The sequence below is a fragment of the Notechis scutatus genome, chromosome 2 (genome assembly GCF_049901735.1).
Source record: "Notechis scutatus isolate UNSWTSFEM ecotype Mainland chromosome 2, rNotScu1.2, whole genome shotgun sequence".
Classification (NCBI taxonomy): domain Eukaryota; kingdom Metazoa; phylum Chordata; class Lepidosauria; order Squamata; family Elapidae; genus Notechis; species Notechis scutatus.
The window spans coordinates 9695878-9756177 of NC_142010.1; the positions used below are offsets into that span (position 1 = coordinate 9695878).

At 39.6% G+C, this 60300-nt stretch overlaps 1 protein-coding gene and 1 pseudogene across 2 annotated transcripts; one reads left to right on the plus strand and one right to left on the minus strand.

The window, feature by feature from the left end:
• Positions 1-25751: 25751 nt before the first annotated feature.
• LOC148131725 (vomeronasal type-2 receptor 26-like) lies at positions 25752-38394 on the minus strand. Of its 2 annotated transcripts, XM_087952913.1 has the most exons (6): positions 38027-38394; positions 37106-37394; positions 33967-34761; positions 30654-30866; positions 29097-29223; positions 25752-27011 (listed from the first exon to the last, which is right to left on the minus strand). In XM_087952913.1, exons 1-6 carry the CDS (start codon positions 38245-38247, stop codon positions 26107-26109), a joined length of 2550 nt encoding a protein of 849 aa, XP_087809039.1. In that variant the 5' UTR covers positions 38248-38394; the 3' UTR covers positions 25752-26106. The 2 variants fall into 2 exon arrangements, with proteins under 2 accessions (XP_087809039.1, XP_087809040.1); XM_087952914.1 differs by lacking the exon at positions 33967-34761.
• A 7466-nt stretch (positions 38395-45860) lies between these two features.
• LOC148131726 (uncharacterized) lies at positions 45861-47058 on the plus strand (annotated as a pseudogene).
• The last annotated feature ends 13242 nt before the right edge of the window (positions 47059-60300 follow it).

Consider the following 60300-nt stretch of genomic DNA (forward strand, 5'->3'; position numbering starts at 1 on the left):
TGTCTCAGAATTAGCTTGAGATGGCAATGTACGTAAAACAGAAGATAGTGGAGTAGATGCCACTGAAGGAGTGGAAAGCAATATAACAGTGTGATTGAAATAGGTGTGATTGTGAAAAAATCCTAAGCAAGAATATGAACCTATAGTAAGTGGAGTGACACGTATAGTTAAAATTATTAAACAAGGAAAATAGTAATAGTGAACAGTTATGTCAGAAGTAGGAGAAAGGAAATGACCGTTGTGTTGGAAAGCATAATTACATGCAGGAAGGAGATTATCTTTAAAAACAAAAGTAACAGTGTCAGCAAGGAAAGCAAAAATAGCATCAGGAGATGCCCTAAATTGAGAAAAGACAGGAAGTATTGATATCAGAAGAAAGATTAGGGTTAGAGTCAGGTTTGCCATGGTAAGGTCTGACACAGCGAGCAGGAACCCAAAGCACTCGATCAGGAAGTTGGACAGCAGCGTAACCTTTTCCCCAGGTGATGAGCTGTGCAGGACCTTTCCACGCAGGATCTGGAAGCTGTCTGAAATAAACAAGAGGATGGGAAGAGGGAACTACTGGCTTGGTGAAATGGCGAGAAGCCGCTGTGGAGGGAGGAGAGCCAGTAAGATTGAGAAAGTTAAGAGTGTAAAGACAAACATTTAAGATATTTTGCAACGTTGGGAGGTTCGGGGCCTGAGCCTTTTTTCCCCAAATGCCGATCAAGGGCTTGTTTCAAAGTTAAGTGCGATCTCTCCACAATCGCTTGCCCTTGGCTGTTGAAGGGTAAGCCAAACTTATGTGTGATGGCCCACTTATGACAAAACTCAGCAAAGGAGAACTGACATAAGCAGGACCATTATCTGTTTTGAGAATTTTTGGACATCCCAACGTTACGAATGACCGAATACAGTGATTAATAACATTTTTGTAGCCTCTCCTCTTTGCAATGTTGCTATAATAAACCCTGAATAAGTATCTACTGATACATGAATGTATTTCAGGGAGCAAAGGGAGGATAATGAGTGACATCCATTTGCCACGTATCACAGGCTTGAGTACCCCTAGGATTAACACCTTCAGGGATACCTTTGGCCTGCAGGCTACATGTTGGACATTGTTGAATTATTGCTGTGGCTTCTTGATATGTAATTCCAAATTGTTGCACTAGGGCTTTCCTGTTTTGATGAAAATAATCATGACTCTCCCCAGGTGAAAGCTGTTGGAGAAGGGGAGAGGAGGGCATAATTTTACAAGCCTCATCTGCCATATGATTGCCTTCTGCTAGGAATCCAGGCTTCCACAAAAGCAAAATCACCAGCTTGATCCACAAAAACATACTGAAACATAATAGAGACCCAGAAGATGAACAGACCTATGGAACAGCTGTCCTGCCCTACATAAGAGGTACTACAGACAAAATTAGTAAGGTACTACACAGACATCACATCAGGACTGCCTTCAAAACAGACAGAAAAATAGCAGCCATCCTTAGCAACCCCAAAGATAAAATTGACCTGGAAAACCAAGGCATATACGAAGTCCCCTGTGCATCATGCCCGGCCACATACATTGGACAGACCAATAGAAGAATAAGCACCCGCCTGGATGAACACAAAAATGCAGTCAAAAAGCTGGAACACACTTCCTCACTAGTCCAACACATGGAAGCCACAGGTCATAGCATCAACTTCAATGGCACCAAAACCCTGGCCACTATAGAAAACCCTAATCACAGAATCATCAGAGAAGCCATAGAGATTGAAAAAGACCAGAAAGCATGAATAGAAGAGATGATTCCACCAGGCTGTCAATCATTTGGAAGCCTGCACTCACAAACAAAAAAATCTCCACACCACAAGCCAGGCAAACACCTGGGCACAAACAGATCCCCCTGATACTTCCAGCTCAAACACATCCCAACCAGGCACCCAGATGAAACCCAGCTTCCTAACTAATGATAGCCGTCCATTTACCCGAAGCCAAGCTGCACTAAAGGCCTCCTATAAAGCAACACAATGCTGCCAGCCAATCAAGATACAAAAAGAGCCAAAAAACAGACAGAAGATATTAGAGACACCAATCAAGCAGAACACAGCAAACTCCGAGACCAATAAACACAGACCAAGACTCCCAACCAATCAGGATGAAGAAAAAACCATTCTGGCACAGCAATAGGCTGCCCCAAATTCAAATCTGAAACCACTGTAAAAGTCTGACTCACAGACGGACACAATACAGAAGCCTGATGATGGCAGATGAGATTCTGCTGAAACGTTGCTACAACTTTAAAAGAACAACTACAATGACGTGGGAAAATACCCGAACCAAGCCGAACACCATACATGTAAGTACCCGCGAAAACTTAAGAAAACATATATATATAACTTTAACCCATAGTTTTCACAACTTTCCTTGTGCTTTACTGCACCTTGGGCTTTTGTAAACTGATCAGCAAAATTTTCTTCAGTCATGCAATATTCCAATCTTATTAAACCATTTTTTACAGATTGTCTTACATTCAAATATCTAAGATCAGTATGCTTAGATCTCGTTTTTACAGCAATATTTGTAGCCAACCGTATGGCTGCTTGATTGTCCTCATACACTACAATAGAATCATTAACAGTTGTTCCCATATCTAATAACAACTGTTTATACAGAATTAAATCAGTACATAATAAAGATAGACATGAAAATTCTGCTTCCATTGTGGACATACTTATGTGTTGCTGTCTAATTGACCTCCAACCAATCAGTGCTTTACCTAATAGTATAGCCATACCTGAAGTTGATTTCCTAGTGTTTATGTCTGTTGCAAAACTTGCATCAGCATATGCACTTAAAATCAAATCATCTTTTGGCTCCAAATACAATGCATAGTGCATTGTCTTTTTAAGATACCTTAATATACGCTTTAGCGCTTGCCAGTGACGTTCAGTGGGTTCAGTGTTGAATCTTGCCAATTGATTAACGCCATATGCAATGTCTGGCCTTGACCAATTACTAATATACAATAAACTACCAATTAATGACTGATAAATAGTCTTATCGAATTTTGAACTTTGAGCATCAGTTTGGCAAAATTCTTGACTCATTGGAGTTTTTGCTGGCTTACAAAGTTCCATTTTATACGTTTTTAGCAATTGGTAAATTTTATCTTCTTGAGATATCTTAAAGCCACTCTTGGTTTTATTTATTGTCAATCCTAAATACTGTCTTATCTCTCCTAATTGCTTTAATTTTATCCTCTTACCTAATAATGATATTATTTCAGTAGCTTCATTATTAGTTTTTGTAATTAAAGCAATATCATCTGTAAACAACAATAATAATTGTCGCGTCGAGCGACCGGTCTGTTGTTTCGATCTTCTGGCTTGATTGCTGAATTCCCCTCAGGAAGCGATTTGACAGGACCCTCTCAAGGGTGAAACTTGGCGTAGCCCTCGCAAGGGCGAAATTTAGCAGGACCCTAGAAAGGGTAAGGTTAGGCAGGACTCTCGCAAGAGTGAGTGCCAAGCACAAAGAAAGAAAACACGAAACAAAAGAATTTCTTCAGGTGAGGCAGCACATCGCCTGGGGCAGATGGAATTGTCCCGGCTGCGCCTGAGACAGATGGGATTGTTCAGGCAGCCCCGATTGCTTTGCGCTGTCCCCTTTTATTGTACTGATTCAAAGAGGGGGGGTGAGAGGGATTGCAGGAAGACAAAGAAGTTACAAAGTTAATCTTTGAGACCAGGCTACGTGATACAAGTAACGAACTTTGTGACTGATAAACATGTTTTACTGAATACACATCTTTTATCTGACACAGACCTCTGTGAAACATGTCTTTACTGAATACACATCCTTTATCTGACACAGACTTCTGTGAAGTTAATCTTATCAGCTCCTTTTTCCTGTCAGCTTAGTGAACTTTGCTCTGAGAGGTATACGTGTTAAGCAAGATTTGTTCTATGGAAAAATACCAAGACAGAATAGCTAAGGCAGAATAGCCACAATTCCTCCTTTTCTTTATTTTTTGTGCTCAAGATTCTAGGTAGAGTCCTTTCTCCTCTTGAGTAGTCCCACAAGGTGGCAACAAACCCTTCGGTTTGTTGGTGCCTTGCAGAACCAACTCATACGAGGAAAAGTCCTCATCCCCCAAATCATGGCTTGGCAGAGTTAACAAAACTTCTTTGGGAGAAAAGGAGTTATTAGTGTCTATTTCTTCCTCTGACTCTTGGTCAGAGTACCATTCCAGCAAAGGTTTTTTGACAAGATCTTTTGATTCAATGATGGATGTAAGAAAGCTAACTGTTTTTTGAGTATTGTTAACTTCATTGTCAAGTGTATTCAAACGATCCCTCAGAAATGTAAGTAAACGTCCTAATACACATGGACCAATAGTACATGCAAGAAGCAATAGCACAAGAGGACCTATTAAAGCAGACAATAGTGTTGTTAACCAAGGAGAAAAATTAAACATGCCTTGATACCATGACTGACCTTGTTGTCTTTCATTCTCTCTATCTTTCAAACGTTTACGTAATTCAGCCATAGAATCTTTGACAATTCCTGAATGATCAGCATAAAAACAACATTCTTCCTTTATTGCTACACATAATCCCCCTTTGTTTAAAAATAACAAATCTAAACCTCTTCTGTTCTGAAGAGTCACTTCAGCCAGAGATGAGAGAGAATTTTGGAGAGCCGAAATTGAAGTCTCTATTCGTTTGAGATCTTCATCTATTTGTAAACTTAGGGTTGCTAACTGTTGATGACCAACAGCTAGAGCCACTACACCAGTGGCTGCACCTGCTGCTCCAAGACCCAGCAATACAGATAATGTTACAGCTGTTATGACTTCTTTTTTCTGATGAAGGGGAAATTGTGGAGGTTCAAGTTCATTGATAAGTTCTGACCCTGGATAAAATGTGATCTTTGGAATCAGTTTTACCTGAATGCAAAAAGATCCCTGAGCAATAAGTACATCACCATGAACACAAGCAGTTGCTCCTGTGGAGCAAGCCCATACAGAGTTATTACCTGGGATAAAGAATTGTCCTTTGAGGCGAGCAGTGATATTGCCATTGGAGGTAGTGTATAGAGGACCATAGCCTCCAATGTTAAGGTTTGATCTTTCTTTTGGTAAATATACATCACAGTGATACCCTGATGAAACATTCTGACAATATTGAGTGTAATTGGCAGGTATGTTTCCTAGGCAACATCCCCTACCTATTATGTCAGTGATAGTGATGGAGGAAGTGTTCCATCGACATTGTGTGTCACTGGTGGAGTTACTAATAGGTTCATTGGAAGCTACTGCATCATAGAATGGTTTCAAATCAGATAAGCAAAGCCAACATTGATCAGTTTTGGATGAATCATTAAGTGTAGTTGCTAGCAATGTGTAAGAAGAATTAACCAACTGTACTAATGGATTCACCTGAATATTGGGTTTTTGTAGAAAGGTTGATTTCAAATTGTGATTGGGACCAACATCATAATTAGACATGGATATTGAGAGACGAATTGTAAAAATATTCCCTTCATCTCCTTGACCATCCCACTGACGTCCTCCCCAAGTAAACCCAACCATCCATTGTTTTTTTGCAAGTGTCTTTCCTTGTGCAGTAAAAGTGATTCTGAGTGGATTTATTCTCTGTCCACAACAAGGCCATGAAGAGCAAGGAAGATGTGCTTGAGCACGGGTAATATGAATATAGTCATTTTTGGTAGGTGCTTCCCACCAGATATGACCTGTGGATACACAACTCCATTTTTACAATATCTGTCAACTACCCCACCGCAGGCAGAACGAGAAGTACCAGTACTATGAGCGGGACAAAAATATAGTCTATAGTTGTCAGCAGGTGCTGGAGAGCAGGAGCCTTGCTTGTCCCATGTATCAGCTTGCAGTTTTTTGTCTGCAAATTTTTCTACTCCTGTTCCCATCTCAGCAAAATCCATGAAAAGCTGAGGAAACCATGGCCATCGAGTATAGTTAGTGGTGGTATTTAAAATTTTTCCTTGAAAGTCAAGGATAGTCCAGGTATAAGTTTGAGGTTGATGTTCATTTGTAGAAGATGATTGTATGCTTCGAGGAGTGCGACGATAGCCAAATCTTGGAACAACATGAGATGCAGACTGCTTAGAGATGGAGTTGTCAGCAATGAAGGCAGGATACCGAAGATGGCGAGCTCGAATGAGAGCTGTAGTCTTGCGATAGATGTCATCATGGATGAGGTAGCGTCTTCGCACGACAGGTGGTTTGTAGCGATCAGGAACCCAGGAAGATGAATGATGCAATATGTAGTTGGTGACATTACAGGGTGGAAAGCAGCAACGAAGATGCCATCGTAGTTTGTCTCCAGGAAAAATTGTCTCAGAATTAGCTTGAGATGGCAATGTACGTAAAACAGAAGATAGTGGAGTAGATGCCACTGAAGGAGTGGAAAGCAATATAACAGTGTGATTGAAATAGGTGTGATTGTGAAAAAATCCTAAGCAAGAATATGAACCTATAGTAAGTGGAGTGACACGTATAGTTAAAATTATTAAACAAGGAAAATAGTAATAGTGAACAGTTATGTCAGAAGTAGGAGAAAGGAAATGACCGTTGTGTTGGAAAGCATAATTACATGCAGGAAGGAGATTATCTTTAAAAACAAAAGTAACAGTGTCAGCAAGGAAAGCAAAAATAGCATCAGGAGATGCCCTAAATTGAGAAAAGACAGGAAGTATTGATATCAGAAGAAAGATTAGGGTTAGAGTCAGGTTTGCCATGGTAAGGTCTGACACAGCGAGCAGGAACCCAAAGCACTCGATCAGGAAGTTGGACAGCAGCGTAACCTTTTCCCCAGGTGATGAGCTGTGCAGGACCTTTCCACGCAGGATCTGGAAGCTGTCTGAAATAAACAAGAGGATGGGAAGAGGGAACTACTGGCTTGGTGAAATGGCGAGAAGCCGCTGTGGAGGGAGGAGAGCCAGTAAGATTGAGAAAGTTAAGAGTGTAAAGACAAACATTTAAGATATTTTGCAACGTTGGGAGGTTCGGGGGGCCTGAGCCTTTTTTCCCCAAATGCCGATCAAGGGCTTGTTTCAAAGTTAAGTGCGATCTCTCCACAATCGCTTGCCCTTGGCTGTTGAAGGGTAAGCCAAACTTATGTGTGATGGCCCACTTATGACAAAACTCAGCAAAGGGAGAACTGACATAAGCAGGACCATTATCTGTTTTGAGAATTTTTGGACATCCCAACGTTACGAATGACCGAATACAGTGATTAATAACATTTTTTGTAGCCTCTCCTCTTTGCAATGTTGCTATAATAAACCCTGAATAAGTATCTACTGATACATGAATGTATTTCCAGGGAGCAAAGGGAGGATAATGAGTGACATCCATTTGCCACGTATCACAGGCTTGAGTACCCCTAGGATTAACACCTTCAGGGATACCTTTGGCCTGCAGGCTACATGTTGGACATTGTTGAATTATTGCTGTGGCTTCTTGATATGTAATTCCAAATTGTTGCACTAGGGCTTTCCTGTTTTGATGAAAATAATCATGACTCTCCCCAGGTGAAAGCTGTTGGAGAAGGGGAGAGGAGGGCATAATTTTACAAGCCTCATCTGCCATATGATTGCCTTCTGCTAGGAATCCAGGCGATTGCTGATGACTTCTGATATGGGCTACAAATAAAGGTTTCTCTCGCTTTTTCAGCAGTGTCTGAAGCTGTAAAAAAAGTGTCATGAGAGAGGGAGGGGTAACAGGAGAAATATATGCATCAAAAATATGAGCAACCATCTGAGTAACATACATGCTATCAGATATTACATTTAAAGATTGTTGTGAAAAAAGAGACAACGCCAATAGGAAAGCAGCTAATTCAGCTTGTTGTGCTGATGATTGTGAAGTAGTTAAACGTTTATGCCATTGAGCATCTTCATACCATGTACATGCTCCAATATTTTTTGAACCATCAGTAAAGACAGTTAAGCCTTCCTTCAATGGCTGTTGGACAAAAGGTGATTGTAAAACAAAAGGAACTGTCCTCAACACCTGCAATCGTGAATCAGAGGGAAGGTGGCACGACACTTGGCCACACCAATCTTCCAACGCGTCCTGCAGTGTTGTGGAAGTCTGAAAAAGAGGTTCCCATTGAGTGATCTTAAAAGGAATATACAATGTAAAAATATCCATTCCCATCAGAGCTTTGGTTCTCTTACGCCCTTTTTCTATAAGAGAAGCCATTTGCGCTGCTCTAGTAAAAATAGATGTTTTTGGAGTGTGTGGTAGGTGTAGCCATTCCAAGATATGAAGATTTTTTGTATTAAATATTTGAACAATTATTGCAGTCAGTAGTTGATGAGTAGAAAGGATAGCAAGAGAAGGTGGTGTGTCTGTGAGTGCACGGTTTACCCATTGGGTTGCTAGGGCTGTGTTTACTTGTTTTAAAGCTTCTAGATGCTGATCTGAAAGATAGACCTTATCTGCAGGATTTTTCAATCCTACTAGTGCTTGAAAGAGTGGTGATAGCATCTGTGTGGTTAAAGCAAGATATGGTCTAGCCCAGTTAATAACCCCCAAGCACTGCTGTAATTGGACCAGCGTTGTTGGCTGTGGAAGTGTGAGTGAAGGAATATGTGGAGATGCTGTAGAAGCTAAAACCTTGTGACCTAAATATTGCATTGGGTAGTGAGACTGGATTTTTTCAGGTGCTATATGTAACCCTGCTTTTGCTAATGTGGTCAAGAGGATCGGGAAAGTTTTTTGAACCGTCCCCTTTGGCCCATCAGCAGCAATTAAGATATCATCCATGTAATGATATACAAGAAAACTTGGAAATTGAGATCTATAAGGCCGCAGAGCCTCATTGACAAAAAATTGACACATAGTTGGTGAATTTAGCATACCTTGTGGAAGAACTTTCCATTGATACCTAGATGTGGGTTTAGAATTGTTAAGCTCTGGCACTGTAAATGCAAAGATGATCCTATCCTTTTGTGCCAGAGGTATGGAAAAGAAACAGTCCTTTAAATCTATTATTATGAGATTAAATCCAGCTGGGATCAAATTAGGATTAGGCAGACCACACTGTAGTGGCCCCATGGGCTGAATAATCCTATTTAAGGCTCTGAGATCACTAAGGAGACGCCATTTGCCAGATTTCTTTTTAATTACAAAAACTGGGGTGTTGTAAGGACTGGTGGATGGTTCAATATGTCCCTCTATTAACTGTTGATGGACAAGAAGATGTAAAGCCTCCAATTTTTCTTTGGTGAGAGGCCATTGATCCACCCAAACAGGAATAGATGTTTTAAGAGTAAGAGATAAAGGAGAAATAGACATTTGGATAGAAAAACTATGGTATCTGAATATAAGCCTGAAATTGAGAAAGTAAATCACGTCCCCAGAGATTGCAATGTAGAGGAAGGATATAGGGTTTAAGATAAGCAGTTAAGGTAGAATGCTCAGTAGAAGCAGAGAGCCAATGAGAGCTGACCTTAGCAGCTTGAGCCCCACCTACGCCCTGCACTGAAGAAGCTTCTGTGAGAGACCAAGAAGAGGGCCATTCAGAGGAACGAATAACAGAAACATCTGCACCGGTGTCTATCAGACCTTCAAAAATTCGACCATTGAGTGTAACAGAAAGAGTTGGTTTTGAAGCTTGAACAGGCTGCTGTAATGCAAACAAAGAAAGAGGTTCAAAAAGAGGCAAAATTATAAGTGTAGCCACTACTGTCCCCTTTTTTAAAGAAAAGCAACGATCCCCTATTGCAGCCAAAGCAAGATTATTAAGAGCAGAAGAATCATATAAGTAAGGAGCTGCAACCACACCCTCTATTGTAAGAGAAGAATTGGGAATAAGCAAGACAGGTGTGGAAGGAGGAAGAGGTTTGAGAAGCGTTGTAGTTAAAGGAAGAGTAAAAACAGCACCAGGATCATCATACACAAGATCTTCTAACAATACCACAGGAAATGTTGTGGCAGGTAATTCAGCCTTTGTGGCGGGGCTAGCTGAAGACCCCTCAATTAGTTTCCCGAAGGCTGAGAAGGAGAAGGATTAGAACGACGTTGTGAAGCCCAATGATAGCCTTTCCTGCAGTGAGGACAGATAGTTTTTGGCTTAGATGAGGAAGGTGGACCTCTGGTTTGGCCACGAAGAACAGCTCCACCTCCTGGCATACGACATTGATTTTTAAAATGTCCTGGCTTGCCACAGTTAAAACAATTGCCATTGCGTGTTACAGCAAAAGCATCAGGAGGAGAAGTAGAAGCAGAATTAGAATTTGGTAATGAAGCAGTGATTGCAGTAGCAAGCATATCCATTTTATGAGTAGTTGTTCCTACAATTCTACAGAGTTGTAAAAACTCAGCCAATGTCACTCCTGGCTTATTAGCGACTGGCTGTAGAATTTTTTGACAGTCCTGATTTGCGTTAGAAAAAGCCAATTTTATAAGTAATTCTTGTTTGGCAACAGAATTATCTATCTGTCTATCTAGGGCTGTCTGAAGCCGACTGATGAATGAAGCATATGGCTCATCAGGACCTTGCATAATTTTTAAAAATGCTTGAGTGGACTGCGAATCTGAATCATCCACTCGCTTTAAAGCATTCATAGCACACATATGAATAATGGCAAAACTGCGATGGGGAGAATTTTGTTGTTGTGCTAGAGTGGAGGATTGACCTTTCCCCAGTAAATGATCTACAGTTACTCCAGCAGGCAAACCCCTACGAATTTCAGCCTCAATACCTTTTTCATATTCAGATTGCCACACAACATATTGCGCTGGAGTCATAAGCATAGAAAAAAGCATTTTCCAATCATACAATAACATAACTGTATTAGCTGTAACCAAAGAATGAAGTATTCCCCTAGTGAAAGGAGAATGTAATCCATAAGTTGTAACTGCATCTTTTATATTTTTTAAAACTTTAAACTCAATGTTACTATGAACATTGCCTCCTGCCGCTCCAGGGATGATAGTCATAGGATAAGCAGAAGGATTTTCTGTTTCTAAAGACAGAGGTGATGACAGAAGATTAGTTATAATTCCTCCCACAGGTTTCATAGGGGAAGAGTCAGGAAGAGAAGAAGGAGAGGAAGGAGGAGGGGAAGAAATGTCAGGATAAGGAGGTGGTAAAGAAGAAATTGTATCAAGATGAGCCTCAATAGGCTTAGAAGTTTTTGAATGAGAAGAAGGGGAATCAGAGGAAACAGGAGAAAAAGATGTTTCAGGAAGACTAAAAGGAGGATAAACAATTGTTATAGCAGCCATTATCGCTCTCCAAGAGATAAGTATGTCCATGGGAGCTCTAGGAATTTCATGTAAATATTTTCCTAATTTTTCCCAGAGAGAATGGCTAAGAGTTCCAGCAGATGGATAGGCTGGACAGTGCGCCTCAATGTAAATTATAAATTTATTTAAAGATTTTTTCGAAATAGGGTACACAGTGGTACCATTGATTTTCTGAAAGGAATTAGCCTTCTTCACTAAATTATAAAGTTCGTCCCTGTGCCCTGACGAAACTTTGGAAAGTGAGGAGCCCATTACTTACGTCGTACGATACCTATGCCAGGTGCGTAGAAATGGGAGTGAAGGCGATGCACCTCTAGACAGAAGTCACACCGTGGAACCAGAAAATCGAAGAGATCCCGGACGAATCAAGGGATCCCGGACGAGCCCCCAGCTGTCGCGTCGAGCGACCGGTCTGTTGTTTCGATCTTCTGGCTTGATTGCTGAATTCCCCTCAGGAAGCGATTTGACAGGACCCTCTCAAGGGTGAAACTTGGCGTAGCCCTCGCAAGGGCGAAATTTAGCAGGACCCTAGAAAGGGTAAGGTTAGGCAGGACTCTCGCAAGAGTGAGTGCCAAGCACAAAGAAAGAAAACACGAAACAAAAAAATTTCTTCAGGTGAGGCAGCACATCGCCTGGGGCAGATGGAATTGTCCCGGCTGCGCCTGAGACAGATGGGATTGTTCAGGCAGCCCCGATTGCTTTGCGCTGTCCCCTTTTATTGTACTGAATCAAAGAGGGGGGGTGAGAGGGATTGCAGGAAGACAAAGAAGTTACAAAGTTAATCTTTGAGACCAGGCTACGTGATACAAGTAACGAACTTTGTGACTGATAAACATGTTTTACTGAATACACATCTTTTATCTGACACAGACCTCTGTGAAACATGTCTTTACTGAATACACATCCTTTATCTGACACAGACTTCTGTGAAGTTAATCTTATCAGCTCCTTTTTCCTGTCAGCTTAGTGAACTTTGCTCTGAGAGGTATACGTGTTAAGCAAGATTTGTTCTATGGAAAAATACCAAGACAGAATAGCTAAGGCAGAATAGCCACAAATAATGATACCATTCCATTTGTCTCTCTCTTAAATAAACATGGATCAGCTAAACCTGCTTTAAACCCTATATTGTTTAACTCTTTAACAATATATTGGTTCCATTCATAACCAGATTGTTTTAATCCATAGAGACTCTTTTTAAGTTTCCAACAGTCATTATTAGTTTTATCATCTTTAATACCTACTGGTTTCCTTAAATATATAGTGTGCTGCAATGGTGCATGCAGATAGGCAGTTTCTACATCTAAATGATTTATGATATAGTTTTTCTTAGCTGCCCATGCTAAAGCTGCTCTCAAGGTTGTTGCCTTTAAATTCGGTGCAAATACTTCATCATAATCACATGCAGTTTGATTAAATCCTTGAGCTACCAATCTAGCCTTATGGGTAACAGTCCCATTTTTACCAGTTTTTAACTTAAATATCCATTTGCAGCCAATTGACTTTTCACCTGGAGGTAATTTGGCATTTTCATAAACTTTCATTTCCTTTAATGAATTTAGTTCCTTTTCCATTGCCTTATGCCAATTCTCCTGATCCTTTGCAGGATACATCCTAAGTTCTTCAACAGTAGTTGGAACTTTACTAACTTGGCAAACTACACTTGCTTGGTACCTGTCAGGTGGTCTGGTTTCACGTGTTGATCGTCTAGGTATTACAGGGCTTACAGGTGGACTTTCGTGTACTACCTGTTCATCTATTTCTTCCTCTTCTGGTCCTATGTGCTCTTCCTGTACTTCCTCTTTAATTATACTCTTCTTATTACTGATATGTGATTTTGGTCTTTTGTAGGTTTCTATAATTACCTCCTTACTTGAATCTTGCTCCAGTTTTTCCCATCCTACATGTTCAAGGAATTGTGCACTAGCACTACAGTAAACGCTAGATGTACCTTTTTCCCAGAATCTTCTTCTGATTTGACCCTCACTCCTCTAATTTCAGAATTTTGTCTAACCCGTGTTAAGAGTGATTCTAGGGCAAAAATGAAAAGAAGAGGTGAGAGAGGGCAGCCCTGTCTGACACTTTTTTCTATATTTATTGGACCTGTTTGTTCGCCATTGATTAGTATATTAGCCTGTTGTGTGTTGTAAATTGTTGTTATAATGTTTTCAAATTTGGTGCCAAGACTCATATTGTAAAATTTTTGAATTAAAAAGTGCCAATTTAAGTTGTCAAATGCTTTCTCAGCATCTAAAAACATGAGTGTGGATTGTTTCTCCGGGTGGGCTTCATAATATTCTAGGACATCGATAACGGTTCTTAAATTGTTCTTTATTTGTCGGGATGGAAGAAATCCATTTTGATCTTCGTGGATATGTGGATTTAAAGCTTGTTTTACTCTATTAGCTATGATAGAAGTAAATAATTTATAATCGGCATTTAAAAGTGAAATCGGTTTATAGTTGTTGATGTATCTATGATCAGCATCCTCCTTCGGGATTAGCAAAATCAGCGCCCCCCTCCACGAGTCCGGCATCTTGGCTGCCAGAAGTACCTCATTAAACACTTCCAGCATCAGTGGTCCTACTAGTTCCATTATTGCTTTATATAGTTCTGCCGGAATCCCATCTGGTCCTGGAGATTTGTTATTACTTTGATTCTCCGTTGCTGACTTCAATTCAGACCATGTAATATCTTTATTCAATAACTCTATCCATACCTCTCCAATTACCTTGTCATTCGTCTCCTCTAAATAAGTTCTTATTTTATCTTCATTAACTTCCTCCTTTTTATATAATCTTTGAAAATAGTTGTAAATGATATCTTTTTTCTTCTCTATCTCATGTTGTAAGACGTCTTTCTCATCCATTAGTTGGTGTATCAATCTCTTTTCTTTCACTTTTTTAAGTTTATGGGATAACCATCTTCCTGGTTTATTTGCATGCTCAAAATAATTTTGTTTGGACCTTTTCAAGTTAATTTCTATTTTATCTTGTTCAAGTAAGTTCAATTTATGTTTAATTGTTATTAACTGATTTTGTGTTCTCTGGTTTTTAGGGGATTTTTGTAGTTGTATTTCTAATTCTTTAATTTGTTGTTGGAATTTATTTTGTTGGGCATGTATTCTTTTATTTCTCATGGCATTATAAGAGATTGTTGTTCCTCTTATAATTGCCTTCATTGTATCCCAAATATTTTGTTTTGTGGTTGCTTCATTGTTATTTTCTTTTAGAAAATAATTTAATTCCTCTTTCAGCTTCTTAATGTACTCTTCTTCGTTTATTAACTGAGTATTTAGTGTCCATCTTTTCTTTGTTTTTCTCCTATCTCTCCAAATTAATTGTATTGGGTTGTGGTCGGCCCATTCATTTGGTAGGATTTTAATTTCTTTTATTTCATTGGCCAATTCCCCATCCATCCAGGTCATATCTATTCTGGTCCAGATTTTGTGTGGATTTGAATAATATGTGAACTGTTTCTCTTCTGGGTTTAGTTTTCTCCATAAGTCTATTAAGTTTAATTCTTTCATCATGTCCTTACAGGGCATAGAAAATTCTCTTTTCCCTTTCTTGTTCTTATTCACATTACTATGGTCTTTTTGATGATCAGCAATGGAGTTGAAGTCGCCTATCATGCAGATATTCCTTTTTTTTTTCAAACAAGTTTTATTAATTTCAAAAACAAACAAATCATCATCAACCATTACATATTTGAACCTCTTTCCATTATAAATTTTACAAGTCAGATAAAACCTTATCTTATACAATACAGTTCTATTTTAAACCATTTCTGAATGAACATAAAAACATCTCTTGTCCTCTATTTCTTTCTGACTTGATTATCGTCATTTTCTTTCTATGCTTCTAAAAGGTTTCACCAATACTTCTCAAAAACATAAACAGACACAAACAAACATATAAAAAATCTTTTAGTAAAGTAACTTGGCCCCCGGTACCTCTCTTTATATGGGCTTTAATTATATTCATGCTCATCTTACAAATCATTACCTATTTTATTTACCATTCTGTATCTTCTATATATACTTCTCCACACATTTCACTCTTCATAATTCTATCTTATTCAATCCATCTTAATTTAAATCATTATATTTGTATCTTTTGCCCATCCTTTGTTATCACTCTATCTCATTCCTTATAATGAAAAAAAAAAAAATTCTCCTGAAATCTCTAATCAGAGTATGATGCCTTTCTATCCTCTCCCTAAATATTAAATTAACATTTAAAATGACACCTAATATCCAATCTGATCCTGCTTGGTACATTCTATCTATTAATTTATACTTTTAATAACAATAAAAACAGAATAATATCGGAAATGTTTAAATACATAGTATCCTCCTAAATACGTAGTTAAATAATAAATCTAAATAATAAATCTTATAACATTCTCATTGCCTTTCCCTTCAATATTTTATTACATTTTAAAAATCAATCATTATTAAACATTTCAACATTTTAACTTCTTATTAACTCTTAAACCATTCTAATTTTCTATTTCTAATACAAATATTACAATACCATCTTATGTACTTTGCAAAATCTTTTTTAAGAAAATTTATACTTTACCCTTTATCCCTGAAAAAGATTCCTCTTTTCCCATCCAATTTTAAAACTTTGTGGCTTTTCTCCGCCTTTCCCCTTTCTTTCTTCCCCCACCCGATCTTCCTACCCCCCCCTTCTTCTAACCTCTGTCTTGCTGGCATCCCTTCTCTGTTGTATTCCCTTTTTCTCTTGTTTGCTATCATTATATTTATTTTGCATCATATTTTTCTCTTTCTTAAATGTTTTTTTAGATCTTAAGTCCTTCATTTTCCTCGCTTTCTTCCTTCCTTCTTCCTTAGGTAAATTTTGGGATTCATTAAAGATGGTGTCTTCATCTTCTTCTTGTTGTAGTTCCATCTGTCGCATTGTCTGTTCATAGTTAACCAGCGCCATTTCTAAAAATAGAAAAGCTTTTTCCATACTATCTTTACAGGCTGCTTTTGTTTGCTCATATTCATCCCTCAGTTCCTCAAGGGAGAAAGCCATTATAAATCTTTTCTTTTCTTTTTTCCCCTCTTTCTTCTTACTCCAACCAAAATATTCCAAAAGAAAAGTAAGACAATCCCAAAGTCCACAATCCTCAATCAAGCCAAGCCAAGCCAAAATTCCCACTTTCTCTTCCAGGGGTAGTATCAGACAAAGGAAAAAAGAAAATCCAAATCTGTGTTTTGAAGCCTTATTAAAAAAAAAATTCTGTCTCCAAATCCTTAAGGCATCTCCTCCAACAAAATCCAGCCAGATAAATATATTTTTTGTCCTCTCCCTTCCGACTTATCCCATAAAGCTAGTTTTACCTGAAAAAAACAGGTTTCTCAATATCCATTTGTTAATTCCGTCGGGAGGAGAGTAAACTTTCCTTTCAGCACCTCAGAATTGCCGCTTACTTTCTCTTATGGAAAGAATCATCCAAAAAGCCATCACTTCCAGGAATTAAATTAAATATATCTCAGAGTCCTGGATCGACCAAGAAGACTTTCACTTTTAAAAACTTTCTCCTCTTCCTCCTGCGCATACTTGCCCAGCTGCCGGCTTCTTTGTGGCGGCCATTACAGACCGCCGCTACACCGTCTTGGTAAAGGAGGTTCTGCCGGCCAGGAGGGGTCTGCAATACCCCCAAACCCTTTTCCGGATCCCCCCTACCTTCAGCTGCCCCTGCAGGGTGCCTTGCTCCGCACCCTTTCGGATCGGAGCCCCAAAAGCGGCTAGTGCGGCAGGGATCACGCAGCTTCGCGAATCCCTACGCTCGCAAAGCCGACAAACCGGAAACTCCTGCAGATATTCCTTTTTCGAAACCTATTATTTTCTGATGAAGATCTTTAAAAAATTTCCCTTGTTCTTCATTTGGCGCGTATTGCTACCAATAAAAATTTAATATGATTAATCCAAATTTGTATAACCAGAGTTCTTCCTTCCAGATCCGACCAGGTTAGTTCTGCTTTTACATCATCTTTCACAAATATTGCAATTCCTTTCTTTTTATGTTTGTCTGCTGGTGCTGTAAAGAGTTTTCCAAGTTTCGGGCAAATTAAATATCTTTCATCCTTTTTCCTAATGTGTGTTTCTTGTAGGCATATTATGTCATGCTTTGTCTAATTAATTTAGTTAATATCTTTTTCCTTTTAGGTGTTGAATTTAAACCATTTATATTAATGGAGAGGAGTTTCTTTCCTATCTCCATTTATCTAGGTCTTTTAGTTGTTTGTCTAGTGGTGATTCGGTTTTCTTCTTGCTGTTGTTGTGAGATTGGTTCTTCTCTCCCTGGTTGTGGTTTATCGTTCCCTAAATTTTGAGGAAGTCCTTCTTTTTGGTTTCTATGGCGATTACGATCATCCTGTGGTTTCCTTTTAGTTTCCTCCTTGGTGTATTGGTCATCCGTGCCTATTAGCTGATCATGAAAGTCTTGGGCCTGTTCTATAGAGTCTATTTTGATTTTTCTCTCTTTCCAAGTTATTAACATCCCTTCCGGGATTAACCATTTAAAAGGAATTTCTTTTTTATTTAAATAATTGGCCAAAAATTTATAATGCTGTCTTATGACCCTCACTTTCCTTGGGATTTGTTTTAGGATCATAATCTCTTTACCACTATATGTTATTGTTTCTTCTCTGGACATTTTAAGAATTAGGTCTCTCACACACCTCCTTGTGAAACGAATATGAATTTCTCTCGGGCAGTTATGGCGTCTAGCATAACTTGTGCTGACCCTATACACCTCATCAAATTCTTTGATTAGATCGTCTTTTTCTTTCCCTAACCATTCAGCCAATAGTTCTGCCATTAACTGTTCTAGTTCTTCATTTTTCGCTTCTACCACATTTTGAAACCTTAAATATGCCGCTGCTTTATCCATTTCGAGGTGGACCAGGGAATCTTCGGTTTCTCTAGTTACATTTCTAAATTCCTCCTCTATCCTTTCAAAATTTGTCTCCATCCATTCTGTCCTACTCTCTATTTCTCTTATCTTAACTTCGTTTTTCTCCATAGCCTGTTGCAAGGACCCTATCTTATCCTCCACCTTAAGTAAATCTGCTTTCATTTCCACTTTAAGCTTTCCCATCTCATCTTTTAATTCGCTAATGTCCGCTCTGGTTTTTTTGTGATTCTTAATCATTATTTCTTGCATCTTAGACATTGCTTCTTGCAAAGATAGTAGGGTAGCTTGTATATTAACGTTAGAGACATTGGACTGTTTTTCCCCTATTAGAGATTCTTCAATGGTTTTTTGGATTGTTGGTGAAGCAGAAGTTAAAGTAGTCGTTAGGGTCAGGGTGGTCTTCCTTCCCGATTTCAAAGCCATAGTTGTCGTGGAGGTCATCTCTCTTAATATTTGTTTTTGCTGTTGCACTATATTGGATATATTGTCCCAGATCACCATTCAGTGTTTAACTCCTAAAATAAAAATTCTATTCTAATACTTGAATCAAATATATAGATAGGCAGTCTGTACACCTATATTATAAAAGGTTATCTAATAATATATAATAATCTTTATAATTAATTTATATACTGAATATCAATATTAATCACCAATAATACATCAAATCTAACCCAGTTACTACTTTAAGAATCAATCTTAAGTATTCTAAGTAATCTAAATCAACACTATTTTTCACTCTTTGTTGTTACTATTTAAGACAATCAAATCAATTGTCACTGAAATCTATAAGGACAATATACCTTTTTTCCCCCTTTGAGTAGGTAAATTTATCAGGCTTTTTTAAGGGGTTAAGATAGGAAGGAGAAAGGCTGAAACAATGGGGAAAGAGAAGAGAGAAAAGTTTACCTTAATTTCAGGCAGTCAATAAGCAAGGGGCTAGAGGTTCAAATTGTAAAAATAGTGCCCAAATGGTAATATTAAAGTATTACCAAATAGAAATTCCAACAAATAAAGAAATGTGATAAGAGAAAAAAATAAAAAATAAACTTTATAGTCAGTCTTCAAGCTAAAGGTTTAAGTTTTGAGTTTCTTCCCAGCACTCTGGGGAGCGAATGGTGTAATGTGCTGACTAATCGCAATAAGAAGTCAATCCTTCCCAGCCTTCTGTTGGTCTCTTCCTCCTTTTCCTTCTTTCCCCTTCCCGGTTTTGAGTTCAATGTACAAATCTCCTTCACCTATTATTCCCTCCAAAATCCAATAGTCATCCCTTCTTGATCGCTTAACAATCTGTCCTCCCAACAGTATTAAATAAAGCCAATAATCCTATTGAGCTCAGTTCAGAGTTAATAAGTCACTTTCAGTGCCGCAATTTTTCCTCCTCTGTCACCTCCTTCTTCTCAAATATTGTCAAAAAGTTAGTCCCAAATGCCAAATCACTCACAAATTCAAGTCTCCAATCTCCTGGTTTCCTATGTTCTTCCTCTCTCCCCAGGGGTTTCCCTTTCAAAAGCTGTAATCCACACTTTCGCTCTAACGATCACGCCTTTCTGCTCGCAATTGTCACACTTTCGCTTTTCAAGCTGCTTTTCTGGCCGCTTTTCTCTCCTGCTTCCACAAAGTGCTGCTCACAACCAAGAAGAGAAATCTCTCACGCCACTGTCATTCTTCAATCTTCAATATTGTATTATGCTCTTTCAACACCTTTTACTGCTCCGATCTTGCAGGCTGTCACTATCTTGCTTAGTCACCTCAGTGGCAGACCAGACTTTGGAGCCGCCATAAACTGGCAGCTAGCTCTTCCGCGCTGGGCTCAGGAGCTCTTCTCTTCGTTACCAGGGGGTTGCCTACCCCCACCCTGTAACTCGAGATTCTCCTATACTGACACGAACCTCTCTGGGGTTCGTGTATCCCCTGGGGATCACTCCAGACGCTAGAGAAGGTAACCGAAAACCGCAGCAGTCTTCTCCACTTCTGCACGTCCCTGTCCTGCCACTGGAATCCCTAGAGTTATCAATATCTATATTACCCTATTTTCTAAATATTTTTAATTGCAGAAATATTCTTATTACCCCTTGTCACCCTGCAAAATCCCCTTTTTAATTCATCAACCATTATCTCTGAAAAAAAATTTCTTTTCAACATTTTACTATTTGTGTATTTCTTTATTTCATGCGCCTGTTTCTTACTGCTTCTCCTTCCCCTCTTTCCCCCATATCTTTTCTCATTCCAGTTTATATCCCTCTCTTTCTTAATATCTTCCCCTTTTCTGCTGGGTCTTTCTGTCTTTCCCAACTTCACAGGTATTCCCCCTTTTGATTGCCTTCTTAAGTCTCAACTTTTTAACCTTCCTTCTTTCCCCACTTCTTTGTAGCATTCTTTGTGTTAATTGTCTATTTAAAATGTCTTCTCCTTGAGTCGATTCCTCCTCCTCTGAGAATCTTTCTTCTTGTTCTTCAATTGCCATTTCCATTTTTTCTAGCACAGAGCAAAGTGCCTTCGCCTCTTTCCTGTAGTAATTCTCTCATATTTTTAAGTTCCATTTTTAATTCCCGAAGAGATATCATCATTACACACTCTTGTATTTTATGATCGTTAAAGTCCACAAAAAAACACTTTTACTTTTCTTCTTTCTTCTTTCAATTTTCTAAAGTTCTCAATTATTCCAGCCCAGGGTCTATACCAAAAACATCAATCAATCCCACAGTCAGTCTTTCCTTGCTTTTTTCTTTATTCTGGTTCTGCTTTCACTTTCTAAGATTCTTACTTTGTTTCAACATTTCTTTAATATTATATCCACACAAGTTCATTCAGAAACAGGATGCTTTCCCTTGTTTAAGCTCAAGTTTTTGTCAAAAGGTGGCACTCTCCATTATACAAAGTCATCACCTTTTTCCCCTATTATTTTATTTAGGGTTTTTCGAATCTCAATATTCCAACGCAGTCCAGTCTCCAATTTGTAAACTTTATTATTATTATTATTTGACAACCTTAAGTCCAGCTTTATTTTATGCCTGTTTATTGCCAAAATATTTTAGTTCAATTTAGTTAAATCTTTAGTTCCGGCTTCTTCCTTTCCTGGTTCGAAGCCCCACTTAGCTGTCAAAAATATTTTCTTAATTTTTTTCCTGTCTCTTTGTAATTTCGTTGCTCACTTTTCTTTTCTTAAAAATTCCATGTTACCTTAATCCCGGGGTACTTTTGTCTAGTTGTATCACCCAATTGTCCTGGTTCAGATGTTATCCACCTCTTTCTTCCCTCCTGCACAAACCTTAATCCAGCTGAGTCCTCCTCTTCGGGGTGGCCATTTTAAACCACCGCTGCAGTCATCTTCGGGGGGGGAAAAGACCAAGCCCAGGAGGGGAGATGCGGCTCCCCTCAACCTGGCTAGCTGCTTCCCCTTACTCCACCGCCCCTCCAAGGCAACTTCAGCCCTTAATCGTAATGATCAGGGCTCTCCAACGAAAGAGCACGGACCATAGCCTCAGAGAGATGCGATCTACGGTCTGTCAGCAAGGAGGCTCCACCTTCTTCTGAATGCCAATATTTTTATCAACTAATGGGATGAAGGGCAATACTCTGTAGTGAGGCTGCTTGAGTCAAGATGGATTAAAATAAGGGTGTTTTAATGTCCATCTGAAAATAGACTGAAATGAGTCTTGAAGGATTGATTTATTACAAACAAAAAATCTCTAGAAGAAAAGGGGCAGGAGAATAGGAAGGCCAGAGTCTGAAATTATGCAGAGACACTTAGCGCTTAAATTGTAAACCAGGAATTCTTTATATTTTGAGTTTTAAGGCTCAGAGTAGGATATAACTTTGTATGATTCCTTGTATTTGCCATTCATTGGACTAGTTTCAAAAGTGGCAGCTAGAAAGCTCCCTGGAGAGAAAAGAAGGAGGAAGAAATCCCCAGCGCTTCCATAATTATAGGGGAGAAGTAAATGCATGCCACAGTTCCTTTGCAATGCTGATTTGATTTGATTGCTGATTGTACCCTATGACTATCATTAAGTGTTGTACATTATAATTCTTGATTCTTAACTAATGTATCTTTTCTTTTATGTATACTGAGAGCATTTACACCAAGACAAATTCCTTGTGTGTCCAATCACACTTGGCCAATAAAGTATTCTATTCTATTCTATTCTATTCTATTCTATTCTATTCTATTCTATTCTATTCTATTCTATTCTATTCTATTCTATTCTATTCTGTCACTTCCAAAGGCCCAGAAACATTGTGTGTGTGTGTGTGTGTGTGTGTGTGTGTGTGTGTGTGTTTAACTTTGCAAAGTTCTGATGATTAGTTTTTCTCTGAGCTTAATTTTATTCTTAGGGACTGGCCACATTATTGCCACAGACTTTTTCTGAGGGTGCCCTTGAGCATTAGCTTTCAAAATAAATTTTGGCTCCAACTAAGTAGGGAGCTATTTCAGAACTGTGACATGCTGGAGAGAAATGCCCAACATCTTTGAATCCAAAAAATGAATTGAATTAGTCAGGGATTTATCTTAAGAGGGGGAATGAATCAAACAAAAGTTTCAGCTTTACTCTTTGGCAGAAACCTCCAGGGGAGACTTTTGACAGACACATGGGAGTCAGATGAAGTTAACTTCTCTCGTTGACCCAGAAGGTCCTAAATGTCAAGCTTTCCCTGGTTGAGAAAAATGTCACTGGAAAATTTCAGACTTCAACTTCCTCACCACTAAAAATCAAAGCAATCCTGTTGTCAGGGTTCCAGCAATTGCCCTAATTAAATCATGAGCCTCGAGCCAAGCTTCAAAAGAATCCAAAAGATTTATTAGGAGCAACGTGTCAGCATTGACCCATATGAAGCCAACTCTGCCACACGATCCTGTTTCCCTCCTCGCCCCTTCACATCAAAGAAAACCCTAAACTGGAACTGAGGACAACTTAAGTTTATCTTATTTATAGAATGGGGACAATAGAAAGGCAGTGTCTCAGGGAGGCAGCCTAAAAAACTAACCCATCAGGGTGTGTTTCTTTTGTGTCAAGGTGGAAATAGAGAAAGCATGGCCATGGCTGACAAAGCCTAACAGTTGTGATATAAGTTAACATGTGTCTTGAGTCAGTGAAGGAAAACTAAGTTGAAACTAAGCATGACAGCAGGAAAAAAAAGAGTCATCAGCAGATGTTTCTGTTGTGGCATTATGCAAATGGAGAAAGCTACTTAGCATTGAATCAGATTGGAATTAGAGAAAAATGTATCTTTTCTTTATAGATGACTGAAACAACCCTAGTGTCTTTTTGCATTAAAAATTCCACAAAAACAACTTGCAGTTTATGTTTTTAATGATTGGACAGGATGGACTATAAAAAGAACAGAGTTACCATGTAACTTTAAGAGAGAGAGAGGTTAAAATATAATTGTACTTATCATTGCTATGAAGAATTTTGGAAGCTACTTCTGTATGTTTTATAGTTTTACAGATATAATCCTATTTTTAAACTCTATTTTCTCGTTCCATTTTTAGCTTTTTCTGTTATATCTCTATTTTTTTTTAGTTTTCTCTATTCTAATTAATTTAAATTAGCTTTTACTAGGAAAGGATACACCCATTGCGGCAAAGACCTCTACTTCTTTTCTGCCATCCAAGAGATCAGCCAGTGTTTCCAGCTCCTTTCCAATCATTCCACCTGAGTTACAATCTCCATGACAATTATTTGAGCTCAAAAATCACTTGGGATGCTGTGCTGGACCGGCTCTCAGAAGGAGAGGCCAATGTTTCTAACTACAGCTGTAGAAAGCAGAAGGACTTTTTCATCATCCTTGAAGGGACTGTGACTGACAGCTTCTTTCAGGCTGCCACCATGTTTTTCTTTTTTTGTCTTTTAATCACCTCACAATCCCTTGCATCAGGATGGAGGGAGTTGAGTGTTTACCAGCTGGATGCCCTTCCTATCACCAATGCAGAGTACACTGCAGATATTTTCTCATTGTGCCCAAAGAGAGAAATATCTGCCGCTACTGAGGGTCGAACAATGACTTAGCAGGAGGAGTACATAAGCACTCCCAGTGCCCACATTTTATCTGCAAGACAAGAACTCACTTGTTTCTTCATGACAACAGCCATGCTTTTCCAATTTCTTATTTGAAACATCAGTTCTCAGTGAAAGGCTGGACAAGATGGCCACAGAGAAGAAGGAGGAGATTAAAAAGATCTTATCCCCCAAACCATCTCATTAACTTCATGGTGTGGATTGTGGCACAGGCCTTAAATGCTTTATATTCAACCAGAGACAAGATGAAGAAGGCTGAGAATTCCTTTGATGTTAGGAAGATCCAGCCATGAGAGAGCCAAGAAGGAAGATACAGCCAATCACACATATTTTTAGAATAAATGTGATGGTTTCTGGATGACTTTTTTTGTGAATAGGATCTCTTTGTAAAACTTCCATTTTAAGTATGTAAGAAAAGGTCTTGTGAATCATGCCAGGACCCATCTTCATGTCAAAATGACCACCTAAATACATGTGGAGTGTCCACAAGCAGAAGATATATGAATTGTCCCAACTTCTGTTTAGGCCCAGTCTCACCCATCTTCCTTATATCACATCCATGGCATAGGCCAGTGGTGGCTAACCTTTTTGGGCTTGTGTGCCAAAAATTGTGCATGCGCTTACATGCTCCTTTTTCGGCCTCCCAAAGGCTTGAGGAAGGCTTCTGCAGGCTTCTACAAGCTTTGTAGGCCAAAATCTAGCCCTGTTTCATCACTTCCTGTTTTTCCGAAAATACCGGAAGTGACAAAACGGGGCTAGATTTTGGCCTACAAAGCTTGAAAAAGGCCTCAAAAAAGCCTCAAACCAGCCAAAAATCAGCTGTGAAGCATGCACATGTGCAGTGAGGTAAGTTTGCCTGCAGCTCGTGTGCCAGCACAAGTGGCTCTGTGTGCCACCTGTGTCACACATGCCATAGGTTTGCCATCACGGGCATAGGCCATCATCCCATTCTGTAGGAATTCTTTTCTGGAAAAATTATTTTAGCTCCTCTCTTGTTTATCTTTTACATTATAATTTAGTTAACATTTGGATAATCCAGATACTCTTCATCTTAATTTATCCAGAGGAGTCTCCCTGCTCTCTTTATCTCAATGATGTTGACATCTTGAGACCAATACTGCAAAGAACCCCAATTGCACATCAACTATGATACAATTAAAATAAATAATTTTTACACTTTCCAATTATTTCTGGCATATTAACAATATTTCCATTGCATAAGTGTCATGTTTAAAATATTTTGGGGGGCATTTCTGGGCTCAAATTACTAAGGACAAAGGACATATATGATATCTCAAAAGAGCTCAGCAGCCTCTTACAATTCTACAGTACAAGGATGGAAGACACCACTGTCCAACTTATTTTATTCCAGCAAAATCATTGTCATACTAATGTGTCAGGATTCCAGCAATTGCTCTAATTAAATCATGATTCCTAAGCCAAACTTCAAAAAAACTTCAAAGGATTCATTAGAGGCGACATACTGGCATTGTCCTGTATGAAGCCAACTCTGGTATACGTAATTTACAGTCCCCTGTGACCCTGTTTCCCCCCTCCCTCCTGGGTGTCTCATAAACCAGATTCTCCAATTGAACACGTTCACAGGCTGGGTGTTATCATTCATGTTCCCCAATTAAATATATTTGCGGGCAAAAACTCTGGTATTTTAGTTACAATCTTTTAAAGATAAGAGTTGGAATGTACTTTCACTTTCAACTGCTCTTCCAGATTTCCTTCTTCTCCCCCCCCCCTTTTTTATGTCAACTACTAAAACAGGCATAGGAATGTTTTATGAGTTGACACTAATGCATGGAGAACATCTTGAACCATTATTTAGATTTGTATTGTTTGAAATTCCTCTATCTCACATTTCAAACATTTCTTCTACTCGTAAGGAGCTCCTTTGTATTCAGGTCAGGCCTCAGAATGATAATGTAGCACTTGGGAATGAAGATGCAGCATAGGAGACCAGCATTGGAGGACAAGATGGAGAAAACCTGCACAGCCACCATGTATTTCCCTTTGGTGCTCAGGTAGGTGGGCACAAAAGTCACCCAGACACTGCAGAAGACCAGCATGCTGAAGGTGATCAGCTTGGCTTCATTGAAGGCCCCAGGCAGATTCCTGGCCAGGAAAGCCACCGTGAAGCAGATGGTAGCTAGGAAGCCAAGATAGCTGAGGGTGATGTAGAACATGATAACAGAGCCTTCATTGCATTGCAGGATGATCTCGCCAGGCTGGGAGTAAAGGTCAGAGTCGGGGAATGGGGGAGAAATTCCTAGCCAGATTAAGCAGATGATAATTTGAACAGCAGAACCAGAAAGGATGATGGAATTGGCCAAGCTTTTCCCCAACCATCTCTTCACTGGGTTTCCTGGTTTTGTGGCCAAGAAAGCCAGCACCACCGTGATCGTTTTGGCCAAGAGAGAAGAAATGGCAACTGAGAAGATGATACTGAAAATTGCTTGTTGGAGAAGGCAGGTGGCTTTCCTTGGTTGACCAATGAATAGAAGGGGAGACAAGAAGCAAATCAGGAGGGAGACCAGGAGGATATAAGAGAGATCTCTGTTGTTGGCTTTGACGATGGGGGTTTCTCTATATTTAATAAATGTGATTAAAATGAGGCTTGTCATTAGGAACAAGAGTAGCAGCAAAGAGACCAGGATGCTGCCCAGATGTTCTTCATAAGACAGGAAGGTTACAACTTTGGGGATACATTGGACTCGGTCCTTATTTGGATATTTATGATCTGGACACTTGGTGCATTTTTCTGTCTCTGAGAAAACCAAAAAACAACATTTCTTTAACTTTATTGTCCTGTCACATTTTTGGGACAACAACTGATCCCCAGGAGCATTTTCAAATAAGCATTTGTTAACAGTTGAGTGGGGGGAAATCAAGAAGTATATAACTGTATGCCTATCTCTCTTTTTCTATCCCTATTGCTAAGGTCTAGCAAATTGTGGGACATTATAGGATAGTGGTGGCTAACCTTTTTGGGTTCCCGTGCCAGCATCCAGAAGGCAATGCACATAGGGCCCCCCTCATGCCCCCTGTGCATGCGTACATGACCCCCCCATGCAGGCCACACATCTCTACACATACACACGCATCTCCCGCGTACCCGCCCACCCCATGCATGCACGCCAGATACCCGCCAATCAGCTGTCGGGCAGGTAACACGCACACATGCACAGTAGACCTGCTCAGGGCGAGGGCTCACATGCCAGCAGTAATGACTCTGCGTGCCATTTCTGGTACACATGCCATAGGTTCACCATCATGGTTATAGAACATGAATGATTTCCTCTGTAATCAATAGAACCTTCATAGGAAGCTACATTATCAGAGTCAATAAATGAATCAGTTTCTCTTCCTAGGCAAACTTTCAAAGTCAGGGGTGTCAAACTCAAGGCCTGGGGGCCGGATCCGGTCTGTTGGGTACTTAAATCTGGCCCACGGGGGCCGCTCTGGAAACAGTGAAGGACCAGCCTGTGGTGCCTCTGCCAGCAAAAACAGAGCTCAGGAGGGTCACAGGTAGCCCTCCGGAGTGCCATTTTCTCTGGTAGAGGGATGCAGGAAGCCGTCACAGCCAAAAACAACGCTCAGGAGCCTGTTTTCACTGGCAGAGCCCTGGGGCCTTCACAGGTGCCCCTGCCATGAGTGATGTCAAGTTGGCCATGCCCACCTTGGCCACGCCTGCCCCAGCCCCCTGAGGTCAAACACAATCCTGAGGTGGCCCTCAATGAAATCAAGTTTGACACCCCTGTTCTAAGTCATGTCCAATGTTATTTGTAAGAATAAGTATGGGAATCAGAGGATGTTTCCCATGCAAATTTACTTGGCTGGCAGAGAAAGCTAGTCCTAAAAATAATATGGAATGGCTACTGGCGTTGGCAGTAATTTTTATGTAATGAGTTGCACACATAATTATCCACAACACTTCATGTGGAGAAGGAACACCTTCTGAGTACAAGAACTCAGATGTTCCTAGAGAGGTAAATGTGGAAGATCACAGTGAAACAAAAAAAGCATAAGAGGCATTTTCTCTGGCAGTATTAAAAGCTTGATCAATCTGCCACACCTTCCTATCTTTGTTCAGATCTTCCTTTAGGATATTTCTGGTATTCTTCCCTAGAATAGAATAGAATAGAATAGAATAGAATAGAATAGAATAGAATAGAATAGAATAGAATAGAATAGAATAGAATAGAATAGAATAGAATTCTTTATTGGCCAAGTGTGATTGGACACACAAGGAATTTGTCTTGGTGCAAATGCTCTCAGTGTACATAAAAGAAAAGATATATTCATCAAGAGTTGAGAATCATAAGGTACAATGCTTAATACTAGACATAGGATACACTAAGCAATCAAGTCATACTAGAAAACAGTCAATATGTTGTAAATCGTAAGGATACAAGCGACAAAGTTACAGTCATACAGTCACAAGTGGGAGGGGATGGAATAAGGAGTTATGAGAAGATTAATAGTAATAGTAATGCAGACTTAGTAAATCAGTGGCCCCCAAACTTTTGCCCATCCCCCCAGGGACCAGTTCCATGGAAAGAGATTTTTCCATGGACCAGAGAGCGTGTGGTTTCGTGTGCTGCCTGCATTTCGTGGATGGGGCTTTGCTTGTTTGTGCAGCCTGGTTTCTGGCATGCCACGGACCGCATGCTTCCAATCCACAGACCAGTGATTTGGGGCCCCTGCTTTAGATTACAAATTGTGCAGTTTGAAAATAAACGAGAAAACAGTTGAACGTCAAACTGTCTTATAATTTGCACTTAATATAATTTATAATTCTCTGGATGAATCCACTTCCACAAGGCCTACCCTTTTCTCTGGTGTCACCCACCTTCCTGAGTGGAAATAGTCCCGTCTGGACAAGGAACACAGTCATAGCAGCAAATTGGCTCTCCTTCTCGCTTCCGCTTGACAAATCCAGGATGACATTTTTCCACACATTTCGACTGAGGAAAAGTCTAAACAGGGGGGGGGGGAAGGAATTACAAAGAAAATATGGTAGCCTAAACATCCTGACATGCTATTGAAATAAAACTAAAATTGACTGCTGAGTTTCTAGAATTTTAGTGAAGGGAGATGGAGGCGAGGCCATGAAAAAAAATATCTCTCAAAAAAGGTTAACTTGAGCATCTATTTCTCCAGTACATAGGATATGGATAACAGTGATGAGATTCAATTTTTTTTTACTACCAGTTCTGCAGGCATAGCTTGGTGGGTGTGGCAGGGGAAGGATACTGTAAATCTCCAGTCAGAGTTGGTATTTGCCAGTTCTCTGAACTACTCAAAATTTCCGCTACCAGTTCCCCAGAACTGGTCAGAACCTGCTGAATACCACCTCTGATGGATAGGAGTCCTATGTCAGAAAGAGACATTTCTAAGGCTCAGATAGGTATCCAAGAAAATTCCTTTCTGTTGAAGAACAACAATTAGGTAACAACAACTGGCACAGAGAAACAAGCCCGTATTTGTTATTAGTTAAATTTGCAGCCTCTTTTTTTTTCAAGCATACTTGAAGCAGGTAACAATCAAGATGAAAAATTGCATTCAAGGGTTTTTCAGATGAGGTGCTGTCTTACACACCAAATCTAAGCAGTTTTTTTGTTTCAAATTGTCCCTCGTTACTTCACATATCAAGAAGGGCTTTTCTTCTATCAGCCGGGTTTCCTCACTTCAGTTTTCTGGGTCAGGGCACATCAGTGAATGTATCATACAGTCCAGAGGTGGCATTCAGCAGGTTTTGACCAGTTCTAGAAAACCAGTAGTGGAAATTTTGAGTAGTTTGGAGAACCGGGGTAACCTTCCCCCTGGAGTAGGGATGGAATGGAGATTTTACAGTATCCTTCCCCTGCCATGCCCACCAAGCCATGCCCACCAAGCCACGCCCACAGAACTGGTAGTAAAAAAAAATTGAATCCCACCACTGATATAGTCAGTATGATTCCATGTGAATAGAAAGCCTTGGATTTCCTTCATAGGAGCAGAAGGCCTATGACACTATCATAGTGTGGTGAAAGATTGGAATGAATAACTCTGTCCAAGCCTGGGTTGCTTAAAAACATCTTGTCATGTCCTTTCATGGGAGACTGGTCCCAACTAGTACAAAACAAATCCTGATTCCAAAGGTTATTTCCCACCGGTACCATCCAGTTTTGATTCAATGTCATTTAATTTAATCCAAACCTGTACTCAGCCACTGGTCTACAAAATGTCTACCTTCTTCCCTAGTGGAGGACAGGGAACAAGCAATCCACAACTCTTAGCCCTTGGGAGCCTCTCTTACACCGTTCTCATGCAGGTTCTCCATTTCAACATTGGTGCATAGGCCTAGCCAATGAAATGGGTCAGAACCCTTTTGAAAATAGAGAAAAGACACCAATAATTCTCCTACCTTGTTGCGCGACTTTAGATGTAATAGATAATCTCGGTTGAGGATAAATCTCTGTCTTTCGAAACTTCCCAGGTCAGTTTTGGTGAGACCTATCTTGGGAAAAACCACCCAGCTAATGATTTTCAGATCACCTGTTAAATCTCCATTTTTATCCCAGTACAGATTGAATGTGGAATAATTCAAAAATTTATTCTTCTCCAAAAAGGGATGGAGCTAGAATTGAAACATGCAGGAATTTTAAAAGCATTACTCTTGGTTACTTATTCCTTGTTGTCTGTTCTCATTTAAATTTCTCTTCTACAGTGGTCTAACTTGCAAATATTCTTCGTTGGGAGAATACATTTTATCACTATCTTCAAAAGTGAAAAAGAAAGGGTAAGCAAAATGTGTTAAACATATATTGACAATATTTGTATTGAAAGAAGTATAATGCACAATATTTGTCAATTATGGGGAACATTATACAGCAGGTCACAAATAAATTGGACAAACTAACAGAGACAATATTTATAAACTGCTTGAAAGCAGCCACACCTAGAGTACTACATCCAGTTTTGGTCACCACATTATAAAAAAGATGTTGAGACTCTAGAAAAAGTACAGAGAAGAGCAACCAGGATGATTAGGGGACCGTAGGCTAAAACATATGAAGAACGGTTACAGGAACTGGGCATGGCTAGTCTAGTGAAGAGAAGGACCAGGGGAGACATGGGTAGAAGTCTTCCAATATTTGAGGGGCTGCTGCAGAGAGGAGGAAGGGGTCAAGCTATTTTCTAAAGCACCCAAAGGCCAGACAAGGAATAATGGATGGAAACTAAACAAGGAGCGATTCAACCTGGGAATAAGGAGAAGTTTTCTGACAGTGAGAACAATCAACCAATGGAACAGCTTGCCCTTGGAAATTGTGGGAGCACCATCACTTGAGCCTTTCAAGAAGAGATTGGACTGCCATTTGTCAGATATGGTGTAGGGTTTGGTTGGACTAGATGACCTATAAGGTCCCTTTCAACTCTGATTATCTGTTATCTGTTAACAGGTGATTACCAAAATGCATTTTCAAAATGGGAAACATGATTAGATGAATTAATTTTTCATTTTAAGGCTACATTGATATAATATTTATTTATTTATTATTTATTTATTTTTATTTGTCAATCGCTTACAAGATAATAGGTATTATACATAGTTATGAATACATGAAATGGGTACATATAAGAAAAATAAAAGAAACAATAGGACAGGGACGGTAGGCACGTTGGTGCACTTATGCATTTATGTATTTATCTATTTGTTTATGTATTTATCTATTTGTATCTATCAAATTTATAGGTTGCTCATCTTGTTGTGGGAGGCAACATTGCATTTCTGAAAGTATGAATGTCTCACCAACAGTTTTTTACAAACTGAGACATTAGAGAGGATTCTTTCTGAGTTTCTCTTTCTGGCCATTATTCAGTTTTGGCTCTCCCACTCTTCTCTGACTAAACATTTTTAATAAATTGAGGGAATGCTGGTGATATAAATTGGTTTTGGCAAAGCATTAACAAACAAATGATTTGGAACCTAATTAAATGAGGGCTGGATGGTACATTAATTAAGTGAATGAAACTATTTAAAATTGTATCCTCTTCAATAATACCAAACTTTCAGAAAAATATGATTCCCAATAGAAAAAGTGCATTAGTAAAATGTAGTAGAAAAATACCTTATATTTAAGCAATCAGGACTTTATCAAATAGGACTCAACAAACTATATTGTCTTACGGAAGAACAAATGAATGTCAAATGCAATGTAGATTTTTCTCAAGTTTTTGTTTGTATTTTTTCTCATAGCATTATATACCTACATTGGTCACTAATTATAATAAATTAGTAGCAGAGGTATTATTTGAATGACTTGATGACAGTCAAATAATTAATTTGAGGATACTGTCATTCATGATGCACAAGAAAAAGGAAGACGGATACCAAATTTGATAAGAATATCTGTGAAAATTATCTTAAGATAGTAGCAGATTGCAAACTGACTATGAGACATCAGTTTGATGCACATGGAAAGAAGGCAAATGTATCCATATTTTCAGGAAGTGAACGCTGTGGTTGGGGAGACACTCATTCGAGTACAACTTGCATGCACCACACTTAACAGATAACAGATAATCAGAGTTGGAAGGGACCTTGTAGGTCATCTCGTCCAACCCCCCCTCCAAGCGGGAGAACCTACACATTTCTGACAAATGGCAGTCCAATCTCTTCTTGAAAGTCTCAAGTGATGGAGAAGACATTATACAAAAACTGGATCATCTTCTGAAAACAGCAATGAATCCAAGGATGAGGTCAAAGGAGCTGCTCTTAGCCTTGAGGAAAGTCAAGAACAAGAAGAGTCATATTGGTCTATAGGAGCTAAAATCAGAATTAGTCTGAGAGCAATTTTCCCACTAACATAATCACTTAGTTGAAGACAAGAGGATACAGAAACTCTATAGGGATAACTGAAAGATATTACACAGAAGCTTAAGATCTTATTATTCTGGAGTGTTATTCCAGTGTGTCGGACATGGAAAAATGAATTCCGTTACAGTAGAGAAGATTCTTACTGAATGAGAGGAAAAAAAACATTCTAAAAGAGGAGGAATTTTAGTGCTGAGCCAGACAACCAGAGAAATTCACTCTCCTATTCGCTGATTGTCTTAATTCAATGACTGAGCAGCCATCAGTAAGGAAACCTTGAACTGGGATTCGTACAGAGAGGAGGAATTTGAGCTAAATCATCTATGGTGTCTATCAGATTTATGAACGTAAAATTCTAACCTATACATTCTAACCTATACATATTAAAATGCATACATCGTTTTAAAAATTAGTAGTGCTTAATATCAAAATATATCTGTTTTAGTAGCAGTTCTTTGGGACATAATGCCTGAAGCCATTAGGTTGGGCAGAACTTGGCCTTTTGTTGCACAGAGAGGTTGAGAAGTGTTCTGTCGCCAGTAAAGAGACTCGCAGACTGGAGTTGAATTCAGCTCTTTAATAATAACAGTAACTTCAACTGCAGTTGAACTGCAGCAGCCCTTTTTATAGCGGCTGCTCCATGGCTCGCAACCAATGACATTTAGTTAAACTTCCCACCACTATTGGCGGCCAATCAGGTACTAATGTTACTAACCAATCGTATTGTTGCTTCTGTTAACCAATAGGAACGTCACCCTAGAAGTCTCTATTTAAATACACTACAAGAAGGTTCCCCTCTTTCTCCTTCAGATTCCTTTTCCAAAGGGACTAAGTTTGATGGACCCTTGTTGGGACCCCATACCTGCCACGGCTGCAGCCTTGGAGCCCCCAAGTTCACTTTGCCATACTTCCTTCTATTCTTGGTTCTGGAGGAATACGCAGCATTCAAGGCATAGGCCAGAGTCTTAATGGCACTGTAAAAATGGTGGAAATTAACAACCTCAACCATGTTTCTTTTTGCTTGGATCTCCAGTGGTTCTTTCTCTGTGCATCTTTTCCGGCCTTTGACAGAAAAGGCATGCTTTGAAAAAGAACAGTGAAAAAACTGAGCTCCAAATGGTGGATCCAGAAAGAAATTGGGTATAAAGTAATCCCTTGCTGGCTGTTTTTTTCTCACAAAATCAAGAGTCCAGATACTATTCACATATTTGAGAGCTCTGTGCTCTTTCAATGGATATAGTCCGACAAGTGTTGTGATCCAGACTTTCCCTTCAATGGGTCCTGGCAAACGCATAAGTGTAAAATGGAAAGGAAGAATTCTCTCCAAAACAACACCATATTCTATGTAGTGAACAAAGACGTTGACTTGTCTCCACTTAGAGATGGTATCCCTGAGGGATGCTGGATGTACAGACCTTGAGAATTGTTGTGATAGAACAGCACAAATTCCATTCTTGACAAGCAAAGGAGTAAAAATCCTAATGAAATTCTCTCCATTTTCTGTGTCTGAAGAAAAGAGACCAATCAAGGTCCATCTAAAATGGAGGAGCACTTGGACAATTCCTGAATAGAGGAAGCCTTTCTTGGGGTAAAGTCGATGGTAAAAGGGCAATTGACTTTTATCATGCAGAAATTCTGCAAACATCTCTAAACTGGTCTGAAAAAGCAATGAAGACTATTTATATTTGGAGTCAAATCAATTCTAAAATAGTAGCTTTAAAGAAATTCAATTTCATTCTCATAAACATATTTTAATATTTTATTGCTGATTGATCATTGGGCGACATGAAGATACAGAATAAAAAGATAACATTAATGAAACAATAGCACCCAAGAAAATAAGTTAAAAAGAGTAAGGATAAAGAATGCAAATTACTTTTCTGTATCATCCCTATAATTTATGCCAATCAACCTCAACTGAAATACTTTGTTTTAATAAAGAACCATATTTTATATACTTTTTGAATTTTGACCATCCAGGAAATATATTATTTTAATATAAGGATCCCAATATATCATGTCTAATTTTCAATCTAAAATACAAGTCTTTTTCTTATATAATCAACATTCAGATAATAGATGTGTTTTGTCTATCTCTGGAGCTCAGCAAATACTAGTCTGTTTACTATAAGGGTCTTGGTTAAATCTTCCATTCTGTCAAGCTGCTCAAATTCTGCTTGAGTAAATACCACCTTAAGATGTTAGACATTTCTGCATTGAAGTATTTGCCAATTTGGAAATACATTTGTAGCTCCTCATCCATTTCAATGTGCCATCCATTCTCACTGAGCATGGCCGTATCTTTCTCGGCTTCAATTTCTGAATTTATTTATTTATTTATTTTTGTGCAGCAATCTTTTCAATTTGTTCTTCAGTTGCACGAGAGACAGGAAGACCACAGCTCCTAATATAAGTTGTCAGTTGTACAAGTCAAGAATTGAATTAATTAATTAGTTAATTAATTAATTGAAATTTTGTCTCTTCTATGAGGAGAATTTGGGGAGTCAGTTTTCATATAGCTTATCTGAGGGACCGTCTCTTGCCAGTCACATCTATCTGACCCACCAGAGCAAGGAGGCAAGGAATGTTGTGAGTTCCATCCCCTAGGGAGATACATCTGGTGGACCCAGAAGAATGGCCTTCTCCGTGGTGGCTCCATCTCTCTGGAACATCATCACTTCAGAGATTAGAATGGCCACCACTCCAGCACTCTTCTGGAAGGCGCTGAAGACCTGGTTCTGCCAGCAGGCCTGGGAAATGCAGAATGGGATTGAGCCCATTAAATGGCTCATGTGGCGTGTTGTTGCTGGGACAGGGTGTTCTTTTATTATATTGTTTTATTATGAAATTATTCTCTTTTATTAGTTTTATTGTTTTATATATGAACTTTTTATATTCCTGTAAGCTGCCTTGAGTCGCCATGTGCAAATAGGGAGCAATATAAATTTTCTAAAATAAATAAATCAAATAAAATTTTAAGTACACTAATAATTGGGCACTGAGCCTAACATAGAAGCTTGAGGTACCACACTGCATGCTTCCCTGCATGTAGATATAGTTCCATTTGAGGATTACACACTGAGTGCTCTTGGCCAGCCAAAACTCTTTCCAAAGTCTGCTTGTTCTTTAGCAAAAAGTATTTTTTTCACCTATCCATTTCAAGTCTACTTAAGAGGATTTGAGCATATATTTTAGCCACAATACCTAGACTATTGGGCCTGTAATTTCTAGGTTCCTTTTTATTCCATTTTTAATATAGAGAAACTACTATAGCCATCTTCAACTCAACTGGATATGGTTGGAATTATTGATATGGCTAAATGAACCTGCCAATAAAGGGCACCACAACTTAGAGAGAGAGAGGGAGGGAGGGAGGGAGGGAGGGAGGGAGGGAGGGAAGGAGGGAGGGAGAGAGAGAGAGAGAGAATCATTCAGCTGGCAGAAAGGAGGAAAACTCTGTATTGCTCTTCAGGTCTTTTATGATGAATTAAATCATGAACCTTTTAGGGTAAAAAAAATAGTTGACATGTTGGCTAATATGCCTGTAATTTGGTTAATTGATGATAGTGATACCTAGCAGTTTTATAAGTCATATGTGTTTTCATCAGCTATAAGTAAGAATCAATTTGAATTCTTTTCACAAATTTCTGGGGTTTATTTTTACCATTGAAAATATTGTTATTTTTGTTACGATTATATACAAAAGATGAGCTTCCCACCTCTGTTTCACCTTCCTTTTGTGCAGAAAACAAACATAGAGCCTATCCTCCCTTTCCCAGGAATGAAGCAGAAGACCCAAATGATGATGATGATGATGCAATGGAAGGATATCACTGCTGTGATCCTTCCTTGCTCTATTCTGTGGACGCCAATCCCTAACCATTACATCTACAACATCATCGTGATAACCAGTTCTGAAGCAAAGATGGGGTTGGATCTATCACACACCAACTCAGCATCCCACTCAATTTACCTACAGAAATACATACATACATACATACCTGAGGGACTTTGTAGGTGCTTCCTAATATTGACATCTCAGTGGAGATATCTTCAGGAGCTGCATCAATAAGAATCAAAATGTTGTCCTTCCTTCCACAGCTATAGTTGGGAACATTGGCTTCTCCAGTAGAGAGCATGTCCAGCAAGGCATCTGAAGTCCCAAGGAGGTTCAGATAGTTGTCATGGATATTGTAGCCAAGTGTGAGATTTCGCAGAATAAAGAGAGCCATGCTGATCATTTGAATATTGAAAATGTAGCGCAGTATTCTTAACTTATCAAAAGGTAAGCTAAGGTTAAAAAAATGTTCATGTTAATATCAGCTTCATCAACAATCAGCAATAACAAAATGGTTTTTTTTTCAATTTAATACTTTTGTCCCCACAAACCAGAGACAAATAGTTACTCATCACCATTTCATTTTAATAAGTTTGGGAGAGATGGGATGGAGGTAGTTTTCCATTGAGCTTAAGAACCATAAATAAACCATTATTTATAGCCTATCTAGTAACTAGGATTCAAAATAATTGAATCATTAAACCATCATAATAAGAAGAGGATATTTCATAAGTGCCATCAATCTCTGTTCCATTGAATATGAGTGATTATTAAAAAAAAACAATAGAAATGGACTGTACAGATGCAACCCATTTAAACCAAATTTTGTACTCAAGTGATAACTCAGGATTGGATTGGGGAAAATATATAATCTGATTCTGGACTGTTTTAAGGATTGTTTCCCCCCCTCCCCCCCAATCTTGGTTTTGAGTTTTTTTTCTAGAAGATAAGACAAAAGCGAGAAGCAATAGAAATCAGAATGATTAGGCACATCCTGCAATTTTGGTGTAAGCGAAATTTGAAAAGAAAGAGAGCGTTAAAACTGAATGGAGAGAATGCAACTCCATCCGTTTGAATGACTTACGAGTGAGGCTGGCTAGAAGGAGCCATGTTGAAAGGCAACGTTGATGTACGTGATATTTTTGTTCCAGTGGTGATCATACTAATGACATGGTCTCCTGGCCTGTAATAGCTCCATTGTTTATTTCCATCCTGGTGCTCAAAATTCAGGGGACACTTCATTCTCAGCTTCCCGGAAACTGTCTGGGACACCAGCAGCCTCAGAAGCAGAAGCTGGAGGACCATTATTCATAGGGCTGAATCAATCAGTTGAGAAAGTCCAGAAATATTTCACAAGAAGTGTTCTCCACTCCTCTACTCGTTGCAGAATACCTTATGCCACCAGACTTGAAATTCGAGACCTAGCAAACCTAGAACTATGCTGCCTTCAGTCTGATCTAAGTATAGTATATAAAATCATACATTGCAATGTCCTACCTGTCAATGAATACTTCAGCTTCAACCATAACAACACAAGAGCACACAATAGATACAAACTCAAGGTTAACCACACCAAACTTGATTGCAGGAAATATGACTTCAGCGTGGTCAACAGAGTGGTCAATGTCTGAAATACTCTACCTGACTCTGTGGCTTCTTCTGCAAACCCCAAAAACTTTAACCTTAGACTGTCTACTATTGACCTCAGCTCTTTCCTAAGAGGTCTGTAGGGGGCATGCATAAGCGCACCAACGTGCCTACCATCCCTGTCCTACTGTTTCTTTTATTTTTCTTATATGTATCTATGTATTCATAACTATGTTTATCCTTATACCTATTATCTTGCAAGTGATTGACGAATCAAATAAATAAAATAAAATAAATAAATAAAATCCCCTTCCTGTTTCTAAACAAGAGCAAGAAAAGTTAGATGATTCAAAACACTCTCACAAGTTGAAATATCCAGTAGCTTTCCTGATTCTGACTGAGACAAACTAAGCTTCATCTGGAAAGGAAAGAAAGGTACATGCAAGAGGATAGTCTCTGCCTATCTCTGATCTTGTGCCACACACAGCATGATTTGAGGCATTTATTTATTTTTCTGATGCAAGGTGCTTTCCATGTTGCTTCAGTCTGATATTTACCTCAAAGGCACTCACGGGAGAAGTAGCAGAAGAGATCCCAAAAAACAGAACTGTGAAAATTACAGTGAGAAGCAACTTCTCCTCTGGGGAGCCTAAACTTCTTCTTTTTTAAAAAACAAACTTTATTGATTATAAAACTAAAATATCAAACAAACACATACACAAGACACAGAAGAAGAAAAAAAGAAATAGGAAAAAAGAAAATGATTAAAAACTAACAATTCTACTATCGACAGTCTATGGTTCCTTGTTTGTTATCAATATTGGTGATATATTTACAAATACATCTTATTGCGAATATATAATTACTACCTCTTTTACATTTTACGTTGTTTACTAATATATTTTCTATTTTTGTTCTATCCAGTCATACCAGCATTCCCAGCTTCTATAATATTCTGATGTTTCTTTTTCCTTAAGTGCTAAGGTTAACTTGTCCATCTCTGCACAGGCTGTTATCTTCTGAATAACCATTTCCTCTGTTGGAATATCTGCTTGTTTCCAACACTGTGCAAAGGTTATTCTGGCTGCAGTAAGAATATGCAGTATTATATATTTGACATTTTTAGAAAATATCCCAATAGGAAGAATTCTGGTTTTAGTTCAATTAATTCAATTCGCTCCGCCGTTATTTCCTCTAACCATTTTTTTATTCTATGCCAGTATCTTTGGGCCTCAGTGCAGGACCACCACATATGAAAGAATGTTCCCTGTTTCTTTTTACATTTCCAGCAATTCGGATTCATGTTAGGAGACATTTTCGCTATTCTCGAGGGTGAGAGATGCCATCTATAAAACATTTTATAGGCATTTTCTTTATATGCTGCTGATTTTGTAATTTTATTATTCCTTTATTAAACCTTTTCCCATTCTAATAATGTAATGCTACGTCCTATGTTTCTGCTCCAAGCTATCATGTTGCCTTTGACTACTTCCTCTTCTAATTCCATCTCTAATAAATAATTATAAAATTTGGTTATATTTGGTTATATTTTTTTTATCTGGACCTAATAGAATTTTATCTAATTGTTGTCCCTTAGTATAAATTCCAAAAATTTTCTTGTCCTGGCTATATCTATTTTGAATTTGCAAATAAGCCACCGGTCTACTTGTAGCCCTTGTTCTTGGAGATCTTGCCATAATTTTAAAGTTCCTTGTGCATCAAGTAGGTCTTTGTATTTTATTATTTTATTAAGATCTAGGTTATTTGGATGTATCATCGCCTCCATTGTTGAGATCCAGATTGGGATTTTTAAATAATGTTTTTTTTTAAATTTTGTTCCAATTAGCCAATAAGGAATCTCTAATTATATGTCTGTGGAAATACTTCTGCTTAATTTACCCACTCTTTCAACCAAAGTAAGGAGGCTACACTATAGTATAATTCCCAATTTGGGTGTGCCATACCTCCCCTGCTCTTCATATCTTGCATTGCCTTTAGGTTTATCCTCAGTTTTTTCCCTTGCCAAATAAATTTGGTAATTATCTTGTTAAGTTCCACGAAGTAATTTTTATGTATTTTTATTCGTATTGTTTGGAATAAGTAAATAAATTTGGGCAAAATATTCATTTTTATAGTGGCAATCCTCCCTAATAAGGACATTTGCAATTTAACCCATATCTCTAAATCTTTTTTGACTTGCTGTAATAATTTATTATAATTATTTTCCATTAGAGTTTTGCATTGAGCTGTCAACCAAATTCCTAAGTATTTAACTTTTTTTACTATTTGTAATCCCATTATCCTTTCCAATTGTAGTTTTTGTTTTTCTGTTAAATTTTTAATTATTAATTTTGTTTTTTCCCTATTAATTTTAAGTCCTGCAACTTCCCCAAATTGATCTAATTCTTTCAATAATTCTTGACCTGTTTCAATTGGTGCCTCTATGAAAAATACCATATCATCCGCAAATGACTGGAGTTTATATTCTTCTTTTTTAATTTTTAATCCTTTTATTCCTGGGTTCTGTCTAATTCGTGTAAGCAATGTTTCCAAAGATAATATGAAGAGCAGGGGGGATAATGGACATCCCTGCCTGACTCCTTTCTCTATTTTTATTGAGCGCGTGTACTCTCCATTAATTATAATATTCGCCTTTTGTGAATCATAAATTGTAATCATGATGTTTTCAAATTTAGTGCCTAAATTCATATTGTAAATTTGTTGAATTAGGAATTGCCAATTTAGATTGTCAAAGGCCTTCTGTGCATCCAAGAATACAAGGGCTATTTGTTTTTCCGGATGGGCTTCGTAGTATTCCAAAACATTTAATACTATTCTTAAATTGTTCTTAATTTGTCTATTAGGAAGAAATCTGTTTTGATCTTTATGTATATATTCATTCAATATTTTTTTCAATCTATTTGCTATAATTGTGGTAAATATTTTATAATCAGTATTTAACAGGGAAATTGGTCTATAATTTTGTATATATCGTAAATCTGAATCTTCTTTTGGAATCAACGATATCAGTGTCTCCTTCCATGAATCCGGCATTCTTGCTGCTAATAGGACCTCATTATATACTTCCACCATGAGAGGTCCTATTTGTTCTCCTATTTTCTTATAAAGTTCCCCTGGTATCCCGTCAGGTCCTGGGGTTTTATTGTTCTTTTGGTTTTCTATTGCTGCTTTTAACTCGGGCCATGTAATATCTCTAATTAACATTTCCTTCATCTCCTCCTTGATTATTTTATCTTTAGTAATACCCAAATAGTTTCTTATCATATCCTCATTTACCTCCTTCTTTTTATAAAGATCTTCAAAAATTTACATGCAATTTCTTTTTTCTGTTCTATCCCTTGTTGGGCATCCCCGTTCTCATCTATTAATTGGTAGATTAATCTTTTTTGTTTATCTTTTTTAAGTTTATAGGCCAACCACCTTCCTGGTTTATTGGCCTGTTCAAAAAATATCTGTCTGGCTGTGTTTAACTTTGAAACCATTCCTTCTTGTTTGATTAAATTTAATTTATGTTTAGTTATTATCATCTGTTTTTTTCAATTTGCAATCTTTTGGGGTGTTTTACAGCTGAATTTCTAATTCTTTGATTCTTTGTTCTAATTTATTTTGTTGGGCATATTTTTCTTTATTTCTTTTAGCAGTGTATGATATTGTTGTGCCTCTTATTATTGCCTTCATTGTATCCCAAATATTCTGTTTCGTAGTTGCCTCATTATTATTTTCTTTTTAAAAATAGTCTAATTCCTCATCAAGTTTATTCATAAATTCTTTCTCTTTAATTAGCTGTGTATTTAAGGTCCACCTTTTCCTTGGTTTCTTCCTGCCTTTCCACACTATCTAAATCAGGTTGTGATCTGCCCATTCATTTGGTAAAATTTCAATCTCTTTTAATTCATTTACTAATTCACCATTCATCCACACCATATCGATTCGTGTCCATGATTGGTGAGGGTTGGAGTAAAATGTAAATTGTTTTTTCTCGGGGTTTAATTTCCTCCACATGTCTATCAAATTTAGTTCAATCATCATTTCTTCACATGTTTTTGGTAGTTCTCTTTTTTTCTTCTCCCCCCCACCCCCACTACTATGATCTTTCTGGTGGTCCACAATAGCATTGAAATCCCCCAAGATGCAAATATTCCTTTTATCTAATTCCACTAATTTCCCATGTAATTGTTTAAAAAATTCCTTTTGGTTATCATTAGGGGCATAGATTACCACTAGTAGAATTGGAATTGATTTAATCCAAATTTGTAACACCAGAATTCTTCCACTGGGGTCTATCCAAATTGGCTCTGCTTTCATATCATCTTTCACATATACTGCTATCCCTTTCTTTTTCCTAAAATCTACTGGTGACATATAAAAATTCCCTAGCTTGGGGCATTCTAGATATTTTTCTTCTTCCTTCCTTATATGAGTTTCCTGTAAACATATTATATCTGCATTTTGTTTAATTAATTTGGTTAATATTCTTTTCCTTTTTATCCTAGAGTTTAGGCCATTTATGTTAATTGATAATATTTTTTTTTCTTCATCCATCACCTAATTGACTCTTGCTCTTTGTCTTGTAGTTACTCCTGTCTCTCTTTGTGGCTGATTGTGCATCTTCGGTTCTTCTCTCTCTTGATGTTGTTTATTTTTCGAATTCCTACAATTCCCATCTCTATTTTTTTGGTAGTCTTGGTCGTCTTGCGAATTCATTTCTAACTTGTCTCTACTACTCAATTTTTCATGGCCTATCAATCATTCGTAGAATTCTTGGGCTTTTTCCACGGAGTCTACTTTAATTTTTCTTTCTTCCCAAGTGATTAGCATTCCCTCTGGGATTAGCCATCTAAATATGATACCTTTTGGGTTTAATTGGTTCGCCAAGAATTTATAATCTTGCCTCTGCTCTCTCACTCTTCTTGGGATTTGTTTAAGCACCAAGATTTCTTTTCCTTTTTGTTGTGGCTCCGATTCCTGAGCCTGTGCTGTTAGAGGAAGAGGAAGAGGAAGATGAGGAGAAGGAACTGGGAATGCCTTCCTCCCCAGGACCTTCCTCTCTGGCAATGCCTTCCTCCCTGATAATACCTCAGGTTTCATCAGACAACTGAGAGGAACAGCCTGAGATTAATCAGGAGGAGGGCATATCGGAGCAGCCCCTGACAGGGAGTCAAGTGGATGAATGTTGGCTTGATCCTAGGCAGCGTCGTAGGAAGAAATGTGAGCTGCAACATAGGAGGCGTGGGAGGGTCAGAGAGTGAGCTGAGTCATTGAGACACACCCCACAGGGGATAAAAGTGGGTGTGTTTTCTCCGGAAACTTTGTACGGGACAAAGTTTACTTCTCTTCCAGGTTTCGTTGTGACTGGTCTGCTTTGGAATCTTCAGTGAGTAGTTTTTCTTGTTATCTTTTCAGACTTGGCAGGCAGAGTGTGTTGGAATGCCAAGGACATTATCAGTATAAAGGATTAACTCTGTAAAGTCCAAGTCAGCTTGCCTGCCTGTGTTTGTGTGAGTTTGTTCTTTTTCATCTTTTTTGGAAAGAAAAATGGTGAGACATAACATTTTTGTCCCATACCTGACTTAAACCATCTTTTACCGAAGATGGACCAGCAGCACCAGTTTCAACAAAAGCAGCAAGATGAAAATCAAACTCTACAACAGCAAGTGGCTCAATTAACAGCTCAACGTGCTTTGCTGCAGGCTCATGCAGCTCCTCCTGCCCCTCCCCATCGGAAATGCCCGGTGGCTGTGCCAGATAAGTTTTCTGGGCAGCCTGAGATGTTCCCGGCTTTCATGGGACAGTGCCAGTTATTTATGGCTATGAGGCCAGAGGATTTCCTAGATGACCGGGCTCAGGTGGGGTTTGTGATAAGCCTCCTTTCTGGCTCAGCCGCCAGATGGGCCACACCTTTGTTGCTCCAGAACAGCCCGTTATTAACTGATTACCAGGGTTTTTGGCAACACATGCGCCACATGTATGAAGACCTTATACGAGTGCAGACGGCAGTCAGGCATCTTAAGGATCTTCACCAAGGGAGGCGCCCCCTGCCAGAGTTTATTTCTGAATTTTGGCTTTTATGCCTGGACTCCAACTGGAATGACGCAGCGTTAATGGATGCCTTCCAGGATGGCCTGTCAGATGAGCTGCAGGATGAGTTAGTTCAACTCGATGCTCTGGTGGTGCAATGCTTGCGCATCGATGCACGTCTCCAATGGTGAAAGAACCGTCGCACTGTCCAGGAGCAGCCATCTGCATCTGTACCGCAGCGCTCTGTGCAAACAGTGCCCCGGGTCACCCAATGTGTCATGGACATGGTCGAGGAACCAATGGAATTGGGAGCAGTCAGACCTCTCCTGACGGCTCAGGAGCGAACGCAGAGATGCCAAGGGGGTTTGGGCTTGTATTGTGGGGTGCAGGACTTGGGGGCCACGACTAACTTTATGGACCAGGCCTTTGCGGCCCGTTTTGATGTCCCCTTGGTTCCGGTAGACCCTCCGATGAGGGTCGAGACTATTGATGGGCGGGAACTTATTGCAGGACCCATTAAATTTGCCACCCAGCCTTTGCGCCTAGTCATTGGAGAACATGAGGAGGCGATTCACTTTTATGTCACCACGGACCTCCATTTCCCATTAGTCCTCAGCATAGCTTGGCTTAGGATTTATGATCCTCAGGTGGCATGGTCACAGAACACCATTTCTTTTCCAAGTCTGCAGTGCGTGGACCACTTACGTCACATCTGTGCTGGCCAGGACATCACCGCCTCTGCTGTCTCCATATCTCCTGAATTGACAGACTTCTCGGATGTGTTCAGTGAGAAGGAGGCAGACTGGTTACCCCTGCATCAGCCCTATGATTGCCCAGTGGACCTTCTGCCCAATGTACCACTGCCAAAGGGACGTTTGTACTCCATGTCCAAGCCCGAGCTGGCCGCACTACGGGACTTTTTGGACAAAAACTTGGCCCGAGGGTTCATCCGGCCTTCGTTGTCCCCTCTCTCAGCCTCAGTCCTCTTTGTCAAGAAGAAGAAGGGAGACTTACGCTTGTGCTGTGATTACCGCCGGCTAAACGCCATCACGGTGCGGAATAGCTACCCCTTGCCGCTCATTCCAGAGTTGTTGGAGAGGTTGCGGGAGGCCACTATCGTCACCAAATTCGATCTTTGAGGGGCCTACAACCTGGTGCAGATGCAAGAGGGGGACGAATGGAAGATGGCATTTGGCATCCGATATGGCCATTTTGAGTACACTGTGATGCCGTTTGGGTTGACCAACGCCCCCGCAGTCTTCCAGCACCTGATGAATGACATGTTTCGGTAAATGTTAGATCAGTTCGTGGTGGTGTACCTGAACGATATTCTGATCTATTCCAGGTCCAGGGACAGCCACCTTCACCATGTTTGTCTGGTCCTGCAACGCCTTCGGGAGCACCAACTTTATGTGAAGCTGGAGAAATGTCTCTTCTTCCAGACTTCCATTGAGTTCCTTGGGCACATCATCTCTCCCAAAGGCATCGCTATGGATCTGCATAAGGTGGAGGCCTTATGTAGTTGGGAACCCCCTCATCGCATGAAGGACGTTCAACGCCTATTGGGGTTCGCTAACTATTACCAGACCTTCATCCCAGGTTTTGCCAAGCTGACAGGTCCAATAACCCAGCTCCTTCAAAAGAAGGTCCCGTTCCAGTGGGGGCCCTCGCAGCAACAGGCTTTTGAGGCCCCCAAGAATGCTTTCATTGCAGAACCCATCCTAAGGCACCCTGATCCCCATCATCCTTTTATGGTGGACACGGATGCGTCCAACATGGTTATTGGGGCTGTGTTGTTGCAAGCCCCGGCGGATAGTGTCACTCTTTTTCCCTGTGCTTATTATTCCCGGAAACTCACTCCTTTCGAACGCAATTACACCATCTGGGAAAAAGAGTTGCTGGCTATCAAGGCTGCGTTTGAGGCTTGGCGGCATCATCTCGAGGGGGCCCAACACAAGGTGGATGTCCGGACGGACCATCAGAATTTAGAACACTTGTCAATGGCGAGAAAGTTGAACCAGCGGCAGATCCGGTGGTCGTTGTTTTTTGACTGGTTCAACTTTTCTGTGACCTATATCCCCAGTGGTCACAATCAGAGGGTGGATGCCCTGTCCTGCAAATTTGAGTACCTTTGCCCCAAGGACCCCCTTCCTCCGCGGACGGTGCTGCCAGCAGAATTCTTGGCCGCAGTCCAGGAACCGGTGGATTTGCGGACTCAGGTGCAAGAGGCGCAGCGCCTAGACATTTGGTCACAGCAGAGGATGGGGGAGATTGAATCCAAATCCCCATGGACTTTGGAGGAGGGCTTACTCAAGCATCGGGGCCGGTTGTACGTACCCACGGGGCTGCTTCGAGCCCTTATTATGACTCAGTGTCACGACAACCCTGAAGCCGGCCATTTTGGGTTTTTTAAGACCCTCCATCTTGTAACGCAAACTTTTTGGTGGCCTCGAGTACGGCATGATGTCCACGCCTATGTCACGTCCTATGTACCATGCAGGCAAGCAAAAGCCACGACGGATGCGCCTCCTGGTCTCCTCCAACCTCTGCCAACTCCGGAAAGACCATGGGGAGCAATTTCCATGGACTTCTTGACTCATTGACCATCATCCTCAGGATTTACGACTGTGCTTGTGGTGGTCGACATGTTGACAAAAATGGCCCACTTCATTCCGTGTCATAAATTGCCATTGGCCCGTACTACTACCTGTTTGTTCTTGCAGCATGTTTTTCATCTCCATGGTCTGCCAGACAGGGTAGTTTCTGACCGCGGTGTCCAATTTACAGCCCAATTTTGGAAAAGCCTGATGACCGCGTTACAGGTGCAGGTCTGCTTGTCGTCGGCGCACCATCCAGAAACTGATGGTGGGACGGAGAAGATCATTGGCATTCTCAAACAATATTTGTGTTGTTTTGTAAACCAATGGCAGAACAATTGGGTTGATTATCTCCCTCTGGCGGAGTTTGCATTCAACAACTCCCAGCACACCTCCACCCAAATGACACCATTTTATGCTAATGTGGGGTACCATCCGCAGTTCCTTCCATTGACACTATTAGATTCCCCACTTACCGAGACTCAGGAATTCCTTTCAGAACTACACTCAGTTCAGCAGTTAGTTCGGCAGCAACTGATACGGGCCAAGGAAGATTACAAGCGGTTCGCAGATCGCTCTCGACGGGCGATGCCTCCGCTGGCTGTGGGAGACCATGTGTGGCTGTCCACAAAACATCTTCGGGTCGACCGCCCAATAAAGAAGCTGGACCATCGGTTCATCGGCCCCTTTCCCATCAAGGCGATCATCAACCCCGTAGCCTATTGACTGACTCTATCGCGCTCCATGCAAATCCATCCAGTCTTCCACCATTCCCTTTTGGTCCCTGACGCCCCTTCGTATGATCTCCGACATCCCGCAGCTGATGATCCACCACCTGTACCCGATGACGATGATGCAGTAGATGGCAACGTGGTCAGCATTAGGGATTCCCGCTGGCTGAAAGGACGGTTCCAGTATTTGATCAAGAGGCAGGGGGATGGGCCAGAGGCCCTTTCCTGGGTGGATGCTTCCACGATCCATGCCCCGGACCTTATACGGATGTTCCATGACCATTTTCCCTTGAGACCACATCCTGACTGTCAGACTCAGGGGAAGGGCCCTGCGGTGAGGGATAGTGTTGTGGCTCCAATTCCTGAGCCTGTGCTGTTAGAGGAAGAGGACTCGGAAGATGAGGAGGAGGAACTGGGAATGCCTTCCTCCCCAGGACCTTCCTCTCTGGCAATGCCTTCCTCCCTGATAATACCTCAGGTTTCATCATTCCATTACCCCAGCGACAACACATCACAGAAGCTATTTAATGGGCTCCATCCAGCTCTGCGTTCCCCAGGCCTGCTGGCAGAACCTTCCAGAAGTGCCTTCCAGAAGAGTGTCAGAGTGGGGACTGTTCTAATCTCTGGGGCAAATGATGTTCCAGAGAGAGGGAGCCATCACAGAGAAGGCCTTTCTTCTGGGTCACACCAGGTGTCAGCTATGGAATCATGATTCATTGCTGCCACCTTGCGGGAGAAAGTGGGAGTGGGGTGATATTTATTGAGTAGCTCTTAGTAGACAAAATATAATTCTTTTGATAGTTCAAGGTTAAAGCATGTGGTGCAGAAAGAATTGGAACTTACTTTGGGGGAAACTTTTAATTTTAGAATTCCACACCATGTGCCAGGTGCTGTTCTAATAAAAGTACTTTGAGATGATGTGTGTCTTGGAGTTACTGACAGGAATGGATTTTCCCTGGAATGCTGACACCAGGTATATCTCCCTCAGGGATGGGACCCGCAACATTCCCTGCCTCTCCGCTCTAGTGGGTTGGGTAGTTGTGACCGTCAAGAGACGGTCCCTCAGAAAATCTAGTCATAAAGGGCTTTAAAGGTGACAACCAGCACCTTGAACTGCACCTGGAAGCAAATCAGCAACCAATGCAGCTCCCTCAGGAGAGGTGATACATGTGCACATGGAGGTCTGCACAAAACCATGAAGGCTGCTGTATTTTGCACCAACTGGAGCTTCCGGATGCTCTTCAAGGACGCATTGCAATAGTCAAGACAGAAAGTGATTAGGGCATGAGTGACCAGGAGTAGGAATTGTCAGTCCAGGGTGAAAGCTGAGTAAGAGGAGGAAAAAGAGAGTTTGTAGTCTTTTCCCATTTGGGAAAATTACATGGATGCTGAAGAATAATCCTCTCTAAATAATACTAATAGAATAATCGTTAAATGTTCCTAGGCGGGATGGATGCTTGCTCACCCTGCCTGCCTGACGCTTGCCACTCACTCGCTTGCCCCATCTGCCCGATGCTCGTTCACTCCGCCCGCCTGACGCTCGCCCCACCCAATCACTCCTTAAGGTATTTTTTCCCCTCGCGACAATCAGCTGTTCCTACAATCAGCTGTGCCAGGATTCCCCTCACTGTCTTATTGCTTCGCTCAGGAGGTTTACCTGAGGCCCAGGAAGGCAAAAAATGGAGGGGGGCACAGCCCCCCTGACACCCAGAAGGCCCTGAAACAGAGCCCATGGGGGGGTGCTGCGTGCCCCTCCCTGTCTCCATTTTTTTCCTTCCTGAGCCCCAGGGAAGCCTTCTGGGACCAAAAACGCCCCACCCCAGGAGGCTTCCCTGCTGCCCAGAAGGCCCCAAAAACATGGGGAGGTGCTGCCAAAAAAGCCACACCCACCCAATCACATGGCCACGCCCACTTAGCCACACCCACCTAGCCATGCCCACAGAACCAGTAGTAAAAAAATTTAATCCCACTACTGGTGGGCACCATGACCATCTCTGCTGCAGACCTCACTGCTCAATGTTTATTTAATAAAGTAAGAAACTTCAAAACATAAAGAATCTCAGTGTTTATATAAAGATGGGGAAACAATGGTACCAAACAAAAAAAAGCCTTATCCACTGTATAACTTTCTCCTTCATTATCCAATGATTCAGTCCACAGGCATACATTTCCCTGTCCCTTTGTCAGCTCTATTTCAAAACTTGGCTTTCTCAAACAGGTGGGAAATGAAATTTTACTCCAGATATGAGCAATGTTAAAACCAACTGCAGTTCAGGATTAATGTGTGAAGATCTAATAGTAAAGAAAATCGCAGAAAGGCCCTACACTTAATGTTAGGGAGTGTTCAGGTATACGGATTGCTTCCTTTTTAGGAGGCAAGATATCATCACATTTATTTATTTCTTTATTTATTTTAGTTCGTCAAGCATGTATGAGAAAACAAATGTAAGTATGAACATAGCATATAAACATATAAGTATAAACAGGTATAAGTATATACATAATAAATGAGTACGAATAAATGGGAAGAGTAGGACAGGGACGGTAGGCACGCTGGTGCACTTATGCACGCTCCTTTACAGACCTCTTAGGAGTGGAGTGAGGTCCACAGTAGACAGTTTGAGGTTAAGGTTTTGGGGGGTTGAGGATGTAACAACAGAGTCAGGTAGTGAGTTCCAGGCATTGACCTCTCTGTTGCTGAAGTCGTATTTTCTGCAATCGAGTTTGGAGCGGTTTACTTTGAGTTTGTATCTGTTCTTTGACCATGTGTTATTGTGGTTGAAGCTGAAGTAGTCATTGACAGGTAGAATGTTGTAGCAGACAATTTTGTGTTCAAAGCTTAGATCAGACCATAGGCGGCATAGTTCTAAGTTATCTAGGTCCAAAATTTCAAGGCTGGTACATAAGGTATTCTATTGCAAGCAGAGGAGTGGAGTATTCTTCTCGTGAACTACCTCTGGACTCGTTCAAGTGTATTAATGTCCATTATACAGTGTGGATGTAGATGAGCTGTATTTAAGAATTGGTCTGTCAAAGGCCTGGTTTGCAGTTCAATGTTACGGGAGAAGAAGCTTTGCAAAATTAGGTTAACAACTCTTAATGCCTTTTTGACAATGCTGTTACAGTGAGCTCTGGGGCTTAGATCATTTGAGATGAATAATCCTAGGTCCTTGACAGAGAGAGGGTCATCTACGAGGTCATATCCATCCAGTTTGTATTTAGTGTTTTGATTTTTGTTGTCAATATGTAAGACACAGCATCTGTTAGTTGAGATTTGAAGGTGCCAATTGTTTGACCACTCTGACACATAATCAAAGTTGCTTTGTAGGGCAGCAATATTGTCAGTGGTGTTATTGAAAGACATTGAAAGACAGCAGAAGTCAGTCACTTGGGTACTGAATTATCTTCATCAAGCATTATTTTCTGGGCAAGACCTGACAGGAAGGAGCACAACAGTGTCCCAAGGGATGTACCTGTGATTTTTCACTAACATGTTTTTTTCCAGGTACCTTCTGCATGTGGAGCCCTATAGAAGTTTAGATCTCTAGAGGAGAAGGTACTGATTACAATGAATCACCATTCTGGTCTTTGAGACCTTTTTCTGAAACAACATGGAAGGGATCTTGCATCAGAAGAGGATAAATGCCTCAGGTTACATGGCACAATTTCGGGAGAGGCATGTGCTCCTGAAGGCACCTCTCTCCTTTCCAGGTGAAGCTCAGTATGTCTCTGTCTGAATCAGGAAAGCCACTGGCATTTCCACCTTGTCAGAGTGCTTCACGTTCTTCCAATTCTTGTTCTTGTTCTTGTTTAGAAACAAAAAGGGGATTGATTCAGCCTTATGAATTATGAACCTTCTGGTTCTGCTTCTGATGCTGTTGATGTCCCAGCCAGTCTGTGGGAAGCTTAGAATGAAGTGCCCGCTAAGTTTGGAGGAGGAAGGTAGAAAAAAGCCATGGAGCTATTATAGGCCAGGAGACCATTTCATTAGTGTGGTCACCACTGCAACAATAATATCTCATTTACCATTGTTTTTCAACATGGCTCCTAATATACAATCACATTCGTAAGTCATTCTGTGTGATGGAGTTGCATTCTCCCCATCTGTAGTTCTGATACTCTCTTTCTTTTCTTCATATTTTATTTACCCCTAATGTACAGTATATTGCAGGATCTGTCTAATCTCCCAAATCATTTTAATTTCTATGGCTTCCCTTTTCTGTCTTCTTTACTGTAAGAGTCTGAAATCCAAGGATATGGCAGAAAAATATCTGAAAGAAGTCCAGGTTATTCTCCTCTCTCTATCCAGGCCTTCATTCATCACTTGAATATTAACTTTTGTTTATAGTAATTATTGAAAGGGTTGTAGTTACCCCTGCAAAACCCATTTCCATATGTTTGTAACTGCTCATTTACATCCTACTAAAATGTAGGTTGACTTGATGTTAGAGTTTCTTTTCTGGGTCCCTTATGAAACATTATCTTCATTTTATGATGGCTCTAGTTTTAATGAATTGATGATATTGAATGCTGGTTACTGAAGAAATGAAAATTGGGGTTGCTATAAACAATGATTCTTTGTATTCGTGATTCTTAACTCTGATGGAGAACTATCCGTATTCTCAACACTCATAAAAATTAAATGGCGATAGCCATTTAATTCTGGTTGTGAATCAGTATCGGCTTAAAATTTAATAAGCTTATTGAGGCAAAGAGGAATAAATGTTTTATTATTTCTGTTAATGATGATGACTATAACATGAATATTTTTACAGTAGTTTATCTACTCAACAGTCTAGAATCCTCCACTACATTTTTGCCATTCAAGTTGTAAATAGGAACTCCCAGCTTCTACACAATCTTACTCTTGGACACAACATCCATGACAACTATTTGAACACACTTGGCACTTCAGATGCCTTGCTGGACATGGTCTCTATTGGTGAAGCCAATGTTCCCAACTTCAGCTGTGGAAAGAAAGACAACATTTTTACCCTTCTTGATGGAGCTAAGCGGGATATCTCCATCCAGATGTCAACATTAGTGGGCATCTACAAAGTCCCACAGGTTTGTGTCTGTTTTTCTCTATCTGATAAAGTGAGTAGGGTGGTAGATAAAAAACAGCTCTTGAATTCAACAGAGTAAATAAGATTATATTTACTCTGTTGAATTCAAGAGCTGTTTTTTATCATGAAGAGAAATAAATGCACCCTTAAATTAAAAAATATTTAATCGTTACCAAATTTGTGGCATTTTTAATAGTGAAGAAATCTTTTATTCATGGAAATAATTCCAATGGGTTAGCTTAGGTTCAACTGATAAAACACGAATGTCTTATGGACTCATAGGGATGCTACCATTTTGTTTAAAGAGAAGTACAAACACTTTAGCCAAGATGTTATCTTAGCCTAATATATTCATGATCAAATTAATTTAAAAAGAGGGGGGCAATAGAGCTCCTGGAGAGGACTGAATTAGTTACTGGGTGAACTATTCAAAAAATAACCTAACTGATAGATCCTTCTACTGGCATGTTTACTTAAAAAAATAAGACCACCTACTATATACCGGTTGGGTGGAAGATGGCAATAGTAATTTCTATATATAAAGAGTAGAATTTAAAAAGATCCCCATTATTAGAAACCCGTTCATCTAGTAAATATTATGGCTAAAATATATGCTGGTTTCCTCTTGAGTCAAATTGAGAGTGGGTAGATGAAAAGTGCATTCCTTTCATTAAAACAAGCAAACTTTAGGTAGAGTTAATCCACTGTTAATATTAGCTTTATCTTGAATCATCAAATTACAAAATATCTCAATTGGGGAAACAGTAGTTTTCTTGCTTCAGAGAACTCAGCATAGCATCTGACATGGTGAACATAGAAATATTATGAAGGAAATTTATTGTGTTTAAAATGGAACCCAGACTGTTGACTCTGATCAAAGCGTTTTATACAAGCACTTGTCAGAGGGTGTGGTTTGGGGGCTCAATGGAACCAAGAGAAGTAGGATCAATTCTTACTAGGCAGTGAGACAATGGGACATTTCTGATTGATTGTTATACAACTTAACTGTATAACAACTTACCAGGACTAACAAAGGATTGAAGAAGTATACATACCTAAAGTTCTAAACTTACATGAATGCCTTAGTATATGCTCATGTTATGTAATTATTATCATACTCATAAATTTGATTGTGTCTGATATATAGAAGACTTGACTCCTAACCTCATAATAATTCTCTCAGTATTAATAAATCAAACTAAGTTAAAAATGGTGGTCTTTGGAAAATGATTTCATAACTATAGATGGCTATTAACACATTTCATTATCTAGGTTATTTTTTTTCTGAGACTGGGTTTCGGCTTCCACATCATCAAAGGAACTCAATTAGAGCAATGGCACCAAAATATATTTTTTTAAAAAATCACAGCTATCCATGGTCCTTAACCTCAATGAGCAACCTATAAATATATATAAGGCCAAGGTAACCCCCATGGTCTTATACGGAGCTGCAGTTTGGGGTGTTGGACTGTTATCATTACTAGAATAAACCCAATCAAAGCATCTGAGAAGTATTTGAGGGAGGGATAAAAGGACTTCAGCTGCTCCCCTCAGAGCTGACTTGAGAATTTATGCAATTTGCTCATGGTCTAAAATCAGGGCATATAATTATTAGTGTAAAATTAAAGCTGTAGAAACTGACAGGCTCCCAAATTTGTATTTGGTAGAACAGAGAAAATTTCAGTTAAAGACCTCTTGGAGTGTGCAACTGACAAATTATATTAGATCTTTGGTTTCTCTGTGTCTTGTATAACATAGAATAACAGAGTTGGAAGAGAGCTTGGATGTCTTCTAATCCAACCCTCTGCAGGAAGACACCCTGTGCCATTCCAGACAAATGGTTGCCCAATCTCTTCTCAACAGCCTCTAGTGATGGAGCATCCAGAATAGAATAGAATAGAATAGAATAGAGTAGAGTAGAGTAGAGTAGAGTAGAGTAGAGTAGAGTAGAGTAGAGTAGAGTAGAGTAGAGCTGGAAGGGACCTTGGAGGTCTTCTAGTCCATCCCCCTGTTCAAGCAGGAGAACTTATACCATCTCAGACAAGTGACTGTTCAGTCTCTTCTTAAAAACATCCAGTGGTGGAGTGCCCACAACTTTATGAAGACGGTCGTCCTCATTGTTTAAGAAGTTTCTCCTTAATTCCAGGTTGCTTCTCTCTCCTTGATTCATTTCCAACCATTATTTCTTGTCCTGCCCTCTGGTGCTTTGTAGAATAATTTGGCCCCCTCTTCTTTGTGGCAGCCCCTCAAATAAAATAACTGGAAATAACTGTGTAACTGGATTGCTGCACAAAAATCTGGGATTTCGAAGCAGAGAAAGATATAGCTATCCTCGGGAAAGTTGACACACTGAAAAGGATGACCCGCTAAAATTATACCATCACAATTACCAAGTATTTCAAAACAGAAATAATTCAACATCATAGGATACTATTTACTTTAATAAGATTTGAGCAGATGGACACAGTGAATAAATATAGAACATTTACCAAGTTTCTTATAATGAACAGACTTGTATTTGCAGAGCTCCAGAGATAGAAGAATTGTATATTTATTCTATTTGAATATATGGTCTTATTAATATAATGATTTTGTCAACTCAAAAATATTTCTCTGGTCTTTTAGAGTTGCCAGTAGAAAGGGAGTGGGAGGCGGAGTAGAGCATTCCTTAAATGCTTTCATAGATAATTTCTAGGCGACCGAAGCTTCTGGCGGGCAAGATTATTACTGGAGAGCATGATTGATGACTCTTGGCTATGGATGTGTCCCATTGGAGAATATACACACAGGGGGTGGGGGAAGACCAGGGTCAAGGGGGAAATGAATGACGTGTCTCAGAGTTGGCTGCACTCAGGTAGCACCCGCATGTTCACTCCTAATAAATCTTCTTTAACCCCTGAGAGATGAGGCTAGAGACTCCTGATTTAAATGGGGGTGGATGCTGGAGCCCAGGCAGATTTCTATATTCTATATCTTGATACGGCCAAACGATTAATCAACAATAAACTATTTAAAAATAAGCTTGAGAACCAAGTGTATTAGCTAAAAGCAAATATTTTGGACTTCATCTGACATCCAAATATAATATAGCATTCTTTATTACTTTTTCAAGATGAGTTACGCAACTGGTTCGATGGCTCTTAGTGATAAAAGTCAATTCCCTTTTTTCCACTGGATGGTGCCCAAAGAAGGGATCCAGTACCCAGGAATTATCCAACTGCTCATCAATTTCAGATGGACCTTGATTGGTCTCTTTGCTTCAGACACAGAGAATGGAGAGAATTTCATGAAGACTTTTACTCTTTTGCTAGTCAGGCATGGAATTTGTGTTGTTATATCACAACAATTCTCAAAAACTGGACATGCATCAACCCTCAGGGATGCCCTCTCTAAGTGGAGACAAGTCAATGTCTTTGTTCACTTCACAGAATATGATTCCTTTGGGGACAGAATTCTTTTTTTCCATTCAACCCTTGAAGGTTTGCCAGGACCCATTGAAGGGAAAATCTGGATCATCTCACCCCTTGTGAAACTGGCAATGAGAAGGCACAGATTTTTCAAATATGTCCATAGTATTTGGAACTTTGTTGTCAGGGATAAAGAAAGACTTGAGGAGGATGGCTTTGAACCTGTTCTCTTTGTACAACCTCAGTTTCAGGAGCAGTCTTTTCATTGTTCTTTTTCAAAGCAGTTTTTTTCTGTCAAGGGCCGAAGAAAATGCATCCAGAAAGCACCACTGGAAACTCAAGAGAAAAGGAACAGCATCAAGATAGCAAATGATCACCATGTTTACAATATTATTAAGACTCTGGCCCATGCCTTGAGTGCTGCGTATTCATCCAGATCCAGGTGGATAAGGAAGGCAGGCGAGGACAGGTTGGTGGCTTCACGGCTGCAGCCATGGCAGGTATGGGGTCCAGACAAGGATACATCAAAGCTAGTTCCTTTGGAGAAGGAATACAATGAGAGTGAAGAGAACCTTCTCAGCTTCCAAGTGCCACAAAAGACCAACAGGTTAGGCAAATCTAACTGTTGGGGGCATAGTGTTCCATAGTGTTCATATATATATATATAATTATATATATATATATATATATATATATATATATAATTACTAGCTGGATACCCATGCTTCGCTACATAACTATGTGATCAGGCTTAGTTTTTGGGGAGGAAAATAACGGGGGGAAAGCCTCTGCCTACCAGCATCCATTGGTATTCATCTGGCTAGTGTCCTGTCAGTGTGTGAGAGAGTTGAGGGCTGTTTGGAAACAGTATTTCCTGAGCCAGGAGCCTGAGCATGGCTTAGCTCAACTGTTCTGTACTAAAGCTGCTTGGTGCTGTGAAACTAAAACTGAAACGCCTCTCCTCTGCTTATGTTCTGCATTTGGAACAGATTTCTTTTCAAGTGGGGAGGGGAAGTAGAACTCCTTAGCATCAGAGCGTGTTAATAACAATATACGAAATACTAAAGCTCTGATTATCATTTTGAAAAATCCTTTCTTAGTGAGCACCTAGAAGCCAAGAGGAACATACGTGCCAAATTTCATATATATATATATATATTTGTTTTCTTAAGTTTTCGCTGGTATTACTTACATGTATGGTATTCAGCTTTGTTTGGGTATTTTCCCACATCATTATAGTTGTGCTTTTAAAGTTGTAGCAACATTTCAGCAGAATCTCATCTGCCATCATCAGGCTTCTGTATAGTGTTTGTCGAACTGTATGGTGTTCAACGAACACTATACAGAAACCTGATAATGGCAGATGAGATTCTGCCGAAACGTTGCTACAACTTTAAAAGCACAACTATAATGACGTGGGAAAATATCCGAACAAAGCTGAATACCATACATGTAAGTACCCACGAAAACTTAAGAATATATATATATATTTGTTTTCTGAGGTTTTCGCGAGTATTTGTATGTGGATCTTTGGTTATTCAGGTTTTTTCCTGCGTAAAATTGGAAGTATCCTGGCGACATTTCGACGAAATCTCATTTGTCATCTTTAGGCTTGTGTCTTCGGCTTTGTGCTCTGAGAAGCATACATACATACATACATACATACATACATACATATATATATATATGGATCTTTGGTTATTCGGGTTTTCCCCCGCGTAAAATTGGAAGTATCTTGGCAACGTTTCAACGAAATCTCATTCGATTTCGTTGAAACGTTGCCAAGATACTTCCAATTTTACGCGGGAGAAAACCCGAATAACCAAAGATCCACATACAAATACCCGCGAAAACCTCAGAAAACAAATATATATATAATGATGATGATGATTATGATGATGATGATAGATAGATAGATAGATAGATAGATAGATAGATAGATAGATAGATAGATAGATAGATAGATAGATAGATAGATAGATAGATAGATAGATTAGATAGATAGATAGATAGATAGATAGATAATAGATGATAGATAGATAGATTAGAGAGAGAGAGAGAGAGACAGACAGACAGACAGACAGACAGACAGACAGACATAGAGATATAGAGATGCTAAACATAGTAATTTCTTTCTTTAAAAAAAGCATGAATTTTTAAAATATTCCTGTATGTACTAGTTGTGATCACCACCATAGAATTTTACTTTCAAAAATTTCAAGGAGCCCCCGAGAGCATCTAGCCCACTTCCTCCTCTCTGCAGGAATCCCAGTTAAAGAACTAGGACTGATGGCTCCTCAGTCTTTGTCTTAAGACAATCAGTGAAGGGGACACTGAACTTCTCTGGTTTACTGGCTCAATTTCTCTTTTTCACTAGCTCAATTTCTCCTTTTTAAAACTGCTTCTCCTTTTTAGGATGTTTATCCTCCTGTTCAGTCCAAAACTCCTCTCTTGGGACTGAATTCATTTCACCTTGTCCCAAACTCTGGAGTAACAGCAAAAAAATCTTAAGCATCTATGTAACATATTTTAGTTATTGCATCCACCCTTATCCATCAGATTCTGTAGTTGGAAAAGGTGCTCCCAGACTCCTTCTGATCCTTAGTTGTTCTCATAGACCAAAAGTCTTCAAACTTGACAGCTTTAAGTCTTGTGGACTTCAACTCCCAGAATTCCTAAGCTAACATGACTGGAGGAGGAATTCTGGGAGTTGAAGTCCACAAGCTTTAAAGCTGTCAAGTTTGAAGACCCCTGTCATAGACCAATATTGGGGTTCTCGTTGTTGTCTTTCCTCAAGGCTAAGAGGAAAAAAATTGATTTCTTCCTTGGCTTCTTTCTTGACTTCTTCATTTGATTTCTTCCTTGGCTTCATTGCCCTTCCCTAAACCTGACCCAGATTTTTTGGAAATGTCTTCTCCAAGTGTGGTGCCTGCAAGTGTAGTATTTAATTTGGGTCTCCCCTGACCAGAACATTCATTTCCTGAGATTCTTATGGATACATTAGGCTTTCCATGAGCATCCCACTGCTGGCTCATATTCAGTTTGCAGCCAATGCTATTTTGAGATGTTTTTCTTATCAGTTTTGGTTTCCATTCTTCCTCAAGTGCATAATTAATGACAATATAATCCAATTAATTATGTAATTGTTATCTAATCATTAAAATACTACTACTCATATATTATTATCAGTGACTAGGATACGTATATAGAATAGAATAGAATAGAATAGAATAGAATAGAATAGAATAGAATAGAATAGAATAGAATACTTTATTGGCCAAGTGTGATTGGACACACAAAGAGTATTGGTGTAAATACTCTCAGTATACATAAAGAAAAGGTACATTCGTTAAGCATCAAGAATCATAATGTACAACACTTAATGATAGTCATAGGGTACAATCAACAATCAAATCATACTAGGAAACAGTCAAGTGGGAGGGGATGGGTGATAAGAAGTGGTGAGAAGATTAACAGTAATAGTAGTGTACACTTTGTAAATAGTTGAACAGTATTGAGGGAATTATTTGTTTAGCAGAGTGATGGCTTTCGGGAAAAATTGTTCTTGTGTCTAGTTGTTCTGGTTTGCAGTGCTCTATAGCGTTGTTTTGGGGGAAGGAGTTGAAACAGCTTATGACCGGGATGTGAGGGATCTGTAAATATTTTCACAGCCCTCCTTTTGACTTGTGCAGTATACAGGTGGAAGGCAAGTGGGTAGTAATCGTTTTTTCTATAGTCCTAATTATCCTCTGAAGTCTGTGTCTGTCCTGTTGGGTTGCAGAACCAAACCAGACAGTTATAGAGGTACAGATGATAGACTCAATAATTCCTCTGTAGAACTGCATCAGCAGCTCCTTGGGCAGTTTGAGCTTTGTGAGTTGGCGCAGAAAGAACATTCTTTGTTCTGCTTTTTGATGATGTTTTTGATGTT

What these genes read in the sequence shown, in the direction of transcription:
- LOC148131725 (XM_087952913.1), bottom strand. Translation starts at nt 38,247, where the DNA reads ATGGTCCTCCAGCTTCTGCTTCTGAGGCTGCTGGTGTCCCAGACAGTT. An exon ending in GCACCTACAAAGTCCCTCAG is followed by an intron (nt 34,762 to 37,105) that starts GTATGTATGTAT and finishes TTGCTTTTTCAG; the next exon opens with ACCAGTTTAGAGATGTTTGC. An exon ending in ATCTAAAGTCGCGCAACAAG is followed by an intron (nt 29,224 to 30,653) that starts GTAGGAGAATTA and finishes CCCCCTGTTTAG; the next exon opens with ACTTTTCCTCAGTCGAAATG.